Below are 70,766 nucleotides of genomic sequence, written 5' to 3' on the forward strand. Positions count from 1 at the left end.
ATCTCACAGTTCATGAAACTGAGCCCCATGCTGGGCTCTGCCCTGACAGCACGGAGCCTGCTTGGCATTCTCTCTCTCCCTCTCTCTCTGCCTCTTCCTCTCCCTCTCAAAATAAATAAATAAACTTAAAAAAAATTGTGTAGTTTATTTTAGCTCGAGTACACCTCAATAAACCGTTAAAAAGTAAGTTTGGGGAATACCGTACTTGGAATTTTTATTCAAAGCCAGTCTTCCTGGATACATTTTATTGCTTTGTTTTTCTCAGAATTATGGAACAACAACAATAAAGAAAAGTCCAACATTAAAGCCTACACATCTCTCCCAGTTCCACAACTACGGTGGGCTGCAATAACATGGTCTGTTTCGGTATGTGCCGCGGTGAGGGAACAGGATTAGTCTTGACGGTCATGCTTCCATCCTTGTGAGATGAAGGGTTGAGAGGATGTTGTCGCCTTGGGCACCAAAAGAGTCCAAGAGCAGAAGCATCCTAACCTCAGGACTGAAAACGTCCCTTCCTTGTGTCCCATTTTGCTTTCTAGAGAGGTGAGTGGCTGCAGTTTGGAAGAAAAAGAAAAGTAAAATATCAGCTGGGGCTCAGCCGTCTGTGGCCACCTACCCTGTCCCCTGGTCCCCGTAAGCAGCAGTGTCAGGTAGAGGGGTGTCTGCGCATCTGTGTGTGGTGGCAGAAGGAGGGAGGACAAGGTGACCAGAGGTTTTCAGGTTACAGGGTACTAAGACTTTGGACAGACACACTCAGTGGAGTTCCAAGCTCGCTCAGCGCCTCCACCATCTTGCTGCCCCAAAGACAGCCTCCTCCTCCTCAGCACAGAGAGAGTCCTCAGAGAATAGCCAGAACTGGAGAGCCAGGGGGCCACCAGCCGGATGCAGGGGTGACCTGGCCTTGCATGTGTAGGTGGCTATGGGGACCAGACAGAGGTTCCAGCGACAGCTGCTGTGACCACCCCTTGGGGACCGCTGCAGGAGCGGCCATCCATGCTCTGCACGCCCAGTGCTATGCATGTGTCCACACCACCGGGGAGATTGTACCTGGCTTCACATTGTGGCTCTGTCCCTTACCAGCCCTGTGCTTTGGACAAGTTACTTGAAATACCCCAGTCTCTCCAGCAATAAAATGGACGTAACACGAGTTACCACACACAGTTGCAAGACTTAAAAGAGCTGTCAGATGTTTGGACAAGCTCCTGACAGACCATGCTTGCTGACGTGCTTGCTCTCGTTACTTATTCTATCCTTTCACAAACCCCTCTCCCACCCTTTTCTACACCCATCAGAACTCAGGCCGACCAAGCAGCCGACCACTTCATTTCTGGACGTGGCGGGCAGTTCCCTAACACACTTAGCCTGAGTTCTTCAGGTTTGGGGCCCTTGCTGCTTATTGCTATTGCCCTAACTACTGAGAACGCACAGGAAATCTGGAACCCAAGTCTTGGGGCAGGAAGGCTTGGCTGGGCTGATCCGTGCAGGGCCTGCCACCTCCAGCAGGGGGCGATCGGCACCAAGCTTTGCTGGGCATTGAGCGTTGTTCTTTCTGGACCCTGGCGCCGGAACAGCTCGCTGCTTACTGTTGTAGGGAGAGCGGATCAGGTTCAAAAGCTGCGGGTGGGTTTGTGGGCACAGCACTTCCCCAGACAGACCCTCGACTCTCCTAGGTCCCATCCGCCCATCTCTGCCTCCTCCGAGGTTTCCCACAGGCGAATGAATCCTTAACAGGAAGGGCAGGCCCCCAAACACGGCTGGGAAAAGCCATTTCTGCAGTGTCCCCAAATGTCCCGGATCTTGGCCCCAGAGTGACCTCCCCGTCCCCCACCCCCCCATCAATCCTTGCACCAATGAGGGGCTTCTAAGCCCAAGTTGAGGACTTCCCCACCCCTCCCGACCCAAACAGCACAAATGAAACACCAAAAAAAAAAAAAAATCACATTTTTATTGTTTGATTAATAAACTAGGTTGGAGGGGGAAAAGTGGGGTGTGTGGGGACCCACCCAGCTTCGATTAGTCAGGAACTCCTGTTAACTGTGTACAAAATGAATGTTACAAAAATCACGTAAAAAACGGGGTCAGCAAAGCAGCAGCCTTAGGCAGGTTCAAGGTTCCTGGGAGGCTGCTAAATGGGCCCAACCGGGCCTTGGGGGTGTGGCCGTGGGGCTGGGGGCGGGGCCTGGGGGCCACACCCCCCTCCACCTCCAGGCACACGTGCTCTCCTTCCTCCTCGCTCACAAATTACTACAAAATTGCCCTCAAATGGGCATAAACACCGCAGGCCAAGGCACTGCCAGAAACGCAATGGGCCCTGAGCGGAGCGCTGAGCACCCCCTTTCCCCCGTGGCCACTCCTGGAGAAGGGACACTCTTGTTCTCCACGCCTAGGAGTGCGGGCAGACACGGGACCCCGGGAGGGGGCTTTGCTCCCCAGGGAGGCGGTGGCCGTGGGAGGTCCGAGCAGGCACAGCCAGGGCTTTGGTCAGTGCCAAGTCTGCGGAGAGGACCCACAGTCCCGCCGGGCCACGATGATGCGTAGAGCCGCTGCCCCAGACCGGGGCGCTAACTGGGGTAGCACATGCAGCAGCCTGTGCCTGCCGCCTCCACGCTGGCCTTCGCACCAGGCCCCAAGAGCCCGTCGGTGACAGAGTGCTCCATGATGATGTCCTCTACCCGGGTGATGTACAGGACTGTCAGCAGCACCCCCAGGAACTGAAGAGAAAGGGCAGGGTGGGTGAGCGTGTGCTGGGGGCTGGGTGGCCCTCTTTGGCGGCCCCCAGCCCAGGCCCTCCTCTCCCCATCCCAGGAAATCCCAGACACCCTCTGTGTGCCCCATCAGCAGAGGTGCCTCTGCTCTGGGACCCCTGTCTGCACCCCAGCTATGCCAACTCACTATCTAGGGGACCTTGGGCAAGTCACTTAACCTTGCCAAGCCTCAGTTGCCTCCTCTGTTAACTGGGCACGATAACAGCATCTACCTCACAGAATTGAAGAAGGCAGTGCCGGTGAAGCCCTTGGAAGAGCTTTCTAAGCAAGGCTATTGCCATTCGCCCTCTCCTTCCAGCCCTCCGGCCCTCCAAAGTGAGCCCAGACGGATGATACAAGAGCCTTCTTCACCCCACCCCGTCGTACCCTTTCTGCTGTCTGTGACCACCAAGCCACACTTTCTCTGAAGCGCCCCTTGCCCACCACGCCCCTGGGTGGAGGGGGACCAGCCCACCTGGGGGAGCAGGATGCCCAGCAGGAGGCCCGCCATGATGGTGTAGTTGTCCATGAACCAGATGAGCACGGCGTTGGTGCAGCCTCGCACGTAGATGACATCTTGCACGCTGAGGCGCTGCCCGGGGAGGAGCCTGGCTGACACCTCACCCGGCAGGGCCCCGGCCCCCGCTCTGCGGCTCACCCGACGGCCAGGCAAGTCCCTCCCCCTCTCTGAGCCTCAGTTTCTCACATGCACTACGAGCAGGTGGCTCTAACCAGTGGGTCTCAGTGGGCAGTAGTGTTCCTTAGAGAGCACTGAGGACATCATGGTGGCACTTCTGGGTGTCACAGCAGTTGGGTTTGGGGGCCGAGGGACTGTGGAGCGAGGACAATTCTACCCCACAAACAACGGCCCTGCCTTCCTGCCTCTCTGAAGTCCCTCCCCCCGGGGGGCATCTAGATGGCTGGAAATCCATCGTAATTATTTGAGCCAAAAGCCCAACTTCAGGGACTTAGAAGAACCACAGTGTTTTCTGCGTGGTTTTACTGTGCACAAATACATAGTACACACACACGCGCGTGCACTATATATAATTTTGCAGAAATACTACAAAGTAAATTAAAGAATGATCATACTGTATTTCGTCTGGGATTTTATCAAGCATCGTTCACCATATTTGAAGACCATGTCCACGGGAAACATGATGCCTGTGGTTAGCATGTTACCAATCCACCCCCCACCCCGGGTGTCGGCTGCCCCTGTGGTACAAACACAGGACTGCTTTTTTTGTGTCCTCTGTCGTATCTGATGCCTGAGCGTTTCCGTGTGAGGTGTGCTATAGGATTGCAAGTTGTTTTAGCTCTCCTTTTACCTCAGATCCATCACTTGTTCTGACACTGGGTGTGAGGTAGATTATACTATCTGTGAAGTTCATTCCCAGATAATGACAAGGGTGACTGATTACTGTAGTACCCGGGCACCGGGTCTGATGGCTTGAGAACCTCTGCTGGTCTACGGCTCTCCAGCTGAAATGGGCGTCAGGTGCACCTGCCAGGCTCTGCCCCAAGAATGCGTGTTTCTAGCAAGTTCCCCAGGCTGCTGTCACTGCTGATCCAGGGACCTCACTCCTCACAGGCACCTCAAGTCATCATGATGTTTAGCTCCCTCTCAGCACCACCCCAGCGTCGCTCTTAGCCCAGGGAGTTGCAAGACAGGCAGGTCCTGAGCACGGCTGGGCACACAGGCATGCTGGGGGCACTGGCAAGGGCACGCTGGCCTCACACAGACAAGCCCACAGTAGGTGCTCAGTCAACACAGGCAGGGAGCCTCTCCCAGCCTGGGGGAGGGTCCTTCTGTATCTGGGCACAGGTGGGAAACCTTGGCAGCCCCTGACTCCTATTCACAGCCAGGAGCCCCACCCCCAGAGCCCCTCCAGTCCCCCAGGGGAGGGGACAGGAAGAGCAACCTTTCTCAAGGAAAGAGATTGCAAAGACATTACCTCCTTGTCAATAGTTCTGTAGCCGCACATGGTGTTGACAACTTCTGTCTGAAACAGAAATGAGTGTTAGCCAACACTTCCATAATGCTTGCTGTAAAAGACACTATTATTGGGGCGCCTGGGGGGCTCAGTTGGTTAAGTGTACGACTTTGGCCCAGGTCATGATCCCATGCTTTGTGGGTTCGAGCCCCGCGTCCGGCTCTGTGCTGACAGCTCAGAGCTTGCAGCCTGCTTCAGATTCCATGTCTCCCTCTCTCTCTGCCCCTCCCCTGCTCACACTCTGTCTCTCTGTCTCCCAAAAATAAAGAAACATTAAAACATTTTTTTAATAAAACACTATTATTCTCCCCTTTTACTGATGAAAGAACTGAGGCACAGTCAGGTATGAATGGAGCTGAGATTCCCACCCAGGCAGTCTGGCTAGAGTCTGCATCTTAACCTCCCCTCCCCTCAAGAAGTGCCCAGGAGGAAAGACGGGAAGGCTAGGTCCGGGGCATTTGGGGAAGAGGGCGTCTCCTCCACCTGCAGCAGCCCAGGAACCCAGAGAAGAGCGAGCTGCCCCAGGGCCATGGCTTTGATGACACGGCTGTGCAGGTCTCAGAGCTCAGGGCTGGGCTGTTCTTGCTCCAGCTGACTCTTATGAAGCAAAACCTCGGCCAGTAGCCAGGACCCCAGCCAGCTGTGCTTTACCTGAGGATGAGGCTGAGGCCACTGACCACACCGCCCCACCCCTGCAGACAGCCACCCCACCCGTCGAGGCGCCGCTTTCCCAGGGAGAGAGTTGCTCTCAGGGACTCCCAGCTGCTGATCAACCTCAGGGCAGGGAGAGCTGGGGTCGGCCCTGGACCCACTCTAATCCCCTCCCAGCAGGCCTAGGGCAGAGGACTGGCAGGGGCCACTTCCCTGCACCGTCTATGTCCTGTGCCGCATCCTTCTCGTTCTACGAAATGACAGAGAGCGAGACGCCCCGGTCCCGCCCCGCCACACCAGCTGAGAGCTTCCTTGGGCTCCGGCGCTGCAGGGGCCAGCAGCGAGTTGGGAGGGCAGGAGGGCCCGGGCAGCCTCTGGCATCATGGTGCCTGGTCCGGGCCTTGCTCTGCTACTGACACGCCCTGAGGCCAATCTTAGATGTGCTGTGAAGGGACGGTATGTGGAGGCACTCAATCAGTATTTATTCAATGAATGAATGAATGAATGAATGAATGAGGTTCCTTGGTATCTCCCAAAAAGCGATGGTGATCAGTAAACCCACCTCATGGGGCTGTTTTGACCATAAAGGGAGCTATACCCGTCAACAGCTTATCTCAGGGCCGGGCACATGGAGGAACTAAGGGACGCTGGCTGGAGTGACTTTGGGCATGATCCCAGCTTGTGGAAGGCAAGGAAGGCTGTCAACTCCCCTTCCAAAAGAGCATGTTGGAACACAGGCCTCATCTCAGATGTCAGGACTTGGTTTGTGGGCCAAATAACCTCCCTCAGTGTAGACTGTACCCCAGGCGCCCTCTGACCCCAAACTGGCCAGCATCCACTTAACATAGGTCAGCGTTTGTGGCTCCTGTAGGTGGTGAACATGACCCCCATGGAGAGGATCAGGCCTGGAGAGCAGGTGCATGACAGAATGATGGGAATGGTAGAAAATGGTAGAAAGCGGCTCTCTTGTTCATTCATTCACTGAACAAACGTTGATTGAGCACCTATGATGTAGCAATCCCTGTTCTAGGCATTGGGGATGTAGAAGAACAAAGGGAAGTCCTTACCTTCATGGAACTTATATTCTAGCAAGGGAGACCCACCGTGGACATAATAAATAGGTCGTCTACACAGTGTATGAAGGTGTCAAGAATAACCACTTTCACTGTGCTTCCAGCCCCGGACGCATCGCCCCTGCCCTCAGGGAGCAGACATGCACCTGGCTGAGGCCTCCTTTGCACCCATAGCCCAACCCCTCCTCTACTCTCCCCTCCTCTGCCAGGAGAGCCCCCTCCAAGGGGGGGATTGAGAGACATCTCAATGGCTCTTTTCAAAGGTAAAGCCTGCCTAGGTTTGAGCACAGAACCAGTATTCTCCAGCGCCTCTGCTGAGGGTTCGCGGCCCCCCAGACCAGGGCATGGGGGCCTCTTCCGTCTGACACGGGGCCACAGACAGGAGGTCAGGAGGGGCACTGAGCAGCCGGAAAATGAACTCAGCAAAGTTCAGAGGGGTTCTTCACATGTGCTTCCTATCTGGCGCACGGCTGATGAGCTGGGGTATGTGGGGTCTGAGGCCAGGGGGCAGAGGGAGAGAGCCCTTGAGGGACGGGCCCCAAAGGGTAGCCAAAAATAAGACGATGGACATCTATAACAAATGGGCACAAGCGCTCAGCAGGCAAACTGGTCCAAGGCCATTTAACGCAAACTGCCCTCTATGCCAACCCAGGCCTCCAGGACGTCACTCAGCATAACTGAATTTTACCCGAGTGCTTCCTGCTGTTTCCAATCTTCTGTAGGAAGCCTGGTATAGAAGACATTTCTTTTAATGCTGAGAGCTAGGGGCAAAGCGACTTTCCCAGAAGCCCTGGTTTGCTTTCCTCCGTTGAACAGTAACATTGTACCACACCATGTCTCCCCTTTTCCTCTGGCCACCAGGGAGCTCTAAACCACCACACATAAGGTTCTGGTTTCCAATGATTTTTCATTTTAGTTTTTTCTCCTATGTATTTACTGCGTGTCCATTCAGATCTGTGGCTAAATGGAATAGGGTAAAATAAACAGATTCGTACACAGATGCACACACGTGGATTGGAGGAAGGAAGGAAACACCCTCTTTCCTATCTAGAGTAGAAAATCATGAGCCCACCAGTGGTTCTGTGATACCGGACCAGAGATAACCCCGCCGGGTGAGTGTCACCTCCCTACCGCACTGTTCCCATCCAGATGCAGGCTTTACACTGCACTTCCCTGCAGGGTCCGTATTGATGTGCCCGGCCTGGGCGTCTCCCCACACTCCAGGCCCCGATATCCAGCTGCCTCTTTGACAGCCTGCTGGAATGTCACCCAGCTCCCCAGCTCCACCTGTCCACACCGAACCCCTAGTCCCCCAAACCTGCCTCACCTCTGTCCTCCCCTCTCAGCCAATGGCAGCCCCTTCTTTCTTGTGGCTCAAGCCGAAAGCCAGGAGTCCTCCTTGGTTTCTCCCTTTCCCCAACCTCCCATATGTGACGTGTCAGCAAATCGTGTTGGCTTACATGTAAAACAAAGCCGGAGGCTGACCAAGACTTACAGCCTCCGCTGCCATCTCCTGACTCTAAGCCTCTGTCTTCTCCCACCTGGCGTGGTGACTCTGAAGAGCTTGCCAGAACCCCGGAGACACTGGGAGCACCATCGGCTGGGGCCTTGCTGTCAGCCCTTGTGATGATCGTCACATGTTGTTAATTTTATGTGTCAACTGGACCGGGCCTGGGGTGGGGTGCCCAGATATTTAGTCAAACATTATTCTGGGTGTTTCTCTGAGGGTGCTTTTCAATGATATTGACATTTAAATCAGTAGATGGAGTAAGGCAGATTGCTCTCCCTGGTGTGGGTGGGTCTCGCCCAATCAGTTGAAGGCATGAATAGAACAAAAAGGCTGTCCTGCCCCCAAGTGACAGAGAATTCCTCCTGCCTGACGAACTGCAGACCTGAACTGAGACATTGGCTCTTCCCCACTCTCAAGCCTCCAGCCTTCGGACAGGAATGACATGGCCAGTGCTCCTGCTTCACAGGCTGCAGGACTCGGACTGGAACTAAACACCGGCTCTCCAGGACACTCAGCTTCCCGGCTCATCCTGCAGAGCTGCTTGCTAACCAGCACCTCAGAGCCTGCTTCCCGGACAGTCTGTCCTGTGACACACGGACAGCTGCACTAGCGCCTAACCAGACTCACCATGTCCACCTCTGCCCCCCAGCAGTCAGCGTGATCCCAGTAAAGCCTAAGTCAGATCTGCCACTTAGCTGCTAAAGCCCTCCATCTGGCTCCTTGTCACTCCAGGGAAAACTAAAGTCCTGACCATGGTCTTTAGGGCACCCATGACCTCCCCAACTTAACCTGTTACTATTCTCCCCCACACTTACTCTGTTCCAGCCACACTGGTTTCTATGCTGTTTCTCAAACACACCAGGCCAATTCCCACCCCAGGGCCTTTGCATGTGCTCTTTTCTGCCAGGAATGCTCATCCTCCAGATATGCACAGCTTACCCCTTCACTTCCTTCAGGGTTTCACTGAGAACTAGCTTCTCAGTATCTAAAATTGCAATCCTCCAAACCCCCTGCTTTATTTTCCTCTTTAGCATTTAACACCTTCAAGGGTATGATCTGGCACTTATTTTGTGTGTCTAGAACGTCAGTGCTGTGGAGGCAGAGTTCTCCGTGTGTCTGTACCCCCAGGACCTAGAATCACATCTGGCACATAGCAGGTCCTCCACAAATATATGCTGAGTGAATGAGCACACGTAGGTTCCATGGCTTGGCTAGGACATTCAGTTGCCACCGCCCTACATGACAAAGTTCAGGATCACCCCCTCCCCCCCACAGGCTTCTCTGAAAAGGCTGGGCTCTCCTCCAGCGCTCCCCCTTCCCAGAAGGCTACCCTAAAATGGCAGCTAAAATTTCCAAACAAACTTTCCCTCCTGGTCCAGGCTTTTTTAGGGCTGAGGCGCTCGGCCCTGGCTCCCTGACTCGAGGGTGAGGCCCCCACCCCCACCGGCAGCTGCCTGGATTACAGAACCCAGCAGTGGGCACAGAATGGTAGAGATGTTCGAAAAGAAATTTTCCATGACTCTTTAGGGCATGAGTAATTGCAAAGCTCTCCACCTCGTTCCAATCCAGAAACCAGGCAGTGTGGGGGCACATTAGTCAAACACAGGATTGAAGAATCCCTTCATTTAGAAGTGGTGACTACACAGGACAGCCTCCCCCGTGGTCATGGAGGTGACAGAGTTGACAAGATCCTGCTAGGGAGAGGCAGCGGCTGGCATTTACACCACCGGACCCCTTCCAAAGGCGCCCTGCAGCTAAGGCTGTGCAGCTGGCCACCCTGGGGAGCCCCCGGTCCCCCACCAGGAACCCTCTGGGCGCCTCGCCTGGGCTGGGGAGAAGTCCAGAGCACAGCTCCCACATGCTGCCTGTATTTCAGGCCATCCCTGGGCAAGGCAGGCACCTGATGTTTTGGTGCCTCAACTTCTTCATCTGTACAGTGGGTAGAATAACAGGACCTGCCCCACAGGGCTGTGGAAAGGGCTGAATACCACAACCAGAGAGCCTAGAACAGGCCTGCACGTGGGGGTGCTCGCTAGCTGCTAACGATCGCTACTCTTCAAGACCGGCCTTCCAGCCCCCACCCCCAGATGGCCCCCCAGATGGCCCTGGAGACTCAGGAAGCCGGGCAACGCCCACCACCTCCTGCCCGCCCCCCCTTCCTGAAAGATGAGAGGCGCCTGGCCAGCCAGGGAGGCCCCAGGAGCAGTGGGTACCGTGTTTCTGACGCAGCAGGTGTAAGGCACCCCGCAGGCCAGGGGTCCGGGGGCGTTGCAGTCGTGGTACTGGTTTTTGCTCCAATCCCGGTAGTCTTCCCCGCCACAGCACTTAAACTGAGAGGGAGGCAAGGGGGAGGGGGGCCGTGTCACCACCAAGGTCCCAGGGAGACCCCGTGGCTTATGATGGGTCTGTTGGCAGGGGGAGCACCAGGGGCTGCATGGGGTCCTGTGCTCTCCCTGGAGGCGGCGAGCACCCCATCGCCGGAGAGGCGCACAAGCCAAGGCTGGGCATCCTCCTGGGTGGGTAGGGGGGAGGCTGCTAATACGGGAGGGAAAGTCCTCTTCGATGCCCCGTCTTCACATCCCCCGGGCAGCTGCTCAGCCCCTGAAGGTTCCAGAGACTAAGACTCCAGGGACGCCCCCACAGCCCAGTGGTCCTATGCCACAGCCTCCCCAGCTCCGCCTGTCAGCCCTCAGCAAAGGGACACACATGTCCTGCCAGGGGCAGGGGACTGAAGGGCGGGCCTCAATTCCCCCTAGCTCAGCTTCTCCCGCCACCAGCCCCTGCACTGGCACGCGTCCCACAGCCACAGCCAAAGCGACACAGCCATGGGGGAGACAGAGAGCGGCGCTCCAGGAAAGGGTCAGCGGGGCAGTGCTGTGCACCAGGGACGTGGGAAGGGAGGAGGGGCGGGGGAGGAGGGGCGGCCGAACGTTGGGGAGGCCCCTCTGAAGACATGACATTTAATCGGAAACAGGAATGGCAGGAAAAAGCCAGTCAACAGCGCACGGGCCTGCAACATGAGCTAGCTGTGTGTGGGTAGCTGGCATGGAGGCCAGTAAGTCAGGAGCCGGGCGGGCGAGAGGGGAGGGATGCAGTGCAGCGGGCGCCTGGGCTGCACCTCGCAGAGCCTCGTCAGCCAGGGGTGGGGAGCTGAGATCACATTCTGAGTGGGGGGTCACTGGAGGGTTAACTAGGGGAGCGATAGTGCAGAGGAACACAAAGCTGACACCCTCCCGCAGCCCCCACAGAGCTCTTTGGGCTGTCAGGTTTTAGGACCTGGAAGGGCCTCCCCAGCGTGCAGTTCAGAGGGCATTTGCTTTGCAGCCCAAGAGACCAGAGTTCAAATCCTCACGCTACCACTCCTAGCTGTGTGGCTTTGGGCAAGCCAACCAGCCTCTCTGGGCCTCGGATCCTCATCTGCAAAGCAGGAAGAGCAATGCCAGCTCTGCCCGGCTGAGCTGAAGACCACAGAGCCATACGTGAAGCACTCGGCAGGGGGCCTGGCACCGTGCATGAGTCACCCCGCACCCCACCGGGGAAGAAATGAAATCCCCAGGCCGGTGGAAGGCTGGTTCCAGTAAAAACATGCTTTAGCTGACAGTCCAGAGCTGGCCCACACGCCCCAGGCAGAGAGGCGCCTCCCAGAGGCTGCACCTGTTGTGACCACAGAGAAGGTCTGAGTCAAGGGAGTGGCCACTGCGGGTGGCCCTGGGTGCGGTGAGATTTGGCTCTGGCTGACAGCCAGCACGGGAGCCAGGTCCCAAGGCCAGGTCCCAAAGCGCAACATGAACGCACATCGACATCAAGACCTCAAGAGGAAGGGGCCGTCTATCTTCCCCTCCACCATGCAGATGAGGAGCCTGAGGCTCAGGACTAAATGAGACTGGGGTGTAGAAGCCGCCCAGGGCTTATCATTGCACGGACTGACTTGCGTAGACGTTGTGGGAAGAGGGACAGTGTCCCAAAACGATAATCATCGCATTCACAGAAGTGAATGGAAGCAAAAGGGAAGTCATGTTCTGTTCCCTAACGCAAGGGGTAGTGGAATCAAGCTCTTTCCACATCAGGGGTGCCCCTGACTTGACAGGGAGTGAGCCCCCCATCACTGGACGGAGTCTGAACTGGGTGGCTTGGAGGTCACTCTCACCTCAAGGAAGGATGATCTTTGCCCATTGGAGAAGAGTACGCTGGGACCCTACAAGATGGCTTGTAGTTTTACCTGACCTTATTCTTTTTTGGGGAGGGGAGCATGGTCCATGTAACTAAGGAATGACAGGAAGAGTAAGGACACTCTAGGCCAGGCATGTGGGCAGAGGACTGGTTGAGAAGGTCAGGCCCCACACTTGATAGCCAGCCATTGCCTCCCAAGTTGGCCAGGCACCTGCTTTGGGAATGAACAAGCCACTCCCCGCTTCCACTCCCCCTCTTGAGCAGGGTCCTGAGCTGGGGGGCAAAGGGCATGGCAGGTGTGCCTCTGACCCACAGCGCCTGGCTCACCTCCTTCTGAACAAAGTCCATGATGTTTTTGAAGTCCAGGTCATCATAGTAGTTCTCGATTCCTCTTCGAATGTTGTCATTCAGAAAGTCGATGGTCTGTTTAGATGGAGACATTATGAAAGAAACAGACCTCCCCTCCCTGAGCCCCACCCAAGGCCTCCCAGAACTCGGGACTGGAGCGGAGTGCCCACATGCCCAAGTCACTCGCACCCCGCCTGCATGAACGCCCCACCATAGCCCTACCCACACACCCTCTCCATGCCTCCCATGCCCATCTGATGCCTTCGTCCCTCTGCATGTCTGAGCAGGAGTGATTCACACGCCTTCCTATACAGATCAGATAGGCCAGGGCCCGAGAGAAGGGGCCCTGCCCGGGGAAGCAGCCATGCCAGGTTGGGACTGGGCTGGCCCTGGTCCCTGCCTGAGGCCCTTTCCACTGTCCAAAGACAGACCTGAGCTGAGTCTTCCTTTTGTCCTCCAGGCCTCCCCCCCGCCCCCCCCCCACTCTTCTCTGCTACCCAAGCTCTTGTGTTATGGATAAGAAAACTGAGGCCCAAAGAGGGGCCTGACTCAGCCAGGGCACAGAGCGGGCAGGCTAGGGGCCCGGCCAGGACTGGAAATCAGCTCTCCCCAAGTCCCCATCGGTTCACCACTGTGGGGCTCCGGCCTGAACAAAGGGCCCACCTCCTAGCTCTGACCAGGAGGGTGCTGGCACATCGCCCTCTCCCGGTCACGCTGGGCCTTCTGGATCAACAGCCCGGCTGTTGTGCTGAAATCTGGGAGCACAAAAGGCCCCACAGCGAGCAGGGGTGGGGGCGGGAGTGGGGGCAGCCCAACCCCAAGCTCAGAGCGACAATCAGGGCTTTCAGAGCAGGGAGGCCCGCCTATCGCCAGGGATTGTGCTGGCACAAAGGGGGCATTCTTGGCTCTGGAGCCAGACGATCCCCAGGGGAGGCGCTTGCGGGCACCCCTGGGAAACTGGGCCCAGGGTGCCAGGCCTGGTCCTGGGCCGCAGGCCCCACCACACCATTTCCCCTCTCTGAGCCTGAGTTACCCACTGGAGAACCAAACTTGCAGGCCCAGCCTTATGATCACTTCTGGCTCTAAGGACCAAAAAGACAAAGCTGAGAGATACTGTCAAGGCTCAGGGTCAAGAGCAGGCCCTGCAGCCAGACACTGCATTTCATCTCCAAGCCTCCACTTGCTTACCCTGCAAAAGGGGAGGACTTTTGCAGAGATGCAAGCGTAGATAGACCCAAGCTACAAACGTGCTCAGCAAGATGCCAGGCATGTTGCAGGCCATGGTGTTATTACTATTGTGGATCTTTCTCACCTTTTCTGGGGGACACATACTGCCGCTGCATACCTTCAACGTCACGAGTGGGAAGTGGCTAATCCCAAGGGAAAACCGAGGCCTCAAGTCTTATGCAAAAGGCCTCCTGCAGCCTCCGGAGCAAGAGCCAGCCGCCAGCCTGGGATCCCCCAAACACCCTGCCACCCAGGGAGGTGATCTGTCACTGACACTGGCACTGTCACCTCACTGGTCACTGGCAGAGAGATGTTAGGATCAAGGTGGCGAACTCCCAGCCTGATAACACTTTAAGAAGCCAAAGTAAGGACTCGAGGCTCCTTTTGGGGTCCTCTCCCCAAACCACCTCCAGTATCAGGAACAAAGGATACATCAGCCTCGTCCTTCCTGACACTCACTGCTCAAAGCCAAGGCAAGGAAGGAGCCTGCCTCAGGGAAGCCTATCTCTGTGGCCAGAAGGAAAACCCTCTGCTGATAAAGACCAGCCGCTCATAAGCAGACCTGGGAGCCGACAACCTGATGGCGGCCTGGGGGGGGGCCCTGGGGCAGGTCCGCTCATGGGCACCCGGAGAGCATGTGCTCACCAGCCCTTGGTCCTGCACTGATCCCGGGGCACAGACTTGCTGGCCCCACAACCCAGGCAGAGCAGGGACCCACCTGCGCTCAGGCCCGACCTTCTCAGAGGCCCCGGGTCATGAGACCTTTCCAACCTTGCGTGCCTACTCCTCTGGGTGATGAAGGGACAGGCCAGCCAGCTGGGGCACAGTTGGGGGCATCTAAGAAACAGGAGACCGATGTGGGGTCAGGGTGCCACCCAGGGTAGGGCAAGGGAGTGAGCCCATGGCCTTGGAAGGCATGCTACAGGGGGTCCTGGGGTGAGCGGAGGTGCAGGGGGTGGTGCCAAGGTCAGGGCCACGTGCATCGGGGCGTGTTTCAGTCTATTCTCAAGGCATCGCAGACACAGTCCTGGTCCACCATGTCCCCCTGGACCTACCCCAGCCCACGGGCCACCTCCTAGCCCCTCTACTGGGTCACCTACTGTTGGGAGTCCCTCATGGTTAGAGCTGGGGGGCAGGAGGCCCAGGGTAGGGTCAGCAGAGGAGAGGCCCAGTGGCCCGATGGGGAAAGCCTCTCCCTCCCTTTTCGGTGAGCGGCTCTGACCTTTCTCTCCAAACCATCTCAGTCTCTGGGTACCTCACAAATATGCTGACTCCAAAAAAGGCCTCTGTGCAAATCAGGCCTCCCATCTGGTAAGCTGCACCGGGTCCCTGCAGGTCAGGGGGCCCTGCCGGAGGCCCTTGGAATGGGCAGCAGTAACAGAATCCCAGGCTCCATGGACTGTCCCCAGTTCCTCAGGGACCTCTTCGGATCCTGCTTACTCTTGTGCTCTTGTGTGTGTGCTGCCTGGAGCACCATGTGTGTGTGTGTGTGCGTGTGCATGCACTGCCTGTGGCACCATGAGTGTGTGTGCGGCATGTGTGTGCACTGCTTGTGGCACCGTGTGTGTGTGTGTGTGCATGTGTGCACTGCCTGTGGAACCGTGTGTGTGCACGTGTGCATGCGTGTGTGTGCATTGTCTGTGGCACTGTGTGTGTGCACTGCCTGTGGAACCATGTGTGTGCATGTGTGCATGCGTGTGTATGCATTGTCTGTGGCACTGTGCATGAGTGCATGTATACTGCCTGTGGCACCGTGCCTGCATATGTGCCTGTGCACTGCCTGTGGCACCGTGCATGTGTGTGTATGTGTGCGTGAGTGTATACCAGAGAGATGTGAGATACTTAGGTAGCCCTCATGCCATGACGGGGCTGGGGATGGATGAGAAACCCCAGTCAGGGAGGCGAGCAAATTGCACAGCTCACGAGTGTAACTGTAAAGTGCTCCGCGACATTCAGCCACATTCCATGGGTCGGGGGGGGGGGGGGCACTCAGGACGTGCCGTGGGGGATGCGGCAGGGAATTCTGGTTCCTCTGCCCCCCAGAGACCAAGCGCACCTGACCAGTGCCAGCCCCGTGCTGCTCATGGCAGCAGGAGAAGCTCCAAGCAGGGCAAGAAAACCACCTTCCCAGGGGCTGGCGTGGCCTCAGGGGCCCCGTCGCTTGGGCTAAACTAACCAGAGTAAGCAAACATCAAAGGCCATAGGATTTTCAGAGCACACTGCTTAAACCACCAGAGGTGAGCTACAAAAAACTGTCCTTTCTAGTTTTTTCTTTTAAATCTAGTTTTAAAGTTATCCAAGGCCTCCATAGCACCCCTCCCAGTAGAGGTGCTTACTGCTTTTATTTAAAAAAAATTTTTTTTTAGTGTCTATTTATTTTTGAGAGAGAGACACACACACACACAGTATGAGCAGGGAAGAGTCAGAGAGAGAGGGAGACACAGAATCTGAAGCCAGGCTCTGGGCTGTCAGCAGAGAGACCGACGTAGGGCTTGAACTCACAAACCACGAGATCATGACCTGAGCTGAAGTTGGACGCTTAACTGACTGAGCCACCCAGGCGCCCTTGCTTACTGGTTTTAAATGGAATTGGGGAGCCCGAGGAATCAGGGAGCCTGGGTGGCTCAGTCGGTTAAGCGTCTGACTCTTGATCTTAGCTTGGGTCATGTCTCGGCTCAGGTCATGATCTCATGGTTCATGAGTTCCAGCCCCACATCAGGCTCTGCACTGACAGCGTGGAGCCTGCTTGGGGTTCTGTCTCTTCTTCTTTCTGCCCCTCCCCTGCTTGTGCTTGTTCTCTCTCTCTCTCTCTCTCTCTCTCTCTCTCAAAATAAATAAACTTTTTTAAAAAATGAATGGGGAATCAAGGGAGTGAGACCTGTGGCAGCCGCTCCCCGGGCTGGGAGGCTGGGGAGCAGGCAGAGAAAGGGAAGGAAAGGACGGTGGCAGAAGCCCCTCTCCTGGCCTCTGGGGATGGAGCTTCCGCTGCCTTCTCCTAGGCTCCGGAGACCCCAGGCTGCAGCCCCACCGGCCCCAGGGCCAGCCCGGTTCCCACAGTGTGGCAGGGTCCTGAGCCTAGACCTTCTTTCCCATGCACCCGGGCTGAGCCAGCACCTCTGGGTTTCCCTCCGTGCTCCCGACTGTGGGGACTCGTCCTCTGGCCTCCCGTCCTGAGATGGGCCCAACTCTAACAAGCAAGGCCAGAAGACAACCCAGGAAGCAAGAAAAAAGGAGGAGAGAAACCTACAACATTCCCTGGAATATGTGCTAGACCCTTCCTCAGACCTGAGGGAGAGGAGCCCATGCTTCAGCTTCGCAGGTATTTGGGGCGCCAGCTGTCCCTCCCACACTCTGTCCACAGTGGGGCACACCAGCTGTGTGGGTCTGGCCAGATCTCAGCAGAACCTTCACGACTTTGCTCCGGGTGGAAAGGATACGTACGTTCGTGTGCGCAGCCAAGCAGGCCACGGTGCCTTCTCCTTTCTCTCTGCCCCTGAACTTCAAGGGCATGTCCAGAACCAGCTAGTGCCAGGGCCACAATAAAACAAACAGGCTGGATGCTGTCCACTGCTCCCTGGCCTGATGTTGGCTGTGACCACAGCATCCTCTGTGGTCTTGGTCAAGACCTGATCAAGGTCAAGAAAGAGGCCACTCCTCACCCCTGCCTTGGTAGTAGAGAGAAGGTAGAGGCAAGGAGGCCTGGGATGGGCACACAGGTGTACCAGCTACAGCCTGGCACCCTCTGGGTGTCCCGCTCAGCTCTGCCTGACTGGGAACACACGGGCAGCAGCTGCCCTCCTCCCACACCCCTGCACCCTTGGGAGAGGCCCTGGAACAAGCTGGAGTACTAGGAGGTCAAGGTGCGACCATCGTGGAGGTCACTCAGACTCTCCTCCCATTCGCTGGGGTCAGGACACTGCACCTCAGGTGCCCGGGCCCTCGGGGCTCTGTGCCACTAGGCTCTGTACAAACGGAGAAGCCACTTCAGTCTGACCGCGGTCATGCTGACAGCAGAAGCCCCATCTAGGGTCAGGGATGGAGAGTTCCTTCCTTATATCCAGAAGCCTGTTCATTGCTGCCGGGCTGCGGCCATGGCCTGTGCACCTTCCTTAGAACCCAGCATGAGGCTGTTAGTCTAATTTGTCCTCATTTGTCACCAAGAGTGACTTAGACTTAACAGGCAGCCCGTGGGGCCAGCCTTGTTACAGTGTACCTCAGGGAAATATTTCTTCTCCTCTTGGTGAGGAGAACATGGAATTATTTCTTCTCCTCTTGGTGAGGAGAACATGGAATTGCAAACTCACCTCTTCCAGAAGCTGACCTTCGGGGTTCCTCACCTTTTTCTCCACCTTATACCGCCCCTTCCCACTGCCATCAACAGCCAGGCTGTTCCTCTATCCTCACCATCAGCCAGTCTCGTATTTTACATTAGAGTTGGAAGGCACATTACTTTTCTTTATATGATGTTTTCACCATGATTTTAAGAAAAAGAAAATTGGGGAGCTAGGGACAAAATGTAAAGGGGAAGATAAAAATCACCCCAGTCCCGCTCTTCAGAGGATATAAGAGTTAGTATGATAATATTTCTATTTTCTTCCACATTTTTCCCGGCCTATTTTTTTTTCATGGTAGAGATCTTACTGCATTTATAATTATATACCTCATTTTTCAATTACTTTGACTTCTGTATCACAGGCATATGAGAACATGGCCCACGATGAGCCCTGACAGTGAGGGTCCTTCGTGCGCTGCACACAGAGACCCCTGACGGGACCCCATGAGGGGACATGCCATCCAATCTTCAGGGTTTGGGGATGATGAGATACTGAGAACCTCTTGGCCCTGACCTTGGCCCACAGCGTCCTCAGCTGTGAGGTCTAGAGGGCTGAGGCCCCTTGCTGGAAGGAGGGTAGGTGCAGAGCTATAGGGCGCTCGGAAGATGGCAGATCAGGCCACTTTTGGGCGTGCGCTCTGGAAACCAGAACCACTGCTCACCCAGGGGACCATTTATGAAAACAATAGCCTCTGCTGACCACAGCCTGGGACCTGGCTCTAGCCAGGAAAGCACCATTCCATGGCCTCTGGAAAGCCACAGGCTGGCGGGGAGCCCTGCAGCTGCGCAGAAACACATCCCCATGGACGAATGGAATAAACCCCACTCCCTCAGGCTGCTGAGAAATGAACCAACACCCCACTCTTCCAGCTCAGAGCAGACAGTCTGAAAAACAGAAAAGGGGAAAAAGGGAGGAACAGGTAGCGACACTAGATCAAAAAAAACAACTGATGAGGCAAAGAAAAAGGGAAATAAAAGAATATTTTGAGACAAACGAAAATGAAAACACAACGTACCATGACTTTGGGGATGCAGCAGAAGCAGTTCTAAGAAGGAAGTTTATAGCGATACACATCTACCTTAAGAAAGAAAGAGAACAATCTCAAAAAAATCTAACTTTACACCTCCAGGATGCAGAAAGAAAAGAGCAAACCAAGCCCCAAGTTAGTAGAGGGAAGGTATAACAAAGACCTGAGTGGAAATAAATGAAGCAGAGACTAGGAAGACAATAAAAAATATCTACAGGGGCACCTGGGTGGCTCAGATGGTTGAGGGTCTGACTTTGGCTCAGGTCATGATCTCACAGCTAGTGGGTCTGAGCCTCGTGTCGGGCTCTGTGCTGACAGCTCAGAGCCAAGAGCTTGCTTCAGATTCTGTGTCTCCCTCTCTCTGCTCACACTCTCACTCTCTCAAAAATAAAATAAACATCAAAAAATTAATAAAAAGCTAAAACATTAAAAAATAAAATTAAAAACTTTTTAGTTTTTAATAGAAATAGAAAATCTGAACAGACGAATCACAGGTCAGAAACTAGTAAACTAGTGAAAGTCCAGGGCCAGTTGCTCACTGGTGAGCTCTACCAAACATTTAAAGAATAGTTAAAACTAATGTTTCTCGGGGCGCCTGGGTGGCTCAGTCGGTTGGGCATCCAACTTCAGCTCAGGTCATGATCTCACGGTTCGTGGGTTCGAGCCCCACATCGGGCTCTCTGCTGATAACTAGCTCAGAGTCTGGAGCCTGCTTCAGATTCTGTGTCTCCCTCTCTCTTTGACCCTCCCCTGCTCATGCTGTCTCTATCTCTCTCTCAAAAACAAAACAAAACAAAACAAAACAAAACTAATGTTTCTCAAATTCTAAGATACTGAAGAGGAGGAAACACTTTAAAGTCATTACGAAGAGAGCATTCCTCTGATACCAAAACTAAACAAGGAGACTATAAGAAAATTATAGGCCAATATCTCTGATAAACATAGCTGAAAAAAGTCCTCAGAAAAATATCAGCAAACGAAATTCAACAGTACATTAAAAGGACCATACACCATGAAAAAATGGGATTTATCCCTGGATGCAAGGATGGTTCAATATGTGCAAATCAATCCATGTGATAATCACATTATCAATGAAGGAGAAAAGACATGTGATCATTTTAATAGATGCATAAAAAGTATTTGACAAAATTTTCTGATAAAAAAACTTCAACAAATTAGGTGTAGAAAGAATGTACAGCAACATAACAAACACCATACATAATAAGCCCACAACTGACATCATACTCAACGGTGAAAAGTAAAAGCTTTTCCTCTAAGATCAGGAAGAGACAAGTGTACACTCTCACTACTTCTATTCAACGTAGTCTTGGAAGTCCTAAGCCAGAGCAAGGAAATTAGGCAAGAGGAAAAAAAAAGTCATCTAAATCAGAAACAAAGAAGTAAAGTTTTCTGTTTGCACATGACATGATCTTATATATAGAAATCTTCAAGACTCCAGCAAAAATCTGTCAAACTAATAAATGAATTCAGTAAAGTTCCAGGAGACAAAAATCAAGATATGAAATGAAAAATCATTTGCATTTCTATACACTAACAATGAACTATCCAAAAAAAGAAAGTAACAAGCCCATTTATAATAGCATCAAACAGAATAAACTATTTAGGGATCAATATAACCAAGGAAGTGGAAGATCTGTACACTGAAAATCATAAAATACTGATGAAAGAAATTGAAGACAACACAAATAAGTGGAAAGTTATCCCTTGTTCATGGATTGGGAGAACTAATATTACTAAACTATTCACACTACCCAAGGCGATCTACAGATTTAACTCAAGACCTATCAAAATTCCAATGGCAGGGCACCTGGGTGGCTCAGTTGGTTAAGTGTCCAACTTTGGCTCTGGTCATGATCTCACAGTTCGTGGGTTCGAGCCCCGCATCCAGTTCTGTGCTGACAGCCAGCTCAGAGACTGGAGCCTGTTTCAGATTCTGTATCTCCCTCTCTGTCTGACCCTCCCCTGCTCACGCTCTCACGCTCTCCTCTCTCTCTCTCTCTCTCTCTCTCTCTCTCAGAAATAAATAAAACATTTAAAAAATCAAAATTCCAATGGCATTTTTTCGCAGAAATAGAAAAAAATCTTAATATTTGGATGGAACCATAAGAGATCTCAAACAGCTAAAGCAATCCTAAGCACAAAAAGTAAGCTGGAGGCGTCACACTTTCTGATTTCAGACTATATTACAAAGCTATAGTTATCAAAATAATATGGTATTGGCAAAAAGAAAGAAAGAGAGAGAGAGAGAGAGAGAGAGAAAGGAAAGGAAAGGAAAGGAAAGGAAAGGAAAGGAAAGGAAAGGAAAGGAAAGGAAAGGAGAGGAAAGGAGAGACATACAGATCAACAGAACAGGATAGAGAGCCTAGAAATAAACCCAGTCATACCCACTAATTTTTGATAAAAGCACCAAGAATACACAACGGGAAAAAGACAGTCTCTTAAATGGTGCTGGGAAAACTAGATCTCCTCATGCAAAAGGATGAATTGGACCATTATCTTACATTATACACAAAAGTCAACCCCAAATGGATAAAAATCTAAGCATAAGACCCAAAATTATAAAACTCTTAAAAGAAAACATGAGGGAAAAAGTCCTGCACATTGGTCATGACAATGATTTTTTGGATCTGACATCAAATGCACAGGCAACAAGGCAAAAATAAACAAGTGGGACAATGTTAAACTAAAAGGCTTCAGGGCGCCTGGGTGGCTCAGTTGGTCAAACATCTGACTCTTGATTTCAGCTCAAGTCATGATCTCACGGTTTGCGGGTTCAAGCTCCACATCAGGCTCTGTGTTGACAGCATAGAGCCTGCTTGGGGATCCTCTCTCTCTCTCTCTCTCCCTCTCTGTCCCTCCCCCGCTCACTCTCTTTCAAAATAAGTAAACATTTTTTAATATTCAACAAAAGAAATCACCAAAAAAATGCAAAGGCAATCTACAGAATAGGAGAAAATATTTGTAAGCCATATATCTGATAAGAAGTTAATATCCAAAATGTCTAAGGAAACCTTAAAACTAAATAGCAAATAACAGTGACAGCAACAAATATAATCTGATTAAAAATGGGCAGAGGAACTTAATAAATGTTTTGCTAAGGAAGCTGTCCAGGTGGCTAACAGGTATATGAAAAGATGCTCAACATCACTTATCATCAGGGAAATGCAAATCAAAACCTCAATGAGCTATCACCTCATGCCTATTTGGATGACTATTATAAAAAAAAAAAAAAAACAGGAGATAAAAATATTGGCGGAGAGAAAAGGAAACCTTTGTATACTGTCGGTGGAGATGTAAATTGGTACAACCACTATGGATAACAGTATGAAAGTTCCTCCAAAAATTAAAAATAATGCTGCAATATACCCTTTGGCTTATATCACATCATTGTTCACAATAGCCAAGTTATGGAAACACCGTGAGTATCCATTGACAGATGAATGGAGATATATATATTTTTAATAAAAATAAAATAATACATATGTTATATATTTTTATTTTATTGCTTTAAGTTATATGTTTATTTTTGAGAGAGACAGAGAAAGACGTGCACACGCAGGAGTGGGGGGAGGGGAGAGAGAGAGGGAGAGAGAAAATCCCAAGCTGTCAAGCGCAGAGCCTGACACAGGGCTTGATCTCACAAACTGTGAGATCACGACCTGAGCTGAAATCAAGAGTTGGATGCTTAACCAACTGAGCCTCCCAGGAGCCCCTATGTATTTTTATGCTCTATTGTACATATATCCACTGCATATACACACAATGAAATAGTCTTTAGCCATGATAAAAAGAAGGATATCTTGCTGTTTGTGACAAGGATGGACCTAGCGGGCATTATGCTGAGTGAAATAAGCCTGACAGAGAAAGACAAATACTGTATGGGATCACTTATATGTGGAATCTTAAAAAAAAAAGGTGAGGGGGAGGTGCTTGGATGCCTCAGTCGGTAAAGAGTCTGACTTCAGCTCGGGTCATGATCTCATGGTTTGTGAGTTCGAGCTCCATGTTGGGCTCTGCTCTGGCAGTGCAAAGCCGGCTTAGGATTCTCACTCTCTCCTCTCTGTCTTCCCCTCCCCTGCTCATGCTTTCTTTCTCTCTCAAAATAAGTAAATAAATAAACAAACAAATAAATATTTTCTAAAGTGAAACCCACAGAACCCGAGAGTAGAAAAGAGGTTACCAGGCCCTAGGAGTGGGGAGCTAGGGAGATGCTGTCAAGGGTACAAACTCTCAGTTATACGATGAGTAAGTTCTCAGGACATAATGCATGGCATGGTGACTATAGTTAATAACACCATATTCTATATGTGACATTTGCTGAGAATAGGCCTTGAGCGTTCTTACTAAAAAAAAAAAAAAGTTACTGTATGAGCTGATGGATGTGTTATTTAACCTGATTGTGGTAATCGCTTCACATTGTATAGGTTTTTTTTTCATTTTTTAAAATGTTTTATTTATTTCTGAGAGACAGAGAGAGACAGCATGAGCAGGGGAGCGTCAGAGAGAGGCGGAGATACAGAATTGGAAGCAGGCTCCAGGCTCTGAGCTGTCATCACAGAGCCCGATGCGGGGCTCAAACCCACAAGCTGTGAGATCATGACCTGAGCCGAAGTTGGACACCCAACTGACTGAGCCACCCAGGCGCCCCTATATAGTTTAAATATATTACAATTTTACTTGTCTATTATACCTCAATAAAGCTGGGGTGGGGGAGCAAAACAGAAGAACTGAAAAACAAGACTGAGCTGACTCCATCTTGCTGTGTGCTTTTGGGAAGTTTTCCTAACCTCTCTGTGCCTCACTGACTCCACTGATAGATGGGAATCTCCCCTCCCCTCTCCTGGAGTTCAAGGGGAAAGAAGACCCCTGGATTCCAGGGGTGTAGACAAGCCTGTGTTTAAGGCCCAGCGCAGCTCCCACCTGGGCCAGGATCCGGCTGCACTCATGAGGAGTTTGGCTGGAGTCAAGCACCGGGTCATTTGAGGGCTCTGCACAACCCTGTGTCTGGGATCATGATGCTGCCTTGGGCTCAACTTCTGATAAGAGGGACAATGTGGCCGCAGCCCTGATGCACCTGTCCAGCCACAAAGCCCAGGAGCTCCAGGAGCCAAGCCGTCTGGGTGGGGGAGGGAGGCAAGAGGGTGGACAGACAGAACAGAGTTGTGGAAACTTGCCTTGCTCCTCAAGGCCCACCTCCACCACCAAGGGCAGGATGGAGACAGAGGAATGGGAGACAGAGGAATGGGAGACAGAGGAATGGGACTGCGGGAGAAGTGACAGAGCCCTGAACTGGAAGTCAGCCCTGCACAGCCACTAGCTTCTTGCGGGACCACGGGCCAGTCTCTTCTCTTCTCCAGGCTTCAGGACCGATGAGCCAATGTGTAGCAAGGGTCCAGCTGGGGTCATTACCACACCAGGTTCTTCACATGCATTCTCTCATCAAACCCTACTCAGAATCCCGAGGGCTAGGCATCATAATCCCTTGAGAACCTGAGGATCTGAGAGGCTAAGTGACTTGGCCCAGGTCACCCAGCCTGTATGAGGTGTCCACAGCCTACACTAGAAGAAACTGGAGACCAGAAGCCCTGAGAACCTTGCCAGCTCAAAGGGGCTTGAGTTCTGCCAACCCTCCATGACCAAGCCATCATCCCCTTTCCCCCAGACAACTGCCACAGCCTTCAGCTGGTCCCTCTACAACCCCCCCTCCCCCCAACCACCACCACCTCCCTGCTGTCCATTCTCCACTCGGCAGCGAGCAAACTGGGAATCAGATCACACCACTCCCTGTAAAACCCTCCAAAGGCTTCCTACTGCCTTGAGGAACAATTCTGAGCCCTACACCATGGCCTACGAGGACCTAGGAGGTCTGCCTTGGTGGCCCTTCCCACTTTCCCTTCCATGCCTCCCCATCGGCCACCTGTGTCAGCCCAGCGGCCCGCACACTGGGCCACAAACCTGCCAAGCTCCTTTCTGCCTTGATAGTTCCCTCTGCCTGGACTTCTGGTTCCCCTGCACCTCACCTACCCCAGATCCTCACCTTCACCTGCTCTCTTTTCTTGTCCTTTGCTTTATTCGATCAGCGCCCATCTCCCCAGCAGAACAGACGCTACGGAGATTATCTACCCTACTCTCTGCACACCCCTAGTTACAGCCCAGGGCATGCCCAGGGGGTGCTCAGCATGCACATGGCCGATACCCGTGCCCGAGGCCCACCTGGTTCCGGAAGATCAGGGCCACCACACCACCAATGAGCTCAATTATGAGGCAAATCCCCAGGATATACATAAACTGAAAAACAAAATTCAGAGATTCACTTAGAGGGGCGAGAGAAGCACCTTGGCTCCAAGGTCAAGTGCGATGAGGAGAATCCTCTCTGTGGGAGCTCTTACTGGCTCCCGGGCCTTCTCCTTCCTCCTGTGAGGGCACAGGATGTGGACAGATATTCCCCGGGAAAACCCATCTCTGGGGCCAGTCAGGGGTCGGGAAGCGTGACTCAGCTGTCCAGGCCAGATTGTTATCGAGGTTTGTCCCACGGTCCTCCACAGAGTAAAGGCAGAAAAACACCCCTCCCACCGCCACCGCCACCACGAGGAGGGCTGACCCAGAGCGGGCCTGGCTGGCTGGGCTACCGCCACGGCATTTACAGCTCTGCCCGCAGAGCCCCTCAGAAGTGGCCTCCCAGTCCCCCCCAGAGTGGGTGAGGGGACGTCTGAGGCCCAAAGAATATATACCCCCACCCCTGCCCCAGCACAAAGCAGGTAGTGTCCAAACTGATGCCAGCAACTTCCAGCCTCAGGCAGCACCAACATCCTGCTTATCAGGGCTTCCCACGTGAGGGGTGACAGTGAGGTCAAACACACACGTGGGCACAGTGAATGGATCTGCCTACCCAGTACCCCCAGCTTCAGGGAGCCACCCCTCACTGCACAGAAAAGGGGGCAGGTGAGGTGGCCCCAGGGCAGGCACTTGGCCCAGGCAGGCTCTTCAGAGTCCTAGGACTTTGGCCAGAGGTTACCAGGAAACACTTTTTGGGATCAAGGGCCATGAAGCCTCTGTTGGCTTGAGGACGCTAGTGACGATTGTAAAGAGAGCCTGAGGACCCAGCCTGGCATCCAGCTGGGAGGTGGCGGAAGAGCAGGAGCCCCCGGTACCATCTAAAGCCCTGGTTCAGTGTGGGTTCGCTGGTTACAGGAGCCACGCACTCACCACCAGCACCTCTGGGATTTGCTTGCTCTCACTTGAGTATGATTTCTCCCACTTGCAACTGAGAGTCCAGACCCACGCAGGGTTTCAGTGAGAGAAGAATATTCAAGTCAGCCTTTATATGCAAAGTGGAGGTGGCCTGGGCTCTCTTGGGCCCACATAACAGAGAGGCTGATCCAGGAGACCTTCTAGAAAGTGTGGTTTGAGGCAAGGACTGAAAAAAACCTGGGCTGCTCAGGGGCCCAGGGGCAGTCTCCCCAGCTCTCTTAGGGACACCAAGGACACCCCCTCCCCCCCAGCTGAGGGGTGCGTGGAGCCAACTCACCGCTTGGAGAAGGCACAGGTTGTCGCGGAGGGAGGCCAACACGCCAATGAAGGACACGATGAACATGATGACCCCCAGAAGGATGAGGATGATGGCTGGGGCCAGAAAGGCACTTTCAAGGGTTTTATATTTCTGCCGCTCAACTTCTGCATAGATCCCCACCGACAGGATCAGGGCCCCGATCAGCTGCAGCAAGAAAGCAAGGAGTGAGAGAGAAGGACCAGCGGTCACTTGATTTTCCTACTGCCAGTTTGTCTGGGGGCTACAGTGCCCGTCACTGGGGAGCTCAGCCCAATGACCATACATGAGGGAGCGTGCTGTGGGCTGACCTGTATTCCCCCAAAGTTCACACGGTGCACTGCTAACCCCAGGCCCTCAGAATGTGACTATATTTGGAGACAGAACCTTTAAAGAGGTAATTAAGTTAAAATGAAACTATACGGGTAGGCCTTCATCCAGTATGACTGTTGTCCTCAAAAGAAGAAAAGATGAGGGCCAGACACACCCAGAGGGAAGAACACGTGAGGACACAGGAAGAAGGCAGCCATGTACAAAGCAGGCAGACAGGCCTCAGAAGAAACCAACCCGGTGAACTTGGACTTCTAGCCTCCAGAGCTGTGAGGAAATACATTGCTGTGGTTGAAGCCACACGGTCTGTGGCATTTTGTTACAGCGGCCGTAGCACGCTGACACAGACTCTGTTTGGAAATGCCGCACGAGAGGAGGGTACCGGTGGGTCGGGAGAAAGGCCACTGCTTAGAGGGTCAGACGACATGGGTTTGAGTCCCAGCTCTGCCACTAGCTAACCGTGGGCCTCAGATAGGTAGGTGGCCCCTCAGTTCCATGTTGCCCTCTGAAACATGGGAGGAAGATGCTTGTTTCTGCCCTGCCCACACCCCAAGTTCTGGCAAGGCTTTCGTAAGAGATAAGGAAAGTGGGAATATTGTCAACCAAAGCACGCAGGGCCGCTGAAAGGACTGCTCCCCAGGCAGGCCACCCCAAGGACATTTCAGAGCTGCTCAGGGGGCCAAGCAAATTCCTTGTTATCAACTTTCCCAACAGTGGAAAGATGACTATTGTAGCACTCCATCAGGATAAACCCAGGCGACGAAGCCCCCGCAGAGGGCCCCTCTTTTCTCTGGGCCTGAAAACTTGCTTACTAAACTTTCAGGGATTGGGTTTTTTTAATAAAGTTTATTTACTTATTTATTTTGAGAGAGAGAGAGAGAGAGAGCACGAGTTGGGGAGGGGCAGAGAGAGAGGGAGAGAGAGAGAGAATCCCAAGCAGGCTCCACGTTGTCAGCACAGAGCCTGATGCAGGGCTCGAACTCATGAACTGTGAGATCATGACCTGAGCCAAAACCGAGAGTCAGACACTTAACCGACAGAGTCACCTGGGCGCCCCTACCTTTTCAGGGAGTTTTATCAGCTGACACCACTCCCAACTCTCAGATAAGTCTGGGCCTATCTCACCCTGGGATCCCACGGTACTGTCCTGATTGGCCCCCTTCAGCCCATTCTCCACACCAGAGAGACCAGGCAAAGCCCCATCAGAGCAGCCTGGTTCTCTGTGAGAATAAAAACACCAGCCTTAATCACAGATGACAGACAGGCCCACATGACCTGTCTGAGCTCACGTCTCCCTCTCCTCCCTTCTTCACTCTGCTTTAGCAGCACTGGGCTCCTTACTGCTGGTAGAAAACACACAGCGCACCATCCCGAGGCCTTTACACAGGCTGTTCCCGCTCTCCAGAATGCTCTTCCTCCTGACATCCACGAGGCTCACTCCCTCTCCTCCCTCTTGTCTTTGCTCCATTGTTAGCTGTTTTGTGAGGCCTTTCTGAGACATCTTATTTAGAAGGAGAAAATCCCTCCCCCTGAAACTTCTGACACCAATACCCCATTTTATTTTTCTCCTTTGCACTTACCAGTATGTAACATGCAACTTTATTCTTTTACTTTTTAATTGCTTGGCTTCCCCATAAGACTTTAAGCTGCATGTCAAGGAGGGATTTCCCAACTACCTGGGGCATCTCCAGCACCCAGAACAGTCCCGACGTTTAGGTACCATCAGTGTTTACAATCAGTGTGCACTGAATGGAGGCGAACTGGACTTCCCAATCGGCGCCCTTGGGTTTGAGTCCGACGCCGTCTACCTGGTCTCCTGCCTGTCTAAGGATCCTGACTTTCCGGGCCACGCATTCCTGGGTGCAAGGACAAATCATCAGATATGCTGGACTTCCTCTCCAAGGAGAAGGTGGTGTGAGAGGGTAACAGCTGAGGCACAGCCCGCTAAGGTCTCCGCAAAGGAAGCGAGGGGTAATACAGACCGGATGTTGGCAACATATGCCATGGACATAGCTACCCTAGAGTCACATCCAGAACACTGAGGACGCCGCCCCTCCAGTTACTCACTGGTCTTAAATTGGCTCTAATGTGCCGTCAAAATAGATCTCCGCAACTTCCTTCCAAAGAGCGCAGAGACTGTCCTGGGTAAACGGAAGTGCCTGTTTTCCCCTAACTTTTGACAAGTAGCCGAGATACCAAAAGTCAAGCAGACCAAGCTTATTTAGAAACACCAGATAACAGAGGGTTGCCAAGAAGCCATCTCCCCCCAGGGGGAGGAGGGGTCCGCCCCATTTGAAAAGATAATCCAGGATTTACCCAGACCCACTTCCCCCAGTGTGAAAGGAACGCCTTTCCAACACAGAGGTGCAAAGGGAGCTGAGAGACTCAGTCAGGAGTTACTTATTAACAAGCTGACCATATCAGGAAAACCATGAGTGAAATGATGTCATCGACAGTACCCACTTGGGTAAATGTTTACATTTATAAGGCAGAACGAACACACACACACACACACACACACACGCAGGAAATTTTCTACAGGAAGATGGTGATCACAGGAAATAAAATCTACTTTTAACAGAGCAAGATTAATCAGAGGCTCTCTGGTCAGTTCAGGCTCCAAAACCCAGAACAAGGTAAAATTAGTGTTCAAGGCCGTCCTAAGCCCTGTGGGTCTTCTGAGAACAGGAACAAGCACTTTAAAAAGCTCAGTCTCCCCCTTCTGAATTACTGGACTTCTAAGGAATGCCTACCGAACTCTAACCCTGAACCAGACACAGAGGCCGGAGATCCTTGGGCTGAAGACCATGGTTAAAGAAGACGACACGGGATGGAAGTCTTCACAGCATAGGCGGGGAGTGAATTAAATACACAGGGACACAGTGTACTTGAGGGCTACACAGGTGGGGTTTTATCCTCTGTCTTGATGAGAAGCGTAATTCTTCTGCTGTTGCTGACCCAACAAGATAGCATCTAAGTATTTTCAGAATTGCTTCCATATACTTTTGCAAATTTTGTGTTTCCTGTTTTAAGGATTTTTTAAAGCTTATTTATTTATTTGGAGAGACAGAGAGAGCACACGAACATGGGAGAGGCAGAGAGAGAGAGAGAGGGAGAGAGAGAGAATCCCAAGCAGACTCTGCACTTTTAGCACAGAGCCCAATGTGGGGCTTGAACTCACGAACCACGAGATCATGACCTGAACTGAAACCAAGAGCTGGACACTTAACCAACTGAGCCATCCAGGCATGCCAGCGTTTTCCTGTTTTAAAGGGAAAAAAAAAAAGCTCTTCTGGGGTGGAGAGACCTGGGCAGACAACTAGCCTCTATCCCTCATTCCTGCCTAAGGCTATGCTTCTGGGTTAAGGTAGCCTGCTCTGGAAACCATCTGGAAACCAAAATGGCAGGGCAGACCTCACCCCAGCCCTCTCCATAAAGTCAGCCAGTGGCTTCTTCTATTTTTACAAGCTCCCTAGGGACCTGAGACCCACTCCAGAAGGGCCTTGCAGGCAGGAAACAAAACTTCCTTTGGTCTGAGCTCCCTCCTGTTGCAAAGCATCGCATTTTCCTTGCCAGTCAGCCTGACCACATTTCCAGACCACCAAAGCCATAGGAAAATCTCCTGTGGCAAACAGAAACCCAAGCTTCCTTACTCCGCAAGCACCGCGCACTGAGCTGTCACACACCCGCCTCTCCTGCCACCCCAGCCCCCCCCCCCCCCCCCCCCCCCCCCCCCCCCCCCCCCCCGTGGCCTGGCAGACACCCCTGAGGCCCCTCCCAACACAGCACAGGCTGCACGGGGCTCCTCATTCAAATGCTCAAGGGGCAGTGGGCATGGGGAGAGGCAGCCATACGCCCTCTCGAGTAACTTTAAGATTTCCAATGATATTTATATATCTGATGACATCGGTTCATGTTTGCATTTGGGTATAAAATTAACTGTCATTGTGAGCATGCGATCCCACCCAATCCTCTCTAATTAGAGCCTCTCCCCAAGGGTGCTGGGGAGCCACTCCAGCTCCAGCCAGAAGCAAATGGCCCATTTGTCATGCAGGACAGCTTCAGCTAGAGACCCCTGGGGGAGGGAGGGAGGCGCACAAGGCCATGCTCACGTCGGGCGTCGGGCGCAGCCCGGAGCCCCAGGCTTTGCAAGCCCTGTGGCCCAGCATCAACTGGGCCTGAAGGTTCCCGCTGAGCCCTGCAGCTTGGAACCAGCTTCCTCCTCTGCAGGGAGAAGCCCAGCTTCACACAGCTGCTGGGAAGCAGGAGGCCCCATGACATTCCAGCACCTGTGTCTCCTCCTTCAGGAAGCATCTGGTCCCCAGTATGCTGGCTCACTCCCGGCTGACGCAAGTCTGCACTTACAGACCCATTTTCACTCCCAAAAGGCACACACCAGGCACCTAGTATGTCCCAGGCCCTGAGGTCACAGCGGTCACAAGACCAGAGAGGGGTAAGAACGGGGTAAGATAGGGGTCAGAGAGGTAGGAATTGACCTCTGTAGTCCATTGGATGGAATCAGCGCGTCTTTGAACTGGGGATGGAGAAAAGGTCGTAACCTTTACTTTTGTTAACCTCTAACTGAATGTTTCTAGCACAAAAAAGGTGACAATTCCCTGGTCTCTGGGAAGCAAGCTGCGATCCTTACCATGGAGAGGCCCAGGGGGCTCTGCGAACTCCAACAAAAGTGAGGGGAAGAAAGGGAATGTCAGGAAGCCAAGATGGACTTCCTGGAGGAGTCAGCATTTCCTGGAAGGTCCCAAGAACTGATTCATTCTGGAACTGTTTCATGAGGCACTCAAGGCTCCAGAGTTCTCTGTGGGGCCCAAAGCACTTTTCTGAGTTTCCAGCTTTGAAAGGATGTGAAACCTCAAGACCCAAGAGAGATTTTAGGTAAGATGGGGTTGGCGGGGCCCCTGCATCTGGCCAAGCAATCCTGGACCTCACACCCACCAGCCCTTCTGCCCCGGGTCAATCCTGCCTGGCCTTAGCATCCCACCTCCCCCTCCTCCACAGGCTTTGTACCAGCTTCTCTCCTGTACAGACAGAGGTGATGGAAGGAGCAGCAGAGGGGAGACCAGAGGTGAGCTGGCGTTTAGGCCTCCATTACCAGCTCGGTGCTCCTGGCCACGTCATGTCTCCTCTTCAGGCCTCATTTTTCACGCGTAAAACAGTAAAGCCCGGTGCCATTTACCACTCAATTACACTGTGCCAGCAGCCTGCAAGTGCTAGACCAGGTCCAGAAGTCCTGGGAGATAACTGAAATGTCCTTGCAAAATACGCAGGTGCCCACAGCAGGGCCATGCTGCCAAGAGCACGTTCTGTGATGACGCGACTGTCCAGGATGGTCGTCACTTGCCACGTGTGGCTAGCAAGCTCTGGAAGTGTGACTCGCGTGGCTGAGGAACCAAATTTCCCATTTTATCTCACTGTGTGTGATTTCAATTTGACCACACAAAGCTCGTGGCCACCACAGTGGACAGCACACCCTAGAGAGTGCCCCCACCGCTCCTCCCACAGTGCTCCTTCCTCAAGTCACAGAGAGCACCCTGACTTAAAAATCATGGGCCCTGGGGCGCCTGGGTGGCTTAGTCGGTTAAGGGTCCGACTTTCGCTTAGGTCATGATCTCGTGGTTCATGGGCTCAAGCCCCGTGTCGGGCTCTGTGCTGACTGCCAGCTCGGAGCCTGGAGCCTGTTTCAGTCTGTGACTCCCTCTCACTCTGACCCTCCCCTGCTCATGCTGTCTCTCTCTCTCTCTCCTAGAAATAAATAAAACATTTTAAAAAATTAAAAAAAAAAAATCATGGGCTCTAACTATCCAGCCGCCAGCTAGAGAAGGTTCAATTAATATTCGCTGCCCTCACTCAGTAGAAAACAGAGTCTTCTCCCGGTTTTCCCAAGAAAGCTCAGCTCACGTTGGCCCACTCCTCTTGCCCTTGAGGAAAGCAGGACAGGCAGGATCCAGAAGGCCCTGGCAGTGCCCCAGCCCACACTGACATAGGGCCCATTCCATCCCCTCCAGAAGAGTGCCAGCCCTGCCCTAGGACCACTGGGCAGGATTCCCAGCTCTCGGGTCCTGGCCCCCAGCGCCCCTGCCCTGGCCCCAGCCCGGCCATGGGCAGCCCGCACTTGGGGAAGGGGCTCCTACCAACCCCAAACCAAAGCCAGCTACTTGGGGAAGCACCAGTGACTGTCCCCTCCTGCTGGCAAAGGAGCAAGTCTCTGGTCTCCATCACTGGACTTTGCTGTCAACTCTGCCTTGACCCTCAACAAGACTTCCTTAAAATAAAAAAAATAAAAAAAAAAATAAAAAAAAGCTAGACCTCAAGTGCAGAGTACTGGTCAGTTGCAGTCCTTGGTCCATGACATTCTCCATCACAGCCCGCTTTTGCTTATAATGTAATAAGCACCATTTGTTATCCAGTTCTCCTGCCCCTGCTGATCTGGCCCAACCCGTTGTCATACACTAAGGTTCCACATATGGTTGGGCCTATTTCTGTTCCTCATTCGTCGATCGGTCAGTCTGGCTATCCCCGAACAGCCTCCCCATTACAGCGACTGCCACTTTGTAACACATCTGAGCCTCTGGTAGGCCAATTCCCTCCTTCCAGTCTTCTTCCCAAGCGGCCAGATATCCTTGGACCTTGATTCTTCCATACACATTTTAGAATCACCTTGTCAAATTCCATGGGAGAAAAAGAAAAAACCTGCTGAGGTCTGACTGGACCACATTGAATCTATAGATCTCTTTGGGGAGGACTGACATCTTTAGTCTGTCAGGCTTCCGGCCCATGAGTATAGTCTATTCCTTCTTTGTGTCTTCTTTATTATGACTTCTCTATAAATAGTGCTCTCCAGCCCCCTCAAGGTTTTCAGGCAGAAATGGGGAAAGGATGAACCCAAAGAAGAAACCCTGGCGACCATTCCAGAACAGAACATTCCATGGCTTAAGGATCGGAGTGACTTGTGGATAATCTGAAAACCGGGGTAAAAAAGGAGAATCAAGAGCAAATCCCTTCCATCCAACACGCTCCCCTCCCTGGTTTCCTGTTCCCTCCCTCTCCAGACCTCCCCCCTCCCCCCACACTGTGTCAGAAGAGTCGGAAGCCACATCCTCCTGGGGCTGTGTTCCCATCACGTCTGGGTGATTATCTTCCCAGATCTCAGTCCCAGGTGGGCCCCAGCCAAGTGGGCTCATAAGCAGAAGCTTATCAGAACCCTGGACAGGTGGGCCTGGCAGTGGGGACAGGAAGTACCCCAGCTCTGGCCACGGCAAGCAGCACCCCAGGCCTAGGGATGGGGCTGTAGCTGAGAGCTCGGAAGGGGGACTGGAGACTGGGGTATGGGCTTGGGCCCCCGCAGCATGAAGAGCCAGGCAGTGTGCGGCTGGGGAGCCTCCTGCTGGGGTACCGGGAGTGCCTGCCCAGGAGTGTACCCTGTGCCAAGCCACCGCTGTGCACCCTGCCCCCTCCCTCTGGCCCAGGAGCGCCTTCCCCTGCAGCGCACAGCAACCAGGAAGCCCAGGCTCTCCCTCAGGGCTGTGGGCGGCTGGCGGGAATGGGTCAGGTGGCCCAGGCCGCCCGCCTCTCAGACATTTTAAAAGGGCACACAGGCTCACAGAGGTGACAAAGGGGCTTTGGTCGTGGACAACGGGTCTCAGCAGCCTTTCAGAGCATACACATGTCTACCAGGTACTGGGCAGGGCATCCCCGATTCTTCCACTGGCCTGGGGCTTTTCCCAGAGACCGCGTGGGACTCATCCCTCAGAACCGGAAGTGAAGGCAAGAGGAACTTCCGGGACAGGGCTGGGGGGGGCGGGGGGGGCGGTGTAGGCAGGGGTCTCCCGCGATCTCACTTCTCCCTGACTCTCTGGGCTGCTGAGAGGAGCAGCCCCGGTACGGGAGGCAGCTGCCTGGCAAAGACTGGGCAGGGCAGGGAAGGGCAGCAGTGGGGGAAGGAAGAGACGAAGGACTGCCCGGCATCAGTGCAGAGGGCACTGAGGCCCCTCAGCCAGGCTACCGCTTCCTAAGAGCCACCTGGCTGGGTTGGGCATATATAATTTAAGTGTTGTCGCTACACTAAGCATTTCGTGTTTCTTATTTTTAACGTTAACGTTACATATAGCTTTATATCTAAGAAAAAAATGAATCAAATTGTTTTTTATATATACGTGGCCCTTGGTTTGTTCCTTCCCCCTTTGCCCCTGAACTAGAGTTGGAAGGCGGAGGAGGCATTCGGACCACAAAGTGTCAGTGCCGGGCGTGGGCGGGGCCTTCAGAACTGCCTCCACTCCGAGGGCTCCTGACTCCAGAGAGGTCAAAGGAAGAAGGGGAAAAGGAGGCAGCATCTCACACTAAAAGGAGCATTGGGGGTGAGGGGAGACTGTAATCCCAGCTTTGCCGCTGACTCCCATGTGACCTTGGGCAAGCCCCTTCCTGTCTCTGAGCCTCAGTTTCCCTGCTCCAAAAGGGAGGGCGTTGGCTACAAGCTCTAGAATCCCTTCACTGCTCTAGAAGTCCGTGGAAACACGGACACGAGAGCACACGAGAACAGCTCCGCCTAGAATCCCAGCCATTAGCAGACAGAAAGTGGCCCGAAGTCTCCTCTCCTGGGGGTCCCCTGCTTTCCTACCTGGTCCAGAATGTCACATTTAGCATGAGAAAAAGCCCTACAGGGGACAGAGGTCCCTTTCCCACCCCAGCTTCCACCAGGGCACACACCCCGGGCACTATCTCCTACACCAGCAGTTGAAAGGAGACAAAGAGTTGTTTGGAAATAGTAAAGGTATAAGCGGCTAATTAATACTCATCCTCCAAAACTCAGCTCAAAGCCCTCCTCCCCTGGGAAGCCTTTCTGGATCACCGCAGCAATAGGGATCTCTTTCCACTGCTGATCCCCTGTAAACCGAGAGTGGGGAGCCGTCACTGGTCCCGATATTTATAGTATTAATTCTGCCCATTGAACAAATAATCCCAGGTATTTAGTGTTTATTATGTACTGCACACAGAACATGATGGCGGGACCCGGCAATTCACATGCCATCTGTGACCTCAACAACTTCACAGTCTTCACATACCATGCCGTGTCAGTGTCACAGGTTCACAGGAGGTGCGGTGGCTTAGCTCCCAGACCACACTCTCCCCACAGAAGCCACATGAAAAGTGGTTAGGGCCCACGCCGGTTCACAGCAGCCTTACGAACCACAATGTCCCTGAAACACAAAGCCAGGGAAAAGTTCCCGGCACCCAGCAGGTATCCAATCAGTGTTATTTCTCCTTCCACAGTAAAGATATAGGACTGTTCTTTTTTTTTTTTTTTAAGTTTATTTATCTTGAGAGAGAGTGAGTGCATGCATGTGCCAGCTAGGGAGGGGCGGAAAGAGGGAGAGAGAGAATCCCAAGCAGACTCCTGGCTGTCAAAGCAGCCAAGTCAAGGGGAGGGGCTCACTCCCACAAACCGTGAAAGCATAGCCTGAGCTGAAACCAAGAGTCGCTGCTTAACCGACTGAGCCACCCAGGCGCCCCAAAGATATAGTACTATTCTAACACTGATGTTTCAAGACTCGAATCAGGTCCTAGAAACCATTTCTCCTTTTAGAGACACTTTGGTTCAAGGATAATTCAGGAAAGGGGAGTCCCTATCCTGAATGCCAAGGCAGCATTCACTGATTCAACACACATTTATTAAGTACCTATTATGTACCAACCCCTGGGAATAAAAAGAGAAGATGTTGTTCCTGCCCTCAAGGAACTCAGTCTGGTAAGACACACCTGCTCACCAATAAATGTAGCAGAGTTAGGAAAATATAATATGGGGGTAGAGTGTGCACAGGGGCCAGAGAGGAGGAGACAGTAAATCACAGACCAAGACCAGGGAAATCTAGGAAGGCTTCCCGGAGAAGGTGATGTTTGGACTGAGCCCATTTAATGCATGTAATAGACAAGCAAAGATTTCTGAAGTGGACGAGGGGTTTCAGATGCCCATGAAGGTGCCTTGGAAACAGCAAGTCAGCATACTTGGGAGTCAAGGACAGGTAGATGGGGGAGCAGAGGAGGCCAGGAAAGCTCTTAGAAGCCAGGCTACCAAGGTCAGGTCTCTCCGATTAAACCAAAATGTTCATTTATTCCGCATCACTTCACTGAGAGGATTTGTAAGCCAGTGGTTCTCAACATTTTTGATCCCAGGGCTCCTTTTCACTCTTTTGGAGTGGAGGACCCCAGAGCTTTTATTTTTATAGACATTTATCAATTATTTACTACATAAGAATTTAAAACAGCCATATTTTATCTATTAACTCATTTAGACATAACAATAGATTTACACGTTAACACAAATAACATACTTTCTAGAAGATATTTTCTAAAACATAAAAAAAAAAAAAAAAGGAGGGAGAAGAGTGGCATGGGCTTTACATTTTTGCCAACGACGCAGGGCTGATGGGGAGACGGCTGCTCCCCCGCTCAGTCCGCCACCACCCTGTGCTCTGAAACACTCCACTGACCACGCCCAAGGAGGAGCATGCGGAAGGCCAGCGACCTCTCAGTGTTTCTGTAAAAATGGTTCTGAGTTCGCGGACCCCTAGAAAGGGTCCCCGCAAGGGTGGCTGGAGCACACTCTGAGAGCAGCTCTTTGGGGACCAGAGGTGATGGGGGACACAGCTATAGCAAACCCAACACAAAAGTCCCAGCTCTGGGGGAGTTCGCATTCTTGCTGGGGAGAGACAAATAAGAAAAACACAGTATGTCATGGTTATAAGTGCTGTGGAGAAGAAAACAGGAAAGGAGGCCAGGGAGGCTGGGGAGGAGTCTGTCATTTTAAATAGCTTAGTCAGGGAAAGTGACATTTGAGCAAACACTTGAGGTAGGGGAGGACTCTTTACGATCCATGCCGATATGTATGGATGAATGTTCCTACCAACGTGCTCCGTGTGCTCACAGAAGAGTAGCTCTAGGGCGACAGAGGGGGAGAGTGTGGGAGATGAGGTCAGAGGGCAGGCGTGGGGCTAAGCAGCTCGGGGGTAGGGGGTGCCTTTTAAGCCCCCAAGAGGACTCTGACTTTTGCTCTGAGCTGTTGGGAGGCACACAGGTCTCTAGAGGAAGGTCTGACTGACTTTGATTTTTTTTTTTGAATGATTATTTATTTTTGAGATGGGGGGAAGAGCAGGTATGGGGGTGGGCAGCAGAGGGAGGTGGAGACAGAGAACCCAAAGCAGGCCTTGTGCTGACAGCAGAGAGCCAGATGTTTGGCTCTGAGTCTGAGCCCCTCAGGCTCTCCTTGACTTTGATTTTTCAGTGAGTAACTCTAACTGACTGCTGGGCTGAGAAGAGACCGGGGTGGGGGGGTGGGGGGGGTAGAGGTGCAGAGGGAGAACAAGTCAGATGCCCAGTGGCAGGGGCCTGGACCAGGGTGGATGGGCGGGGGGGAGGGGGGGGCGGGGAGGTGGCCAGAAGTGGGCAGACTCAAGATATATTTTGAAGTTACAAGAGGGAAATAGCTGAAATAATTTAAGCAAGGAGTCACACGCTCAGATTTGCTTTCAGAAGTTCTTTGACGAAACAGAATATTCACACAGCCACCCTGCAGCTGATTTGCCATCTAGGGGAAATACACGTTAACCACGGAGGGGGCCGGCGGTGTAGCTTGGCACGGCCTGCAGTGGAGTGGCCGGACATTGTTCACCTCCGAACGTAGTATCCCGGACCTTCTGCCACATCCCGGTGCAGAGCTTGCACGGGAAATGTGTGGCCTGAGCCCATGTACAAGGAAACCGTGAAGTGAAGCCAGAACCCTGGTGTTCTGCAGACCACTGGCCTAGAGACATCAAACCCCCAAAAGCAGTGTGGTTGAACTTGATTGGGGCCTTCCAGAGATGCCACAGCCATGAAAATGTGTAAACCTTGAGTGCAGCCTGGTTGAGTCAAATGTCTGTCCCCAAAGATGTTTGAGGAACAACCGGGGAAATCTGTGGATATGACCTGCATATCAGATGAGGTTTTTATTTTATGGCGATTTTTTTTCCCAGATGGACAGTGGCAGCGTGTGGGAGAATGCCTTTTTTGGAAAGCTGGAGTAGCTAAGAGTGAGGTCACAATGGCTGCAGCTTCCTTTCAGCTGGGTTGGCAAAAAAAAGTGTTGCACTGAGAAAGAGAGAGAGAGAGAGATGAGGGAGAGAGAGAAAGGGTAAGGCAAGATGTTAACAGTTAGTAGTCAACAGCATGCAGGTGTTCTTTAAACTCTTATTTCAACTTTTTTGTGGATTTAAAAAAAGTTGGGGGGACAGTGCCTGGGTGGCTCAGTCGTTGGAGCATCCGACTTGGGCTCAGGTCATGATCTCCCAGCTCATGGGTTTGACCCCTGTTTTCTGACAACTCAGAGCCTGGAGCCTGCTTCAGATTCTGTGTCTCCCTCTCTCTACCCCTCCCTGCCTCATGCTCATTCTCTCACTCTCTCTCAAGAGTAAATAAATAAACTTAAAAAGAAAGAAAGAGGGGGAGGGGGGATGGGCATGGAGGAGGGCACTTTGGGGATGAGCACTGAGTGTTATGTGGAAACTAATTTGACAATAAACTATTTGTAAAAAAAAAAAAACAGTTAAGATGGTAAATTTTAGTCTGTTTACCACAATTAAAAATATGGCACATAGGGCAGTAGTGACCACAGTGGAGCATGAAGGGAGCTCCTTTAGGGGTGGGGAATGTTCTTAATTTGAGTGGTGGTCCCATGGGTATGTTCAGTTCATGAATATTCATCAAGCTGTATAGCGTACTTGTGTTTAAATACTACGGTGCAAAGTTACCATGGGAGAAAAAGAAAGCAATGTCCAGTTGTAAAGTGCTTTAATTTGTGCTAGAGTACAATCCTGAGTGCCATATATAAGGCACTCTCCCACCCACTTAGCTCTATTACAACACTCTGAGGGAAGTGCTGCTTTATGAAAGGAAACTAAGGAATGGCAGTTTCCAAGGAAAAAAAATCATTTACAAGTTTGTAGTAGGACATCATAAATAACTCAGATCTTTCAGGTGTACATCTCTAAGGGTACATTCTCTTGCCTACTCAGTTTAAAGTTTTTCAGTCTTGAAAATNGGGCATGGAGGAGGGCACTTTGGGGATGAGCACTGAGTGTTATGTGGAAACTAATTTGACAATAAACTATTTGTAAAAAAAAAAGAAAGAAAGAAAGAGAGAGAGAGAGAGAGAGAGAGGGAGGGAAGGAAGGAAGGAAGGAAGGAAGGAAGGAAGGAAGGAAGGAAGGAAGGAAGGAAGGAAGGAAAAAACTTCTAAATAAATAAATAAATTTCCAAGTTCACGGCTTCTCTAGCAACCAGGGCTATCCAGCCTGCAAGAGAGAGAGGGCCTCCCCTGGCCCCACCCAGCCACACCTGAGGCACCAGAACCAGGGGACAAAAGAGCAAAGCGCCCCTACGTGCCCCGGGCGCACGGACTTCCCAAAAACCTGCTCCCGCACACCGGTGGTTTGCCCAGCGTCGTGTAGCCACGGGTCGCCCAAGTGGACTTTGAGCAGCCAGCCCCGAGGGGGTGCGGCCGCTTGAAGCCCCTCCCCCAGTGCCGGCGCCGGGCCAGCCTGTGCAGCTGGTGATTACGGGTGGACGCTCGGGAGTCCCCATCACGGCTTCCGCTCGCTCCGGCCCCCTCCACCCCTGCATTCCACATCACTACCCAGGCCCAGCAAGCCTTTCCCTAGCTTCCTTGTGAACTTCCCTAAGCGAGCAGAGAGGAAGGCCCCAGTAGGTGCATCAGGCAGGCAAAGGCAGGCAAGTGACAGAAGACCACCCTGCCAGGACTCCAGAACATACAACATTCAGGGACTCAGAGGCACTTACCCTCATGTTTCAGGTGCTGGGGACCTTTTTTTGCCAGAGTGAGACTCGATGCAATGCATGAACTGTAGTGCTATAGCCTGATTATTTTTAATGCATGGTGAGAAATATTTTAGGGATGATTGGGGAACTTCTAACATGGACTTTGCATTTCCTTAGGCATGAACATGGTGGTTATACCCAAGAACATTCTTTTCTAAAATTTTTTTAGGAGACACATTTGGAGTGAAGTGTGCTGATGTCTGCCGCTTACTTTGACACAGCCAACTGTTTTGATTCTGGCTGACGGTTGTAGGGGTGTTCTTTATATCATTCTTCCACCATCTCTAACGTTTTAATTTTCTCACTATAAAAAGTTGAGAGAGCGGGCAAGATCCAAGTCGCATTGTTTTCCACCGGGAAGCCTGTTTGCAGGGCTGAGTTTCCCTTTGGCCTGGGAAGTCTCTGTGGCCCCAGCCAGGGGCCTGCTCACCAGAGACCGGCGAGAGTCAGCCTCCCCGGGCCTGGAATGAATGCCCTAACCAGATGGATCACTGACTGCCAACCGGAGCTAAATATAGGCCACAGCAGGAACCTAGCTATTATTCCTCCAAGAAAGCCCACTAGAAAACAGGCCCCCAGGCACCCTGGACACGCTCCGGCCTATGCCTGGGAGAGAGGCCTGGAGGAAGGGAGAAGGGGCTCATGCTTCACCTTCAGTCTCCTCTGCTTCTGCTTGAAGAAAATCAGAACCAGAGAATACACACAGTGGACCATCATGAGGCAATCCTGGCTCTCCAAGTGCCAGCTGGGAGAGGAGGTGAAGGCGCGTGAGTGACCTCTCGCTGAGGCTGGCTGGGGATGACCTGGCAAAGAGTGCATGCCAGCCAGCCCTCCGCCACTTAGGATCTGTGTGACCTTGGACAAGCCACTTCCCTCTCTGAGCATTAGTCGCCTCAGCTGTGAAACAGGAAGGCTGTTAAGCAGAAATGCTAATACCAATGGTCACTCAGAGGACCCAAGGAAAAAGAGAAACTCCTTTGTAAACTGTAAGGTGCTATAACACATCATGTGAACCCCCATTTTTTCTTTATTTTATTTTTTTATTTTTGAGACAGAGAGAAACAGAGCATAAGTGGGGAGGGGCAGAGAGAGAAAGAGGGACACAGAGAGGCTCAAGGCTCTGAGCTGTCAGCACAGAGCCCAACATGGGGCTCGAACCCACGAACCATGAGATCATGACCTGAGCCGAAGTCAGATGCTTAACCGACTGAGTCACCCAGGCGCACCCTTCCCCCCATTTTTTCTTTAAAAGTCAGCAGATACAAAGACCGTGCTAAGTGCCTTCGCCTGACCAGGAGATACTATTTTTCTTTCAAGCAACTGATGTTTCTTATTAAAATAAACACGATCCTAACCTAACCTATTGACATGAATGAAATCATAGAATTGAGATACTAATTATTTTCTTTAACACATATTACACTTCACAGTGTTCCCCCAGGGACCACCTAAAAGCCTCTTGTGAAGCACCAGGAAGCAGATGGACGCTGTTCTGGCCCAACCGCCTTATTTTGCAGATGTGAATCTGAGGCCCAGAGAGAGGTTGTCACTCCCATGAGGTCACACAGCATATTAGCCGCTGGACAGCAGCTGTAACCCGGGTCTCCAGACTCCCAAGCCAGTGCTCTCTCCACCACAACCTGGCCTCTCTCATGAAAAAAGAGTTCTCACACCCTGGCATACCCTCTCCTGATGGAAAACTTAAAAGGACAGTGACATGAAGGCCAGTGAAACCATTTCTGCCTTCCTGCACTTCCAGAGAGTCCGATGGAGAGAGGGCCCAGGTGCCTCATGCCACTTCGGGTCTGCTCCCTCCTGTCCCACGCAGGGTGCCAGTCAGCCCACCTCCACGTGGGAGCCCTGGGGAGCTGGTCCCCACGCCAGGGCCCTTGCTCCTCTAGCAGGGCTTTGGGGAGATCTGGAGGGCCCCCGAATGCCCAGGAAATGTTAGATGGCTGCCTAAGTCCCTGACCCAATGAACCAACAACACCCGAACAGCCCATGCCTCTAAAAGGGAAATGTTCTCCCGAGGAAAAACACCTGAGACAGAAAGGAACTGAGAGAGAGTGAGGCTGGGCATTTACTTGCAACGTCCCTAAGGTCTCTGAGCCTCTCTTTACCCCAGTGTAGAGTGAGGGGGGCAATAACCATGCTGCCTCTTAGGATTGCTGGATGAATAAATGAGAGAATGTCTAGCAAACACAGGGAGGGTTCTTTTTATTTATTTATTTATTTATTTATTTATTTATTATTATTATTTTTTTTTTTGGAGAGAGAGAAAGAGAGTGTGAGTGGGGGAGGGACAGAGGGAGAGAGAGAATCCCCGATGCAGGGCTCGATCCCACAACCTGATCATGACCTTGGCCTAACCTGACCATGACCTGAGCCTGGACCTGATCGTGACCAATCATGACCTGAGCCTAAATCAAGAGTTGGACACTCAACCAACTGAGCCATCCAGGTGCCCCGATTGTTAGCTTTAAAGAGACAAAACAGTAGGATCCAGAAATCAACTAGACAGGGGACAGCACTGGGGGTAATCCCAACCGCAAAAAGGAAAGTTCGATTCTGAGAGGCCAGTACCCGAGGAGAGCACAGTGGAGACAGAAGACAGAACAGAAGCCCCACTCCTACCACAGGGACCATGGGTCCCTGAACAACCCCGTCCTCCTCTTCTTTCTGCCGTGATCACGAGTCCCCTACTCTTGGGGAAGGAAAGAGTCAAGTGGCCACTGCCACCCCTGTGGGAGCCCAGAGCCCAGCTGTCTGTCCACTGCTGACTAAGTGACCCCGCCAGGGCCTCCTGGGAGCCGCTGGCCGGCCCCGCCCCCGCCCCATCACAGGCTGTCTGCAGCTGCCCTGAGCTCTCTGCTAGCACTCAGTGAGTGACAGCCTCTCAAGGGACAGGGACAGGGCCGGCTCATCTCTCCCCCCAGTGCAGCACAGGGCCAGCCAGACAGCGAGCCTGGGCCTGAGGATGGGCGGAACCAAGTCAGAGGCCTGAGTTCCAGGCGGCTGCCTGAGTTCTCTCTGGCCCTACAGGGAACAGCCTTCCCTGATTCACACCGGGCCGCACATCAGGCCTCGTCCCCGGGGCCCAGCAGCAGTCCCGTTTACGGTGTGGACACCGGCACCCCACGTGGAAAGGATAATACCGAGTGAAATCACCCACTGGGGCCCATCGTCGGCTCTGAACGCTCAATGGAGGCCGTCCCATTTAGAACCAGAAGCTGTCGCTGTGTGGTCTGGTGTATTTCCTCCCCTTTCAAAGGCAGGGGTTGCACCAGACGCTCTCAGTGACCTGGACCCGGAGAGGGGGTGAAACAGAGAAGACTAAGGTGTCATTTCCCCACCTAGAGGGTCAGCCCTTGACAGAGATGGAGCTGACGTCTGGGAGTGGCAACCAGAAGTGTGCGTGGTTTCCTGTCCCACTGGGCGGCCTGGACTGTAGAGGAGCATCAGGGAGGACTTCGAGGAGGCGGGAAGGGGGCCTGAAGGACGAGGAGGCCAGGCGGAGAGCAGTCGGGATGAGCCTGTGAGAGGGAGGACGGGTCCCTGAAGAGGGGTGATTGCTGGGCCTGGACCCGGAGGTCGGACACCCCCTCTGGGAAGGCTGGGCCTGGAGCAGCACACAGGGGGAAGAGCACGTCTCCACGGATAGGTGGGGAGCGAGTCTGATTGGCTACATGACCATGGACAGGTCACCTGCAACTCTCTGTGCTTCAGTGTCCTTGTTGGTGGGAAGCGGACACCGTGTACCTCCCACAGGGGCCTGGCAGACAGGGGGTGCCCACTGGGCTCTGAGCGGAGCCTCTGTGCACCGGGCATCAGCACAGGTGCCGGGAGCAGGCACCCCAGGCCAAAGCCCTGCGCTCTCGGGGTGTTTCCTGGAGGCGAGTGCCATTGTGCACCCGCCTCACCAACACTGGTCTACCTCTCTGGATCCTCAGAACAACTGTGAGCCTGGCCGGCAGGGGAACTTGTTCTGTTTCAGACCTGGGGAGACCGAGGCCCCCATGAGGGGAAGCGACTGGCACAACCCACCATTTGCAAATCGCCGCCCCCACCCCCCAGACCAGGTCTCTGCCGAGAAGTGCTTGCAGTGTTTTCCTTTGTTTTTCCCAAAGGGGACGTTCTCATCAGGGCAGGCATTTGCATCTTGGCCTACAGGAAGTAAATATTTGCTTGGAGGGTGGAAGGGAAACAGCTTTGGCCTGGTGTGGACTCCAGGGGCTCAGAGCCCTCCTCCTTCCTGCTGGGAGAACCGGGAACTCCCTACTCTCCCCACTACCGGAAGCCCCTCCCAGGATGCCACGCGTGGCCTTGGACAAGTCCCATCAGCTTTCTGTGCTCTTTCCTGTCCCTTACCAGGGGAGGGGCTGTGCTGGGTGCACTGTGCTTGGCAGGGGGCAGAGGCCAGCCCCCAGACGCCCCCCCCCCCCCCACGGCAGACAGGGGCCAAGTGCTCTGCTAAAGTGGAGTCGGGTGCTGGCTTCCAGGGCTGGTGCTGAATTCTGAGCCTGGGTCACTTCCTGAGGTCAAAAGGACCTTGTAGATCTGTGGGCCTGATCAATTATGGCCGGAGGCTGTTGGTCCCAAAGGATTTTACAAGTACACATCAGGCCCCATCTTCAGAGTTGATGCAGTGGGTATGGGGTGGGACCCAGGCACCTATCCTTGTTAAACCTCCCCCCGGGGATTTGAACGTGCAGGTTGGCGTGGAAGCCGTGCTCTGGTGGTGCCTGTGAGGGAATTCAGAGGAGTCTGGCCCGGTTTCCAAGCCAACTTTTCTCTCCGCGTGAATCCGGAGTGATGCGTTGAACCTTCCCCAGCCTATTGGACCGTCTGGACAGTGTCTGTGTGCTGAGAGGCTAGTGCAGCTCTCAGGAGAGGCTTCCGCCAAGCTGGAGGTCCCAGGAAGGGAGAGCGAGGGGATGGGGGAGATCGCTCCAGAGGCCAGGCTCCTACAGGGCACTGGGATGTACCCCGGGGAGCTGGGGTATGGAGGGAGGTTCGCTTAGCTTGAAAATTTTGTTTCCCTTTTGGTTATCTTTACAACATTCTTTTATCTGTCCTAAAGGTAACACTTATCTGTAGTGAACTTTGTAACTTAAAGAAGTGTCTATAGAACCAGACTTGAGGGGTCTTTCTGAGTAGGGAATTCACACTTGGGAGTTAAGCTATGATGATTTTTCCCTCGTTAATGATGTCTTCAGTTTGAGAACTACTGACACGCGGCATCGCGGCTGGAACACTGGTTGTGATCTCGCTGAGCTGCAGCTCTGACCCGGCCAGGAGAGGTGTGGGTAGGAGGTTTCCTGGCCCCATTTTCCAGATGGAGAAACAATTCCAGATAGGTGGGATATACTCGTTTGGGGTCATGGTGATGAGGTAGTGACCAGTTAGTGGAAGGATGGAGACTCCATTTCTGACTCTGACCACTGAGCTCTGCCATGGATTGAATGTCCCCCCACCTTGCCGCCAAAAAGGGGGGGGCGGGGGAGATAGGTTCATGTTCGTGAATGTGACCTTATTTGGAAAAGGGGTCCTGGCAGATATAATTAGGTTCTGAATCTTGGGATGAAATCACCCTGATCACCTGGGTGTGCCTTAAGTCGAATGACACGTGTCCTTATAGGAAAGGGCAGAGCGAGCTTTGAGACAGAAGACAGACACAGGCACGGAGGGAAAGGCCACGTAAACGTGGAGGCAGAGGGAGGCAAGCCACTAGAAGCCTGTAGAGGAAGGGAAGGATTTCCCCCACAGCCTCTGGAGGTACAGGAGCCTTGTGACACGTTGGATTTAGGGTTCAGACCTCCAGAACGGCGAGAACAAGCATTTCTCTGTAAGCCACCCAGGTGTTCCGGGAGTCCCACGGCACTTGTGATTTGCGGAAACAAATCCAAGCCCTTTCTTTCGGCTGCACCAGGTTGTCTAACTAGGGAGAGGCCCAACCGAGCAGGGAATGTCTCTTGTCCTTCTTGCGGGCTGTGCCGAAGCCTGAGAAGACCCGGATGGGGTTTCGGGAGGAGCAAGGCTGGCGGGGGTTGAGGCCTTTGGTCTTGCCCCTCCCTCGGCCCCGCCCCCTCCTGGTCCCTGCGTGCCCCACAGCCCAGAGGTTGGGCTCTACAACGGCTTTCTTAGGGGATTCCCGTCATTGAGGAAAGCCCTGATGGAAAGAGGAGAAAACAGGGGAAGGGAATGTGAGTTAGCTCTCAGGAAGGACTTCCTGGTTCTAAAAGCAGTTTAATCGAAATTGCTCGCCCAGTGGGGCTGTAAAACATTTAGGACTCTCTTACGGCCTTTCAGAACAGGAGTGTCACCTGTTACTTGGCAGCTGGACAGTGACTTGGACTTACATTTGGGCCAAACTTCCAAGAGCCATGGAGGGCATCTGGTGCAACCCCTGCCTTTGAAAGGGGAGGAAATACACCAGACCACACAGCGACAGCTTCTGGTTCTAAATGGGACGGCCTCCATTGAGCGTTCAGAGCCGACGATGGGCCCCAGTGGGTGATTTCACTCGGTATTATCCTTTCCACGTGGGGTGCCGGTGTCCACACCGTAAACGGGACTGCTGCTGGGCCCCGGGGACGAGGCCTGATGTGCGGCCCGGTGTGAAACAGGGAAGGCTGTTCCCTGTAGGGCCAGAGAGAACTCAGGCAGCCGCCTGGAACTCAGGCCTCTGACTTGGTTCCGCCCATCCTCAGGCCCAGGCTCGCTGTCTGGCTGGCCCTGTGCTGCACTGGGGGGAGAGATGAGCCGGCCCTGTCCCTGTCCCTTGAGAGGCTGTCACTCACTGAGTGCTAGCAGAGAGCTCAGGGCAGCTGCAGACAGCCTGTGATGGGGCGGGGGCGGGGCCGGCCAGCGGCTCCCAGGAGGCCCTGGCGGGGTCACTTAGTCAGCAGTGGACAGACAGCTGGGCTCTGGGCTCCCACAGGGGTGGTGGCGGCCACTTGACTCTTTCCCTCCCCAAGAGTGGGGGACTCATGATCAGAGCAGAAAGAAGACAAGAGCCATTCAGGGACTTCATTAAATCCTAGCTAGGTGGTGTGGGTTATGTAGGCTGTGAATCTGAGTTTTATCTGCCACCTGTTAGACATTCCCGGGCCAAGGAATGCCCTGGCCCTGGGCTTCTGGAAGTGCTTCTCCCAGCCTCACTTGTCCAGGTGTGGGGACCAGCTCTCAGCCTTGCGGGACACTTCCAGGATGGCCTGCCTGGACCCACGTGCCCATCAGGTGGCACACAGCTTCCGCCAGCAGGTGCACCACCTCAGCCCAGGAAGTAAGGGGTGGGAAGGACCCGTCCCCATAAAAGGCCACTTGCACTCCCAAGGGGTCAGACTTCTCGGCCTAAGAGTATGGTCACAGCCATCTGCTCTAGGCAGACAGTGCATCCCCAGAGAAAGTAGCCTCCTCTAATAAGACAGGCTCCAGAAGTTCTCACATCTTCTGTCCAGCCGCCCTGAGCTCTGAAAGGCCCCAGTGGACACCAGGCCCTGCAGTGTGCATGGCACCTTGGCATGTCTCCTCTTGCAGAGGCCTCCCCAAGGCCTCTAGGGTATCCACAGATGAGAAATCCAGAGGCTCAGAGAGTTGGTCCTCTAGCTGGGGTCACACAGCAGAACGAGCACTTGATCTGTCCCCAGCTGGCACTGCCATTGGGTCCCGACAATTAAACCTCCCCTTTCAGTCACTCAGAATCCATACTCCTTATAGGACCAGGCCCCTGCCACCCTCTCCACTCACAGCGTGGCCCTTCTTAGGCTTCCCCATCTGCTTCAGCCATACTTGCCTACCTCAGGGCCTTTGTACATACTACTCCCTCTGTCTGAGATGTTCTCTACAGGCCTTTTTTAAGGCTGGCTCCATCTCATTCCTTGGGCCTCAGCTGAAATGTCAGCTCCTCACAAAGGCCTTCCTTGACCATTCCATCCAAAGTAGGAACTCCCATCTCCCCCCCGACACACACACACTTGCTCCCTAATTTCCTCTTTAGTACCGATCACAAGCTACATTTATTTACTGTTTGTCTGCCTTCCAAAGCCTGGACTAAGTCTGTCTTGTTCATAGTTGTTTTCCAGTAAACATCACAGTGCCTGGCATACACACGAGGCATCAAATAACTATTTGTTGACTGAATAAGCAAAAAACTGTCTTCACCCTGGAGAGAATGGCAAGTCAGGCCCAGACTCTCCCACCTTCCACTGAGATTCAAACCCACTCACATCCACAGGGTCTGTCTGGAAAAGGTTAATCTTCTCCATCTTGTGTGTCCTGGGATCACCCAGAAGACCTCTTTCCTCTGTATGTGAAGCCAGTTGGGGACAGAAATTTCATTATCAGTCTCTTATCTGGTTTACTCTGAGCCCCACCCCAGGTTGGCATTGTGAGTCACGTAGAAAGAGGCGCCAGGCAGGGGAAGAAGGAGCGAAGGTGGTTACTCCTGCTTCTCAGCTTCTCAGGAACAAACAACCAAAGATGGCGAGGCCCCTGTCCAGTCCTACAGTTGAAAGCAATGCCACTCCGGGGCACCTGGGGGGCTCAGTCGGTTAAGCGTCTGACTTCAGCTCAGGTCATGATCTCGCAGTTTGTAGGTTCAAGCCCCGCGTCAGGCTCTGTGCTGACAGCTCAGAGCCTGGAGCCTGCTTCGGATTCTGTGTCTCCCCTTCTCTCTGCCCCTCCCCTGTTCATGCTCTGTCTCTGCTTCTCAATAATAAATAAATGTTAAAATTTTTTAAAAACAAATAAAGCAATGCCTCTCCTACAGGAAGAGAAGGGCACGTGCACAAAAGCCTAAACTAAGAGCAGAGAAACTTTCTCGAGACCTTAGTTTGCTCAACTGTAAAAGGAGTGCATTGAAAGGCTCTCCTAAGGCCTTCCGGGTCTGCCTTCTTGAGCCTCTGGATTTTTAAGGCCCCTCGGCCAGACTCGGGGAGGGGACCCCAGTCCCATTACTTCCAGATCTTCTCTGACAGCCTCTTAGGCATGGTGGCTGCTTCTCCAGGATGGAGTCACTTTCTGCTTGAATTTCACAATTTTCTCTTTGCAATGCTTGTCTAGAACAAGAGGGAAATGGACCCGCCTGGGGACTCAAGCACAAGAATAATAATAATTCAGGAAATGACGTGTGTACACATACGTACAAGGAGATGCCCAGATCAGCACTTAACAGTGGTTCTCTCCCAGTGATAGAAGAAAGGTGACTTCTACTGGCTTTGGTGAACTTACCTGAATTGCTTGAAAGGTTTTTAACTATGTGCACATATTATGTTCGCAAAAACAATAAGGCCCTTTTCCAAAGTTAGAAATTCCTGCTGGAAACTTAAATCTACTTTCTTTGTCATCTGGCTTCATCTAGTGCTTAACTGAGAGGCCAGGTACATGGCTCCTTCCAGAAATGCTATCCTCCACCCACACCCAGGGCCCTGACAGCAAGCGGAGACCATGGGGGTGGGGGATGGGGGATGGCTGGTGAAGGTCATGGTGACCCAATGAAGAAACTGCAATCAGGGAACCCGGGTCCTGCACTTGCTCTGTCACGAACGTGCTATGGGGCCTAAAGCAACTTGCTTCCTCTCTCCAGGCCTCGGTTTTCCTCAGTAAAATGAAAAGTCACTCTAGAGGTGCCTTTAAGGACCCTTCTATTCTCAGTCTTTGGCTTTTTAGTACCTAGAAAAATAGAGATGGGAAAAGAATGGCTAATCCTTAAGTAGTTGATGTCGTGTTTATCATGTGCCAGGCATTACTCGAAGCTCTTCCTATGTATTCATCCATTTCCTGGCCCCAGCAACTCTCTATTATCACCCATTTTACAGATAAAGCAATTGAGGCACATAGAAATTAGTGCCCAAGTCACTCAACATATAAATGCCAGAATTGGCATTTGAACCCATGCAGCCTGATACAGAGTCCACACTCTTAAGCTGTAGGAAATAGAAAGAATCACAGCCCAAGCTATGGTAATAGCGGCCATCACTGGAGAAGGCAAGGAAGAATGAATATTGCTTGTGGCACTTATTACCTCCCCCACCTAGCCATGCTCACTTCCTTCCCACTCATCCCCCAAGAGCTTTTCTTCCTGGTTAGTCAACGTCCCCCAGCCCTGACACCCTTCTTTACCCAGCTGGAAATTCTACCCCATTGTCAAGTCAGTAGGCTCATGCTTTCTAGAGGGCCAGTGTCTCCATGATCAGCTCAGCCCACTCTGCAGATTCAAGGCCTCAGCAAATCTGACCACTGCTGGCCACACACCCAGCTCAGCCCCTGATCCAGGTGCCCCCACCTCAGATCCTTACAAGACACAGGTTGGGACCTGACCACATTAATGCAACAAGCTTTCCCTGAGCACTTCCTGTGTCCCCAGCCCCAAGACCAGCATTTGGAAGAGGACATGAATGAGCTACACCCCTGACCTCCACGAGCCCACAGTGTAGCAAGGAAAACCAGTCATGTAAACGGATCTCTAGGATACCCTGTGGTCAACGCTAAAATTAGAGACGTGTCCCCAGTGGGCTGAGGGCACATGTGTCAGAATGATTCACGCCACATGGTCGGAAGAGGAGGCTCCAAAGTGCCTCTGGGTGAGCTCATTCTTCATGGAGCCATCCTCAGAGACCTACCGGAAGGAGAGCCAAACTGGGGATGTGGAGATGTGGGGACTCACGCCAGCTTTGCTGAGTGACCCTGAAACACACCTGGGCCCCGAGGTCCCCAGCTGAAAGTGAGACAGGAACCCAAGTAAGTGATCAAGGCCATATTCACATTGACTCATAGACTGAGAACAGTCTTCATTGCTCACTTCCCTTCCCATTCTGCCCACTGCATCCAGGAGCGAATCTGTCTTGGTGTCAGTTTGTCTTTCCGCCTCTCAAACACTTGCCAGCCTGCCTTTTGAACCCAGAACTCAGGTCCACAGCCTACATCACCCACAATATCTAGCCAGGATGTAATAACGGTTTGTTCTCCCTGCGCTATTTAGTGTTACGGTTACATGCTATTTTTGATGATGAATATTGGTTTCCCATTGGCAGTGATGACATAAAGCCTCCTTCGGAAAAAATTTTAACATTAAAAAGTGAGTCAGTTTAAAGTAATATAGTAGATAATACCATAATTGGTATGAACTCTATGTAGGGCAATTTAACAAACATCAAAATTTGAAACACACATATAAAAACAGCCAAAGCAGTTCTGTGCTATTTGACATTCTGACTGTGATTACTGCTGGAGGGAAGGGGTGGTGACCAGAAGCGGGCATAAGGGTTGGGGCGCTTCTGGCTTCTGCTTCTTGTTCTACTGGTTGACCTGGGGGCTGATTATACATGTGTGTTTACTTCGCAAAAATCCGTCAGGCTGGGTATACTTCTGATCAGTGCATTTCCGTATGTTGATTATACTTTCACGTATCCCTTAGGCCAGTTCTTCTGGAAACTATCCTGCAGATATACACACTCATAAAATGACACGTTCAAAGCGGCTCATTGCACTGCTGTGTGCAGTAACTAAAGATTGGAAACACCCGACTTCCCCAGCTGAGGACTGATGGAATAAGTTTGGGCACAGCCTACAGTGAATTCTATGTAGTCATCAGACAGAATGAGGCCACTATCAGAGCTCCAAAATTCACAAGGACTTAAATTTAAGTGAAAAAGTAAGGGCAGAACTGTGTATAATGTGCCACCCTATATGGGGGCAAAAAGAATATGTAATACATGCATATGTTCATGCCGAGGGCATCCCATGGCTAGGATATTATCTTAGAAGAGAGTGATGGGAAACTGATCATAGCTATCCCCTCTGACCAGCGCAGGACGGGGAGAGGGGTGGGAGGGAGGCTTGTCACCGATAACTACTCTTTGATATTATAAAGTTTTGCACAGTGTCCTTGCAATTCCTATTTGATAATAAGTTTTAAAGCAAAAAGTCTTACAGAAAGTGCCTGCCTCTGGTGAAACGTGTGGCCCCTTCCAGGCCTCAAGATTGAGTTGAAAGTGTTAGTACTTTGAGCTTATCAAGCAGGTAACCCCTGACCCCACTCCACATCCCAAGGGATGGTACCCGAGCTAATGGGCCTTCCTAAATGGGTTTCCAGTTAACAGCAAGGCCAGTCTAGGACAAATTACTCACTCACACTGCTCTCCACCCTGCAGAGAAAATCTGGCCCCTGGAGCTGCCCTACCAGAGCTGGCAGGTGGCAGAGTTCTTGGCATGGGTGGGGGAGGTTTTTAAGCAGAAATACTTCCAGGAATGGGAGGTCAAGGATTTGGTAAGGCAATCTCAGTTGGCTGGAGAGGAAAGATTCTGAGTCCCGAGTCCCACCCGGCCTCAAGAGAAGCCAAGCAAGGGCCACTGAGTGGTCTTCCCTCCAGGTGACAGGGGACAGAGACAGAACAAGGCCTTGAAAATTTGAGTTCCGGGGCACCTGGGTGGCTCAGTTGGTTAAGCATCCAGTTTTGGCTCAGGTCATGATCTCGCAGTTTGTGAGTTCAAGCCCCACATGGGGCTCTGTGCTGACAATTCAGAGCCTGGAACCTGCTTCAGATTCTGTGTCTCCCTCTCTCTCTGCCCCTCCCCTGCTTGTGTTCTGTCTGTCTGTCTGTCTGTCTGTCTCTCTCTCTCTCTCTCTGTCAAAAATAAATAAACATTAAAAAAAAATTTTAAGAAAATTCGAGTTCAATTGTACCTGTGTCACTTTCTTTTGTACAGCACTAGTCTCACCCACATGTCACCATCTCCCCAAATCACTAATCCTAAAAACAACCCAATGAGGTGTGGGTATCAACTGCCCATTTTATAGACAGGAAAATGGAGGTGCAAAGGAGGTTAAGAATAAGAGACTGGTCAGTGGTTACATTTGGAGATTAGCGGTGAAACCAGAAACATAGCTCCCACCTTCTGGCTCCTGATCTTCCCACCTCCCCACCCATCAGCCTTAGCCTTCTCCCTTTCAACTGTGACCTACAGAGAGAAGAGCTCCTGGGGCCAGACAAGCAAGGAGCAGGCAAAGAAGCTGAGAATCAGAACCAAGGGGCCTATGAGACCATCCGGCCCAGCAGTTTATAACCCTGACTACAAACTAGAATTACCTGGGGAGCTTACATAAGTTTAAATAAATATCTATGCCACAGCCCAGGTATCTGTAGTGTTTTTAAAAGCCTCTGGTTGATCCTGGTGCAGCTTTGGGAGAGAATCCCCCCTCCCAACCCCACATACAACCTTCTGCCTCCCTGGAGCCTCCACCATCTTCTGCTCCGTCCTCTGGCCCCCAAAGGTCCGGCTCATCCCTCTTCCACATTATTTAGAGCCCGGGAACTGGACTGGGAATTGGGCTTAGCCTCGTCCTCCAGACAGGCAAGTCGTTGAACAGCTGAGGCCTCACACAAGGAAGTGACCTGCCTAAGATCTCCCAGTGAGTCAATAACAGAACAAGACTAGAATCTGGATCTCCTGACCACCAGGCAACATCATAGCCATAGAGGGGTCAAGTGGAAAGCCAGACCTGTTTGTTATCAGGCGGATCTGGCTGTTCGTGCTAGCAGAATAGATGCAACGAGGGGCCCGAAGAGGAGAATGGGGTGTGCATATATTTCAGGAGAGATGGGAGTCAGCGATCGCCCCTCCAGTCCTTGTGGCATAGTGGGGGCAGGAGACTATTCTAGAATGGCAACCCTGGAGCTGGCCTATAGAAAGATGTCCTCATTTCTAGGTGGGGGTCCAGCCTAGTCTGAAATCTTCATGAAGAAATCAGTCCCTGGGGACAACTTACCAGGTGGGCCCAGCCTCCCAGGCCACAATAGTAATAATGGCTCACATTTCTTGAGCTTTTCACTGGTCCCTGTGCTGAGCACTGTACTTGGCCTGTTTCATTTTATCTCCACACTCATCCTAAAAGTTAAATATAATTACCGTCTCTATTTGCAGATGAAGAAACTATGGCCTAGAGAGTTTAAGTAACTTCCTCAAGATCACTCAGCTAGAAAGTGGTAGTGGCAGGATTCGAAGCCTGGTTCGTGGCCAACCACTAACACCCTGCCGCCCAGCAATACACAAGAGGAGGTAAAGCTCGGTGGCTGCGGGAAGTTACCCAGCATCCAGGGGCTGCTGGGACCTCCCCAGACGTGGTCTGGTGGAATCCTCCCCACCACTCCAAGGACAAGGCACACCCATCCTACTTCCACCGAAGAGGAAAACGAGGCCCAATTGGGAAGCATCTCACTCTGGGGCATCCGCAAGTAGCTAGTGCGGACAGGTCTGGGCGTCCAGGTTTCCCGCCCTATCCGGACCTCTTCTCCCCAGACTGGTCGGGAGGCAAAGTCTAACACTGGGAGGGCGAGTGGGCGCGGCCAACCAGCTAACCCGGACCTAGCGCACCCGCCGACGCCGGGCAGACGCGGAAAACCAACGTTCTGGGCAGGTGCACACAGGTGAGCCACGTAGCGCTCCTTCGTCGTAGCCAACTGTCTCTAGCGCTCCCGTGCCACCGGCTGCTGAAATTCAGGCTGAGCCGGGGCGGCAGAATTTCCTGGTTCCCGGGGAGAGTGAGACCAGAAACTAGGCGCGCCCTCCCCGCCCCCTCCCTGGAGCAGCCAAGTGTGGACCCAATCCCGGTTCGGCGTGGGGGCGGTCCAGGGAGTATCGGCAACCCCTTCCCCCATCTCAGGGTCCCCGTGGGGTCACTCACCCAGAACACCGTGGAGTAGATGACCAGCGAGAACTTGAGCCAGAGGTAGGAGAGGCGCGCGCAGTAGCGCACCTGTTCCGAGTCCCCGCGGGGCATCCTGGATACTCTCCGCGGGGCTCTGGGTCCCCGGGGCTCCCGAGTTAGGTCCCTCGCCGCGAGCAGCCCCACCTGCGGCTGCCAGCCGCGCCGCGCGCCCAGCCACCGGCGCCAGCTCCGGGACTGACATCGGCTAGCCGCAATCACAGCCCCGGCTGGGACCAGCCGGCCCAGCGGCCAATGGGCGCGAGGCCCCGGCCCCGCCCTCTGAAAGGGGGCGGGCAGGGGGCGGGGCTGAGGCCAGGGCCCACCGGAGGCGAAGGGAGCAGAGGAGGCGAGGGTTAGTCAAACCAGGTCTCGTGCAATCCCGGAGACGCCTGTGCTAAGGGCGCGGAGGGGGCCGTGGGAGAGTGTGCACAGACAGACGCTGGGGAGACGGCAGGCGAACCTAATTCGGGGTACAAAGAAGTGCGTGCTTCCCACTGTTGCCAAGAGGGAAGACTGTACCAAGAGGGCAGGAACTAACCGCTAAGGTGTTAAAAGTGTGCAGATGAATGTGTAAGACGTGAACGGAATAAGGCAGTGGAGCTGCTCAGGCTGAGTGAGGCGGGGGACCGAAATTAGTAGGCAAGATGCAGCAAACCAGAGTGGGACTAAGGGGTCCCATTGGAGCTGTGGCCACGAGTTCATCTTTGTCACAGATCCCCAACCAGCCTTCTTCCAGCAAGCCTCCGGGGATCTTCTTCTCTGAGGCCGGTGGCGTTCCCAACCTTGCCCCGAGGGGCCCCCTCCTCTGGGAAGCGCTTTCCCCACCCATCCTCAGGCCAGGTCAGCGGACCCTGGCACACGCTTGGCCCCGGTCTGACCCAGCCTCTTCCCTTCCGGGGTGTCCTCTGCCTGGGGTCAGAATCTGTCTACCCCAGCCCCATCTTGACTCATCGTTGTTTCGTCGCCGAGCTCAGCCTGGGGCTTGGGAGTCAGACAGCCGTTTTTGTGGCGTTCGGTAATTAAATGTGTGGCCTAGAGGTCACGAGCTCAAGGCCGTGTTGGATGGGGTCCCTGGTGGTGACTGAAGGAATGGCATCCTAGTCTAAGTCCCCTATTCACAAGAGGCCCAGAGAGAGAGAGAGACCAAGTCAGAGCCAGCCACAGCCACAGCCCCCTGGGCTCTGCCCGAGAAAGAAGAAAGTAAGGTTGGGGTATGGAGTGTTGGGGAGCAAGAAGGTCCTGCCCCTTCAAGGTCCTTCTAGCCAGACCAAGAATCAAATTGACATGACACAGTTGAACAGGCGAAAATCATGTACCAGTACATGTGGAGAATCCACATAGACATGAAAATTCCAAAGACAGTCAGGCAAAGTGATATGCAGGTCGTTCTGAACTAAGGAGAAAGGGGTAGAGAGGTCTGGGATTTCAAGGAGAAGAAATGCAATTCACAGGAAGATGAAAAAGAGTAGAGGTTTGATAAGGAACTGTTTTCTGGGCCCCTCGAGGACAAAGGGACAAAGAGGACTTGGATAAACAGCCTTGCTAGGTTCCTCCCTGTCCACATACCTAGTGTGTGTCATAATGTAGTTATCTGCGTCTTCCTGGAGCAGATTCTCCATCCACATTCTTTTTAGGAAGTTGAGGGGGAGGTAAAGAGCTTCTCCTGAATCTATTGGGTTGTGACGCTTTTTAATTCAAAATAATTTTCATGCCAAAGTGGCCCATCTTCTGGAAAGCAGTGTGGAGTTGCCTCAAAAAATTAAAAATAGAGCTCCCCTATGACCCAGCAATAGCACTGCTAGGAATTTACCCAAGGGATACAGGAGTGCTGATGCATAGAGGCACCTGCACCTCAATGTTCATAGCAGCACTCTCAACAACAGCCAGATCATGGAAAGAGCCTAAGTGTTCATCACCTGATGAATGGATAAAGAAGATGTGGTTTATATATACAATGGAATACTACTTGAAATGGGAAAGAATGAAATCATGCCATTTGCAGCAACGTGGATGGAACTGGAAGGTATTGTGCTGAGTGAAATAAGTCAGTGAGAGAAGGACAGATATCATGTTTTCACTCCTATGTGGATCTTGAGAAACTGAACAGAAGACCATGGGGGAAAGCAAGGGGGGAAAAATAGATACAAACACAGAGGGAGGGAGGCAAACCACAAGAGACTCTTCAATACAGAGAACAAACTGAGGGTGGATGGGGGCGGGGGAGAGGGGAAATGGGTGATGGGCATGGAGGAGCCCTGGGATGAGCCTTGTCGGGATGAGCAGCGGGTGTTGTATGGAAACCAATTTGACAGTAATTTATATTCATCAAAAAACCAAAAGCAAAGTGGCCCATCTTGGGGCAGCCAGCCCTTGGCCCCTACAGTTGAAAGGCAATGCCTTGCCCAGAGAAGTAAAAGGAATTCAGTTTCCTGGTACAATGGAAGCAAGTCCGGCAAGGGTGTCTGTAATGGGTAAGGGACACGGAACCAGGAAGGAATAGCCAAGAGGTACAGAGACATCTTTTAAAAAGTTATCCTTTAAGGAGGAGGAAACTAACTCTTTACCCTTCTTTGGGGGAATTAGCTTCCCTCCCCGAGCCCTGGAGTGCTGGCCTTACAGCCTCTCTTTGAGGTGCTGGTCTCATCCCCTCCCCCCCCGCCCCCCCCCCCAGGGATTGTCTGTCTCCCTCTCCCTGGGGGTCAGCCTCCCCACTGGGGTTTTCTTTCCGGTTACCCCTGACCTCTGTTCTGGCATCTAGCTAGCTGCAATTTCTCTTCTATTTTAAGTGTTTCCTGGGGACAGGCATGTACCAGCAGCCCCTCTGGGCTCTCCCTGAGCCTCTATAAGTAGTGCCCTCGGTGATGAGACTATGAGAGCCCTGCACAGGGAGCCTGGAGCTCTTTGGAACCAACACACCCTTACCTGGGCTTCTGACCTCTCGTTGTCCTTCCCCACCCCTAGCCTGACCCCAAGTACTGTAGGCCGCCCACAGCCACATTTGCAGACACTGAGATGTCTCAAGAAGTGACGCCTTATCTTTTAACTTTGCCATCCTTTTACCAGGAGCTCTGGGCCAGGGAGTGGGATGGGGGAGTCAGCAGGCCCAGGGCTCATCCTGGTTTTGCCGTGAACTTTTTGCAAAAACCCTTAGAACGTGTGGCAAAGATAGTGTGACATACAGGTGTGAGCGTGGCCCTGGCTTCAGTTTACAACCCCCTGGTGAGGTTTAAATGTATGCTTATATCCAGGCGCCCCCTTAGTTGGGTTAAGTCAGGAACTCCACCAACTGGGACTGGGAATAGGTATTATCTTAAAAGTCCCAAGTAATTTCCCAAGCGCAGCCAGAATGGAGCATCGCTGATTTAGAGGTAATCATGCAGGCGAGGTGGCCATTTCATCAGGCAGGCCACACTCCAGAGGTCACTCGGCTTTCCAGAGGGGTGCTGGTGAAGGGATATTAACTGTCTATTGCTGGGTGGTGGATGGGAGGACTCTTCGTGCCAGTTTGCAGAGGGTAAATACTTCCACCTATGGACCCTGGGCGTTAAGAAGAGACGCGATCGCACAAATAGCTCCTCACACCTCTGCAGCTGTCCGCCTCTCAGTCCACTCCTGAAGCTTTACTTATTAGTGCAGAGAACCCCTCCCATAATGACAGAATGCATCCGTGAAATTCATGCCTCATCAGTTAGCATAACAGGTATTAGAAATGAGCTCTCCGTGGAGAAGATATTTGCAAGCGACATATCAGATAAAGAGTTAGTTTCCAAAATCTATAAAGAACTTATCAAACTCAACACCCAAAAAACAAATAACCCAGTGAAGAAATGGGCAAAAGACATGAATAGACACTTCTCCAAAGACATCCAGATGGCTAACTGACACATGAAAAAATGCTCAACATCACTCGTCATCAGGGAAATACAAATCAAAACCACAATGAGATACCACCTCACACCTGTCAGAATGGCTAAAATTAACAACTCAGATTAACAACAGATTTTGGCGACGATGCGGAGAAAGAAGATCTCTCTTGCACGGCTGGTGGGAATGCAAACTGGTGCAGCCACTCTGGAAAACAGTATGGAAGTTCCTCAAAAAAATTAAAAATAGAGCTACCCTACAACCCAGCAATTTCACTACTAGGTATTTATCCAAGTGATACAGGTGTGCTGTTTTGAAGGGGCACGTGCACCCCAATTTTATAGCAGCGCTATTGACAATAGCCAAAGTATGGAAAGAGCCCAATTGTTGAGTCTTACTCAACAATCAAAAAGAATGAAATCTTGCCATTTGCAACTATGTGGATGGAACTGGAGGGTATTATGCTAGGCGAAGTTAGTCAGTCAGAGAAAGACAAATATATGACTTCACTCATACGAGGACTTTAAGATACAAAACAGGTGAACATAAGGGAAGGGAAGCAAAAAGAATATAAAAACAGGAGGAAGTACAAAACATAAGAGACTCTTAAATATAGAAAACAAACAGGGTTGCTGGAGAGGTTGAGGGAGGAGGGAAGGGCTAAATAGGTGAGGGGCATTAAGGAATCTACTCCCGAAATCATCGTTGCACTCTATGCTAATTAACTTGGATGTAAATTTTAAAAAAGAAATTAAAATTCCAATAAATAAATAGATAGATAAATAAAAGAAATGAGCTCTCCTTGGGTGAAATTAGTAGTCTTCAGGGTGTGTAGATTATCTAAAATGAGACCCCTCCCATTTCTCGTTCAGAGCAAAGGAATTTCCCCTACAGATGATGCATAGGGCTTAGTCCTTGAGGAGCCCATGTGCCGTGATATCTGGTTGCCTGATGTGACCATCAGTCTAACTGACCCTGTGTCTAGAGTGTTGTGTCTCCCTTGAGTGGACCCTTCATGCAAGGTGATCAAGGTCCTGAAAACACAGAGAGCTGGGCCTTCACTGACTTTACAGAGCAGACTCTTCCCATCAATTTTGTGGCTACTTGCTAGTAAGTGCTTGTTCTGTTGGTATTCGTGTGGATGTCACAATTTGTTCTGAGATCTGTTTTCGTGATAAACTGGCAGGGAGACCGTAGGAGGAAATAACTAACCGTCACCTTTAGTGGCTACTACTGTTTATGATAAAGAACCTAAGGAGGTGCATGACCAACTTGGCCTGCAGAAGTTGGCGTTCATGCCGCTGGGCAAATGACTGTGCCCCTGGCTCCCCATCTGCGAAACCGTGGGTTTCTCTTCTAGCTCTAACAACCTTAGCTATAGTCCTCACGGTCAGATTGGTTAGGAAGCTTGTATTGAGCCTCTCCCGTGAGCCGGGTCCTGCCCCAGGCTCTGGGGCTACATCTGGAAACAAGATCTCTCCTCTCTTATCTTGGGAAGGAAGCCACGGGGACATACCGCACAAATGGAAACAAACACACAGAGGGAAATTTCAGGCACTGGTACGTGCTAAAGATCTGGAAGAAGAGCTTCCTAATGGAAAAGACAGCGAGTGTGAAGACTGTAAGAGAGGGACAGGCTTGGAGAGCTCCGTGGGGCCTGTGCAAGGGACCGCAGGAGAGTAGACGGGGTGACGTCAGACACAGGAAGGGACCGTGCGGCTTTGGTAAGTAGTTGAGACTTATTTCCAGTTTAGTGAGCACCACTGGGAGGTTTTTAGCAGGGACGTGATACAGAATAAATGTGTTTTGCATTAGAAGGCTGCTGCCCGGAGTGACAACAGGAGGTTGCTGGCATTGGGAGGGAGGAAGGCTGGTGGGAAAGTCGTTGGAGCAATCTCGGGGTAAGAAGGTTGTGGCTGGGCAGGGGCCCAGCGCCGGAGATGGTGACCAGTGCTGGCAGTGGGGAGGCACCAGGGACAGAAAGCCCACAGGACTTGGATGTGGAATGTAAAGAAAAGAGGAATCGAGGCTGATCCTGAGGGTTTTTGCCCTGAGCACCTAGGTAAATGCTGCTGTCCTTTACAAATGTGAGGGAGCTCAAGGAGAGTAGGGGGAGGGGGAGATTGGGTTGAAAACCAATTACTTTGTTTGGCCATTTAATTTTTTGAGATATCTTTTCAAAATCAGGTGGGGTTGTCTGGGAAACTCAAGAGGGGAGGCGTGGGTTGTTTGATAGATATTTGAGAGTCATCAGATCCATTTAAATCATGGGCCTTTGTGAGATCATCTAGGGAGAAGACACAGCAAGAGAAGAGAGACAAAGACAGACCATGGGGCCCTCCAATATTGAGAGGAAGAGGGGCTGGCAAAGGAAACAGAGAAGGAACAGCCACTGAGAAGGAGGCCAGGAAGGTGACAGGGATGCCTGGAGAAGAAAGAGCTTCAGGAAATTAGAAGAGGAAGACACATCAGGAGTTAGTGCCCTGGGAACTTTCCTTAATGCACTGAGGATTCATCGATGCCTGAGAGGTCAAGTGGGGACAGAACCGAGAACTGACTAACAGCTTTGCAACATGTGGGTCATTGATGGGTTTGTTAAGAGCTCTCTCAACGGAGTGATGGGGCCTAAAGCCTAGGAGAAGGAGGAGAAGAATGGAGGGGGCTGGTACAGACCACACTGGGGAGTGTACACTCCCAGGCAGGTGTAAGAAATCCTTCGCCGGAGATCGCATGCTTGGAACTCTTCCCGGCCCACCACACAGCCTCCCAGGCCGAGGACACAAGGGTTGGCCTCTATGTGGGAGAATTTATATGGCCATAAATTCTTTACAGCTTCTCCATCAAGAGGTAGAATCTATTTCCCTACCTCCTGAATCTATGTCAGCCTCTGACTTGTTTTCAGCAACAGAATGTGATAGCAGTAAGGTTGCTTGAATCGCGAGTCTTGGAATCGAGAGGCCTTGGAGCTCCTGCTTTGGCATCTCTTGCAGTGCCACTGCCATGAGAACAAGGCTGAGCTAATCTGCCAGCGAGACCACAGGAGGCAGAACCCAGGCTTCCAGCTGACAGCCAGTGGCTACCGGACATGTAAGTGACACCATCTTAGACCACACAGACCATCACCCTAACAGCTGACTATACCACATGAATGAGTCCAGCCCAAATTGGCCAACCTAGAGAATCACGAACTAATATGTGACAGTTGTTTTAAGGCTCTAAATCCTGGGCCGGTTTATTATACAGCAAAAGCTAACCAATACATTCTTAGAGCTGAAAATTTTTTAAAACACGAACTCAAATACCCATGTCTTTCTCTCTCTTCCTTCCATTTTTATTCCAAAGTATTGCACTTCTGAGTCCATGATTTTCTTCTCAAGAGGAAACTTCAGTTGTCCTTCAGGTGTTCCTTGACTGTCTTTGCTGCCACCCTCTGACTCAGACTTTAGGCCACTTCTCTTGCTTTTCGTCCCATTTAAGTCTAGGGTTCCCATTTATTCTCAACCAGTTATTTGTTTAGCATCAGGCACTGAGCTGCAGGTTCTCACATACTTAGCACTAAAGTCCTCAGAATCTATGGGATTTGATGTGAAGGGCCCCACTTTACAAAGGAGGAAACAGAACTTCAGAGAAGTAAACTGACTTTTCTCCATTAGGAAGTTCAAGTGTTTCATGACTCAACAAGCAACGTGCCTTCTACTCTACAGCAATTAGACCCCACCTACACTAGAAGGAAATGAGTTAACTCTATGGCTTAAAAAGCAGCTAGGAACAATACACTCAGCTTGAATATTGGGAGTTCGATACTGGTTTAACTTTATTATAGAGTTAGTGTAGGTTTCCGCAAAATGGTAGTTCCATGAGATTTTAAATGTTTTGGGGAAAAAACGATCTATCGGGGCACCTGTGTGGCTCAGTTGGTTAAACGTCCGACTCTTGATTTCGGCTCAGGTCATGATCTCATGGTTCCTGCGGTCGAACCCTGTGTGGGGTTCTGTGCTGACAGCACAGAGCCTGCTTGGGATTCTCTCTCTCTCTCTCTCTCTCTCTCTCTCTGTCTCAAAATAAATAAATAAACATTAAAAAAAAAAAAAGGATATATCAGGTAAGCCTGGGAATGCTGCAAGGCTTCATAGCCTTTATCATGGCAGTGGAGGTTGGGTACATCTAAAAGGAAAGACAGGTTTGCAGCCTTACTCAGCTGCACCTGACGGTACAAGTCTGGTTTCCTCAGACACCAGCTTTAATGTCTCAAAGAACTAGTATCCTTTAGAACGTCCTTTAGGAAATGCAGTCCCATGGGACTGATTCCTAGTTCTTTCAAAGCTGGAAGTGACCTCCTCAAAGTTATATGCGCTCTATTTAAGAGGAAAATCAAAGACAGATTATTTTTGTTTTGTGCTTGACCTTGCAAAATTATACAACTTCCTTTGCTATGATTGTCAGCCCATGAGATCCACTTGTGATCATCCCTCTTAGAGCCCTGCATGGGGTGAGGGACACCCTCTTGGGGCCCGAGAGAGTTCCAGACCAGAGCCTCCAAGGAAAGCCAAATGCTCATGCTCAGAGGGGCCTGGGTCACTCTAGCACGTTTCCATTTTGTAAGTACCCTGAAGAGCTGCGTATTAAGGCTCCCTTCTCCTAGCCCCCTCCCCCCACTCCCTATAGCTGTCTACCCCCAAAGGCTGACTGCCCCAGACCCCCCACTCCCTTGCATTCCACAGCCTCTCTCCTACCTGAGGCCTCCAGACACCCCTCCTTACAGCCCCACCCCCAGACTGCTTCTAAGACCTTCAGAAGCCTCAGGGGACTTCCTGTCTCCTTCTGGGCAGATGGCCCCAAAGTCCTAGAGGCCGGCTCTGGTCCTCCCTCCCACTGTCCCTTCTCATCCCAGCAATGAGGCTGCTCCTGACCAGCCAGCTGGAGCAGACGTCCTCAGGAGCAGCTGTGGGTGCGTATATGAGTAGTGGGGGGTCGGGAGAGAGAGAGAGGTTCAGCTAACTGGCAGGTCATATGGAGCTATTACTGAACGATGGCACAGCCATGCCAGGGAGCCCTGTGCGGACTTGGAAAGTGATGTGGGAACCACTCTTCATACTCAGAGGCCCTGAGTGTTTGGGGGTGGGGGTGGCGGCTGAGTCAGGCTCCTCAGCACAGCTTTCTGGTCCTCTGTCCCCAGCGATGAGATGGGGCACAGAGCAATGCCATCACAGGAAGATGGGGCCTACGGAGGAACTGTCGTCAGCCTTCAGAAGGGGTATGTTGGGAGTCCTGGGGAGAGTGGCCCCGGCCAGAACCCAGAGGACGAAGCTGGAGGACCCAGATGTGGCAGGTGGTGTGTCCTACAGGGAATGGCCAGTCCAAGCTGGCTACTGTGGTTCTTGAGCCTTTGGGGGAGGGGCCACTGCTGCTGGCTGAGGGATGGATGCATGACTTAAGGGCAGTGCAGGGGGCATTCAGTGTCAGGGTGCTGGGCTCTAAGTGGGTATGGCCTGGGTGAACCAGAAGGCCTATTTCATGACATGATTTGCAACGGGAGGTTGGGGGTGGGGGTGGGGGGGCAGGTAGAGGAAGAAAGATACCCAAAGGTAAGTTCAATATCATCATGGCTTTTCCCCCAAATTGACTGCCCCTCAGTGTGCGGTGTGAGGTCTCGCCTGCATGAAAAAGGAGGCTCTGTTTTAAGAAGAAAGTGGGAGGGGTTCTCCTGAATTGAGAGACCAGCAGGTGTCCAGTCCTCTCCCACACAACTTGGTTTCTTCGCCTGGGCCCCAAGCATGTCTGCCCAGCCTTTGGGACTCCTTCATTCCTCAGCAGTGACAGGCTGCACGGTCCGGAGGCTGGTGCGAGGCTCTGCCTGCTAGCTCATCACCCGCAGCTCTCCCGGCAGCCCTGACCCGGGGCAGGTGTGAGCCTCAGCCTCACACGCAGACGCAGCCAGCCCCTCGACTCGCACTTGGCTCTCTGGACAACTGGGAGGCAGTTCTCACTGTGGTTCTACCCCGGACACTGGGCATGCGTGGTCTTCCTTCCTTCCTTTCTGATCTCTTGCCCTCTGGACCCCTCAGGGGGAGAAATGGGCGCCCCGGCAAGATCTGCTTCCTTTCTCTGTTTCCCATCTTTCTAGGATCATCGGCCATCCTGAGGGGGATTCGTGGCATGTGGTGCATTTAGTCTGAAACCTGAGACCGTCCCTAGAAACCATAACGGTGTGCCTGGGACTGAGGGGCCTCCAAGGGTACACGACTTTGGTGCTAAAACCAGAAAAGTCCTGTGCAAAGCCAGAGCAAGTTGGTCTCCTTAATTCTTTCCAGCCTTTCCACCACCTCAGGGGGGTGCTCAGAGGGGAATAGCCAGCGACGAGACGGACCCGGACCTGAACCCTCCAAGGAAAAGTCGTAAGAGGGGGAGGGAAGACCGGAGGCCAGGACCAGTATCTTCAGCTCGCTCAAGGCTGCCCTGGGGGAGAGGGAGAGATTCCTTCAAGGGACCCCTGGAGTGGGCGTGAGGCCTACAGGACATGCGATGAGCTGGGCACCGGGAGTGGCACAGGATGATGGAAAACATTTGATTCAGAGTCAGAATATGGGGCGGGTCACGTGCCAGCCCCGCCACATGCAAGCCAACTCTGAATGAAGACCTGGGAATGTTAGGACGGCATTGCCATCTGTGAAATGGGACCTTTCAAGGTGAGCAAATGAAATTCCCAAGCACCGGGCCTAGAACAAAGCAGGCACTGGATGACTGTGCGTCAAATCTTCCCAGAGCGGGCACACCTCTGCCAGTCCAGCCGGTGGGGGCTTCCGAGGACCGCTGGGCGTGGAGAGGGGCAAGTCGTTGGAGACCACCAGAGCCACTTTCCTTCGTCATAGCCCAGGCGTCGGCCCTCTGCTTCAAATCCACCTTCCTCAGGTTGGCTTTCTTCTTCAAAACTTTTTGGAGCCACCAATCAGTGCTGTGAGCTGGTGGGTAGGCATTTGTATGCCTGATTAGGACTGAGAAGAGAGAGCGGTTAGGACACTTTCCCCAGGGAAATATATTCCCTGAGGGGAATTAGCAATGAACCAGAACTGACAGGGGTGGTTCAGGGCGTGCCGGAGCTGGGAGGCTCTTTGGACGTCATGATGTCCAACCCTTTTGTGAACAGACAGAATTTAGGCTGACAGAAGGCTAGCGTCCTGCTCATGGCTGTACGTTTACACCTTGAGGCCTTTCCTACATGTGTGCTATTTTGCACAATAAAGTATATTTTTTTAAAAAAAGCATTTTTTAAAAAAAGACAAAAATGTTGTCTTAGTTTAATTTGCATTTCCCTGATGATTAGTAGGGTCAAGTGTATTTTTATATGTTGATTGGCCATTTGCAGCTCTATAAGTTTCCTGTTCTTACCCTTTGCACATTTTCCAGTTAAGTAATAGCTTCTTTGAAGTGGGCAGTGCCAAAATGGCAGGCTAAGAAAATGCCGTCCCCTCCCCCCTCCTTCTCCCCGCAGTGAGGGCCCTTCTAGCTGAGGAGAGACTCCAGGCTGGTGTCAGGGAACTTTGACAGGGGAAGGGTCTTTGACCTGGCTGTCAGCAGGGGGTGGCCTTGCTGGGGCTGAGCCAGGCCTTCTGGGAAGGCAGCCTGGGAACACTGGCTGACGGGGTGTGGGGCCAGGCCTGCATGACTCACGGGGAGTGGCAGGGTGCCCGGGCACCACAGCCGGCCGCATAGTAGCTCCACCTGTCACTTGATGGGGGCAGGGCAGCTGCTGCCAGGAGCCTGGGTGCTGCCGGGTTAGGGGAGCCCCAGAGGAACCAGGCTCTCGGGCAGCCTCAGGATGCCAAGAATGGAGTCCGGGGGACACAGAAGTGGGGTCTCGACTGAATCCTGTAGTTATTGAAGAAGAGGCAGAAGGCTTTTGCACTCTGAAAACTTCTTTGCATCTGCTGGTGCGGGCCGGGAAAGTTCACAAACCACAGCAAGTCCTGCCGTGTGCTGCTTGCTGTGGGGTCCCCAGCAGCCCTTAAGGGTGGGCTTCACAGTCTACAGTTTACAAAGCACTTTCACCCACATGTTAGAGCACTCACTACTCCCACTCTACCTGCATATTACCCTCCTGCCCGACTGGACTGTCAGCACCATGAGACAAGAAACGTCTTCTTCTTCTTCTTTTTTTTAATGTTTATTTTTGGGGGGGGGGTGAGCAGGGGAAGGGGTAGAGAGAGAGGAGAGAGAATCCCGAGTGGGCTCCTTGCTGTCAGTGCAGGGCCCCACTCGGGGCTCCGTCCCACGACCTGTGAGATCATGACCTGAGCAGATAACGAGAGTCAGACCCCCCTAACTGACTGAGCCGCCGAGGTGCCCTTCTCCCAGACTCTCTGACCCCTTCCTCCTACTTCGTATATTTTCCCTCAGGTCATTTCAACTTCCTCTTCCTGTTTTTGGAGCAATTCAGCTCAGCTGCCCGCCTACCGTCTGTCCGGCCGGCCCACATCGCTCTCTGTCCTGCTCAGAGGAAACAAAAGGCCTTCCATTAGCAAAACGCCGCTTTCTGTCAGATTTGTGTGGACTGAACTGTTGTTTTCTTCTCTCCCGTGGGTCGTCAGAAGAGCTTTGTGTGGGACATGAGACGGGAAGGATTCTTCTTATCTGACTCATGAGAAGACAGTCCGAGAGAGTGTGCCTAAATCCGCACAGTCACAGCCCTTTAGGGCCGATGTGAGGACTAGAACCTTCGGTCAGAGCACTTCGCAATGACCTCAGAGAAACCAGGCTGGCCTGGGCTGCTGGAGGGCCGGGTAGGCGGGGCTAGGGAAAGACCCCTGGGAGTTTAGGCTATTATTTACTGTTTACTTCTAGTGCATCATAAATGTCCGGGGAGGGGCCGGTCATGAACATCAACTAGGGGTGGAGGAAGTCATGGAATTTTTTTTAAAGGAATCTAATCCTCCTTTACTTTAACTCTCTTCTGAAGCCAAACCAACTGCCCCTCAAAATGTCCTCCAATTCAGCAGGGCTCATACATTTTTAACTGTTACCCAGAGACGAGTTTTGCATCCTAGCCCCGTGTGGACACAAAACCCACGACTGAGGAAAGCTGCATGAAACACACCCACCCTCGCCACACGATGCGTTCTTGCCTTTTCTATGCTGTCCCTCTGTTTCAACGCGAGTCCTAATCTGCGGGTCCACATCACTGCTCTGCTCTGAAGGACTGCCAGAGGCCCGCAGGGAGGCGCTACCAGGCCTGCGTGAGCAAGCAGGTAAGCCGCACCTGATTTCCAGCATTTGTTTGTACAGGAAGTATCCAAGCGTTAAGGGAAAGCAAAACTTTTAGAAACTTGCTCAAATGAATCCCGAAGTTTCCTTGATTGAGCAGTTCGTCTGTCATCCCTTACTGCCCCGACCAGCTCACTCACTCTCCGGGGAACAACGAGGAAGCCCGGAGGGGGCACTTGAAGGAGCACCTGAGGCCACATATAGCCCCATATCTCCAAGGGCAAGGACAAGTTTGGGGCCTCCACTCTCAGTAATACCAGTGTGTCATCCAGGGCCAAAAGCATGTAAAAAGACCAAGTTCTTTATTACGTTACTTAAAAGTCTGTGTAAAAACTGGAAACAATGCACCAAATCATAAATACACTCATAATATGTCCATACATATCCAATACAGAATTAAATACAAATATTAAGGTAAAGATTCCCAGGCCTACAGACAAATTTAATAAAAAGTTATAGTTGGACATATTAATACACTTTTTTAAAAAGTTGATGGATCAAGTAAGCAAATAACAATTCCATATACAGAGGATTAAGTAATACAATCCACATGCTCAGTTTAATAGGTGTGTTCAGGATTTTTAACATCGGAAATAAAGACCATAACATCCTTTTCATGTGTCCTTGGAAAGTTTACCACACTAGCCATGTGTTTAGCCACAGTGGAAACTAATAATCATAAAAGGCAGAGATTTCACAAACAGTGTATGCTGAACATAGGCCAAAAAGACTAGAAAGCAACAAGGAAAAACTTGACCCCCCAAGTTCCCTCAACTATCCGAAAACTGTGAAACAATCTCCTCACATAACTCCTAGACAATAAGAAAGTTGAAATTCAAGTAACAGATTTTCTAGAAAACAAAGAAAGCCCATACGTTATAGTAAAGCTATACTCAATACATTATGACCTCAAATTCTTTTTTATATAAAATGGGAGACTAAAAATGTATGACTTCCTTCAATTTGAAAAATGAGGGGAAAAAACCCAAACCATAACATACTTAAGAATAAACCTAACCAAAGAGGTAAAAGCCCTGTACTCTAAAAACTGTAGAACACTTATGAAGGAAATTGAAGAGTACACAAAGAAATGGAAAAACACTCCATGCTCGTGAATTAGAAGAATAAACATGTTAAAATATCTACACTCCCCCAAGCAGTCTGCACATTTGACGTAATCCCTATCAAACCACCACCAACACTTTTCACAGAGCTAGAACAAATTATCCTAAAATTTCTATGGAGTCACAAAAGACCCGAATAGCCAAAGCAATTCTAAAAAAGAAAACCAAAGCTGGAAGCATCACAATTCTGGATTTCAAGCTGTATTACAAAGCTGTAATCATCAGGACAATACGGTGCTGGCACAAAAACAGACACATAGATCAGTGGAACAGGATAGAAAACCCAGAAATGATCCACAACTATATCACCAACTAATCTTTGACAAAGCAGGAAAGAATATTCAATGGAAAAAAGTCTTTTCAACAAACAGTATTGGGAAAACTGGACAGCGACATGCAGAAAGATCGTAACTGGGCCACTCTCTTACACCACACACACAAATAAATTCAAAATGCATGGAAGACCTAAATGTGAGACAGGAAATCATCCAAATCCTAGAGGAGAACACAGGCAGCAACCTCTGTGACCTCGGCCACAGTAACTTCTTACTAGACACGTCTCAGAGGCAAGAGAAACAAAAGCAAAAATGAACTATTGGGACCTCATCAAGATAAAAAGCTTCTCTGCAGCAAAGGAAACAATCAACACAACTAAAAGGCAACTGACGGAATGGGAGAAGATGTTTGCAAATGACATATCTGATAAAAGGTTAGTATCCAAAATATACAAAGAACTTATCAAACTCAACACCCAAAAAACAAATAACCCAGTGAAGAAATGGGCTGAAGACATGAATAGACACTTTTCCAAAGAAGACATCCAGATGGGCAATGACACATGAAAAAATGCTCAACATCACTCATCATCAGGGAAATACATATCAAAACCACACTGAGATACCACCTCACACCTGTCAGAATGGCTAATATTAACAACACAAGGAACAGCAGGTG

At 51.9% G+C, this 70,766-nt stretch overlaps 1 protein-coding gene across 2 annotated transcripts; it reads right to left on the minus strand.

Moving 5' to 3' along the window:
* Positions 1-1,924: 1,924 nt before the first annotated feature.
* On the minus strand, positions 1,925-55,776 carry TSPAN15 (tetraspanin 15). 2 transcript variants are annotated; one of them, XM_039233314.1, is made up of 8 exons: positions 55,543-55,775; positions 26,628-26,813; positions 25,313-25,387; positions 12,470-12,565; positions 10,186-10,302; positions 4,700-4,747; positions 3,220-3,336; positions 1,925-2,711 (listed from the first exon to the last, which is right to left on the minus strand). In XM_039233314.1, exons 1-8 carry the CDS (start codon positions 55,636-55,638, stop codon positions 2,562-2,564), a joined length of 885 nt encoding a protein of 294 aa, XP_039089245.1. In that variant the 5' UTR covers positions 55,639-55,775; the 3' UTR covers positions 1,925-2,561. The 2 variants fall into 2 exon arrangements, with proteins under 2 accessions (XP_039089245.1, XP_039089246.1); XM_039233315.1 differs by lacking the exons at positions 25,313-25,387; positions 26,628-26,813 and having other exon boundaries at positions 55,543-55,776.
* Positions 55,777-70,766: the final 14,990 nt, after the last annotated feature.

The sequence above is a fragment of the Hyaena hyaena genome, unplaced genomic scaffold (genome assembly GCF_003009895.1).
Source record: "Hyaena hyaena isolate Hyena2069 unplaced genomic scaffold, ASM300989v1 scaffold_73, whole genome shotgun sequence".
Taxonomy (NCBI): Eukaryota; Metazoa; Chordata; class Mammalia; order Carnivora; family Hyaenidae; genus Hyaena; species Hyaena hyaena.

Coding starts and splice junctions, on each gene's coding strand:
- TSPAN15 (XM_039233314.1), bottom strand. CDS start 55,638: ATGCCCCGCGGGGACTCGGAACAGGTGCGCTACTGCGCGCGCCTCTCC. Junction 3,337..4,699: donor ACAGAACTATTGACAAGGAG/GTAATGTCTTTG, acceptor CTCCCCGGGCAG/CGCCTCAGCGTGCAAGATGT. Junction 2,712..3,219: donor TGGGCATCCTGCTCCCCCAG/GTGGGCTGGTCC, acceptor CTTTCTCTTCAG/TTCCTGGGGGTGCTGCTGAC.